The 55,122-nt window shown below is 48.1% G+C and overlaps 3 protein-coding genes across 6 annotated transcripts; all 3 read left to right on the top strand.

Moving 5' to 3' along the window:
• Positions 1-900: 900 nt before the first annotated feature.
• Positions 901-39,714, top strand: UBOX5 (U-box domain containing 5). 3 transcript variants are annotated; one of them, XM_047852826.1, is made up of 5 exons: positions 901-1,020; positions 31,358-31,452; positions 33,101-34,301; positions 36,411-36,572; positions 38,973-39,714. In XM_047852826.1, exons 2-5 carry the CDS (start codon positions 31,399-31,401, stop codon positions 39,092-39,094), a joined length of 1,539 nt encoding a protein of 512 aa, XP_047708782.1. In that variant the 5' UTR covers positions 901-1,020; positions 31,358-31,398; the 3' UTR covers positions 39,095-39,714. The 3 variants fall into 3 exon arrangements, with proteins under 3 accessions (XP_047708782.1, XP_047708779.1, XP_047708780.1); XM_047852823.1 differs by having other exon boundaries at positions 38,968-39,714; XM_047852824.1 differs by lacking the exon at positions 901-1,020 and adding an exon at positions 3,149-3,256 and having other exon boundaries at positions 38,968-39,714.
• On the top strand, positions 902-10,984 carry FASTKD5 (FAST kinase domains 5). 2 transcript variants are annotated; one of them, XM_047852812.1, is made up of 3 exons: positions 991-1,020; positions 3,149-3,256; positions 8,256-10,984. In XM_047852812.1, exon 3 carries the CDS (start codon positions 8,296-8,298, stop codon positions 10,738-10,740), a length of 2,445 nt encoding a protein of 814 aa, XP_047708768.1. In that variant the 5' UTR covers positions 991-1,020; positions 3,149-3,256; positions 8,256-8,295; the 3' UTR covers positions 10,741-10,984. The 2 variants fall into 2 exon arrangements, with proteins under 2 accessions (XP_047708767.1, XP_047708768.1); XM_047852811.1 differs by lacking the exon at positions 3,149-3,256 and having other exon boundaries at positions 902-1,020.
• Positions 39,715-39,867: 153 nt separating the features above from the next.
• On the top strand, positions 39,868-54,444 carry AVP (arginine vasopressin). The gene is made up of 6 exons (XM_047852834.1): positions 39,868-42,269; positions 49,606-49,667; positions 51,679-51,783; positions 52,205-52,636; positions 53,830-54,031; positions 54,266-54,444. Exons 4-6 carry the CDS (start codon positions 52,517-52,519, stop codon positions 54,442-54,444), a joined length of 501 nt encoding a protein of 166 aa, XP_047708790.1. The 5' UTR covers positions 39,868-42,269; positions 49,606-49,667; positions 51,679-51,783; positions 52,205-52,516.
• The last annotated feature ends 678 nt before the right edge of the window (positions 54,445-55,122 follow it).

Below are 55,122 nucleotides of genomic sequence, written 5' to 3'. Positions count from 1 at the left end.
GAAGTGTCCTCGCTGCATTGGTTTTTGTCTCCCAGACAAGATGGTACCTTGGAGGGAAAGTCAGTTCTCAAGTCTCCTTCACAGCACTTAGGATAGGTAGACCAGCAACCAGGGCACTGACAAGGTATGACAAACCCAACCAGCAGTGCTCAAGTTTTCCCCAGAACGGCAGTGTTGGGTCAGGCCCTCTTGGAGGGTCTCTTCCTTGCTTAGGTGCTGATAGCAGCTCAGGTGTGAACCCCTCTACTTAGGGAGGTGAAGGATGACCCTGGCTTCATCTACTATATAGCACTGGCCTCCTCCAGCTCTGGCTCCTCATATCCATTTCTCCTAACAGGCTCGGCTCTTCATCACTAACTCTTCTCCTGAGAGCACTTCACAGATGCCTCTATTATTGATGATTACCCTCACCATACAGATGAGAAACTAGGCTTAGTGAGTTAATGTGATTTCTCTAAGGCTATATATAAAACCCTGGGTGGCGGGGCGCCCGGGTAGCTCCGATAGTTAAGCATCCCACTTCGGCTCAGGTCATGACCTCTCGATTTGTGCTCTGTGCTGACAGCTCAGAGCCTGGAGCCTGCTTCGGATTCTGTGTCTCCCCGTCTCTCGGCCCCTCCCCTGCTCATGCTCTGTCTCTCTCTGTCTCTCAATAATAAATAAATGTTAAAAAAAAAAAATTTTTTTTTTAACCCTGAGTGGCGGTCTGGGATTCGAACCTGTATCTACGCTATTTAGCGACTTCCAGAGAGGTCCATCCACGGCGCTGTTTCGCCTCTGCGGGTCCTAGACTCCCCCGGCCTCTCGGCACCGTCCTACAGTGGAAAACGTCCTTGGAAAACGCTGACAGAGCCTTTTGAGCCTCGGCCGCACCCGTCACCGGCGCAGCAGGCGGAAGTAGCGGGCAGTTGGCCGGAAGTGGAGCTGTGAGGTCCGGGTGTTGCTGGTGGAGTGGCGGTGGCGCGGAAGCTCGCGGGATCCGGGGTCTGGTGTTGCGGCGCCCGTGTTCACCAGGCTCAGGTGAGTGGCGGCGGCCGCGGATGAGGACTCGGCGGCCGCTCCCTGTCCACCTGGGCCTTGGCCGCCTCTCCCGTCCTGGGCGGCGCAGGGCCGGGCGCTTCCGGGCCCGGGCTGCGGACTCCTCTCGCAGGCCCGTTTAGGCAGAATGTCGGCGACCCCGCCACCCCAGAGTTCTGTGACCTTGGACAATCGGTTCGTCTGAATCTTGACTTTGCCTCTGTGAGACGGAGATGATCACTGCCTGCCTCACAGGGCTGTTGTGGGAATCCAGTGAGGTGTTTTGTGGCACTTCGTTACCACACTTAACACGTGCACGCGACCCACTCAGGGATCTGGAGATGGGGTCTGTAGGTCTGGGGTAAGGTTCGAGATGACGCATTCCTGACCAGCTTCCAGGTGAGGCTGATGCCGCTGGTCCGCAGGCCCCTACGGTATTTTGCTTAGTACCCGGGTCAACTTGAGCCTTCAGTAAATATCAATACAGTGTATATCCTGTCCCCGTTTGTAACAGACGGTTTCTAGTTGCACATACCTAAGGTCGTTATTGATGTCTTCCTCCCTTTTCTCTCCAGAGGTAAGAAAAATAATTGCCCTTTCTCTTTCCGTACAAATCATGACACAGCTCTTCTGTCCTGACTCAGGGAGCTTTGGGCCCTCTTTAAACCAGTTAAACTCTTCCACTTCCTCAGGTCATGCTTCATTGCCTACTCACTGTAAACCCTTGGACAGTGAGTGCTTCTTCCTATGGAGCTGGCAGCCAAGTTCTTTAGCACCAACGTGTCTGGTGTTCTGTGCTCTAGTCATTTGTTGCAGCTGGAATGTGAATTCCTATTTTCCGCACTTGGCTCACACTTGGTGAGTAGTAAGAAAGCCGCTTTTCCAGAACTAGATTGTACAACTCACTGCTCTGAATGGCCTCAGGCAAGCTCTGGCTTGATTTCACTACTGCCTGGGAGACCAAAATGAAATATGGAGACTCAGTGTTGCATAATGCGACAGAGAAGGTGAGGCCTTTGGGAGTTGTGCAGGTCTAGTTTATTTGACGGTATGGTTTTCTTCCCCATCTATTGCTTTAGCAATCCTTTAGCAGTTCCATTCACATGGGCTGAGAGGACCTGAGTGCCTGCTCTCTGTTGCTATTCCCAGAGATTTTCTTTTCTTCTTTCTTTCTTTCTTTCTTTCTTTCTTTCTTTCTTTCTTTTTCTTTCTTTCTTTCCTTCTTTTCTTTTCTTTTCTTTTCTTTTCTTTTCTTTTCTTTTCTTTTCTTTTCTTTTCTTTCTAGCTGAGGGAGAGAGAGAGAATCTCAAGCAGGCTCCATGCCCAATGCAGAGTCCAACACATGGGGCTCGATCTCACCACTGTGAGATCATGACCTGAGCTGACACCAGGAGTCAAACATTTTACCAACTGAACCACCACCCAGGTGCCCCACATACCCAGAGATTTTCTAAAGACAGAGTGTGTGGAATCCTTTAAGAGCAGCAGCTCTAACAATCATCTGTGGGGCCTTCTTGCCATTCTGATAGAGGAATAGCAGAGTCTTAGAAGGGGAGGAAGGGCTATATAAACTAAAAAAAAAAAAGTTTCACAGATAATTGTGGTGTGCTGTTTTCTCTGATAAGAGTGGAAACTAGAATGAAGTGAAGGGGTTGGGCTGTTGAATTGATTTTGGTTTGGCTTAACTCTGGGTGATACTTACGTTGACCTAAACACCTTAGCACTGGTGTTTGACCTTTGTCGTGGCAGTAGTAGTAGATCCCTGTCTTGTAGGCTCTGCTCCAGTGTGGAAACTGAAGCACAGAAGAGTCTAGCCCCGTTAGCGTTTGCATTAACAGCTAAGGGTCCTTATGTCAGTCACTAAGCCCTCACCAGGAGCATTAAACTTGGTAGACTCTTAACACCTAGAGGAAGTTAGTTTTCTGGTTTTTTTTTTAATTCTCAGGGTTGCTCAACAAATTATTTGCTAAGACAAGATTAGAGTTTGAAGTATTCATTTATTTGTGGCAATTTTAACAGGACATAGGAGGGTTAAACCTTTCTAGCAAAAGGATGGAAATCAGAATTCAGAGAGGAGATCTAGTAACTGGTGAATTAAATATGCTGAGAGTGTTATATACTTAATCTACAGTTAGCATGGCTGTCTTCCACCGTCTGGCTCCCTTCCTCTAACTTCTGGACTGTAGTTTAAAATGAAGCTATTCGGCCTTGCTCAGACCTGTACCTGGAAGGTGGAAAGGTAAGATTCCTCACTCCTGTGAAATTACATCATTTAGGGTGGTTGGACAGTGCCAGGGGTCTCTGAGGCTCCATTCTGGTTTGTTAGGACCCCTAAAGAGAGATGGGGAAGAGGATGTACATGTGGCACTTAAACTAGGAAGGGAGCTTTGTGCCGATGTCACATGTCTTCGAACCTCTAGAGAACATGTCAGGCATTATTGATTGGGCATCTGTCTCATACCATTCCCTTTCCAGCTTTTTTCGGGATTCTCTGGGAGTCCTTAAGTAAGGAGGAGCTAACTCTCTCGGCTGTGCTTTCTCTATGTAGGCAACACATCCAGACAGCCTCTCCTTCGCAGTGCCTTTTCTCCTCACTGTTTTGCTTTATTGGTTCTGTATCTTCGTGTGTTTCTTTCCCTTTCTTTCCGACAGCACTCAAGACCAGACTTCCAAAGTGATTATATTTCAGGCATATGTTTGTAGATATGGTGTCTATACAGTTACACTAAAACTTGCAAGGTGAAAAAGTAAGTAGCTACTGTTTGCCATTTGCAGTTGGCTCTTCATGCCTCTACGATCCTTTATTTTGTCATCATTTCTGTTACTGGGCATTCATAAAGAAATTCGAGGGGCGCCTGGGTGGCTCAGTCAGTTAAGCTTCGGACTCTTGATTTCAGCTCAGGTCATGATCTCACGGTTCGTGGGTTCGAGCCCTGCATCAGGTTGTGCGCTGACCGTATGGAGCCTACTTGGAATTCTCTCTCTTTCTGACCCTCCCCGCTCGCTTGCTCTCTCTCAAAAATAAACAAACGCTTAAAAAGAAAACAGTAGTTCTATAGACAGTAGGAATTACTTGGGCTAGAAAAACTTTTCAACGTTTTCCTTGAAACTTAACGTTGCTTTCTTTGAATACTGATTGTCTTCTTGAAGAATACCTTAATTTCCTGTTAGTACATGCATTTTGCAGATTTAATTTTTGTCAAAGTTGTACATGATTTACACAGTCACATAGTTTGATGGACTTATAACACTAAATATTCCCTTTCTCCTTTTTTTTTTTTTTTATGGTGATCTGTGATCAGTGATTATGTCTTGCTGAAAGCTCAGATGATGCTTAGCAATTTTTAGCAATAAAGTATTTTATAATTAAGATAGGTGTGTTTTTTAGATATAATGCTATTGCACACTTGACAGACTGCAGTATGGTGTAAACATAACTTTTCTGTGCACTGGAAAACCAGAAAATTCCTTTGACTCACTTTATTGTGACACTCACTTTATTTCAGTACTCTGGAACTGAATAGCACTATCTCAAGGTAACGCCTGTATTAGAGGTGAGAGGGGCTTTTGATTTCACCCAGTTCAAACCCACCAGCTCCCTGGCATCTGGAAACCCTGTAGATTGGTCAGGGTCCTCCCCACTTCTTTGTCTGGAATTTGACTCTTCTTGGCTAGAGTACACCAGCAGTGTGGGTTTGGAATCAGACGATCTTTGATGTCAAACCCCACTCCATCCCTTAGCTGTGTAACCGTCAGCAGGTTCCTTAACCTTGTGAAGTCTCCTTTTCCTCATCTACAACATGGAGACCATAAAACCTACATTACAGAGAGGTTGTAAGGATTGGAACTATATGCAGATAAAAAACCTCATAGAAGGCTCGCACAGAGGAGGCCCTAAGATAATTGTGGCTGTTGTTTTTTCCATCTTGGGACTTAACCTGTATTTTAGCATTTCAAAAAGAACCACATTAATTCAAAATGCAGACTCTCTATCACCGAAACAGAAACATTAATGTTCAAGGAAATGGTTCTTTTTTCATTTGAGGAGCATGCACAGTAATTTTATTCATTAAATACGCTTAGGTAGTATTAATTGAGGTAATTTAAATTATTTAATGTACTTTTATTTATTTATTTATTTTTAAAAGTTTATTTAGGGGCGCCTGGGTGGCTCAGTCAGTTGGGCGTCCGACTTCGGCTCAGGTCATGATCTCACAGTTCGTGGGTTTGAGCCCCGCATCAGGCTCTGTGCTAATAGCCTGGACTGCTTCGGATTCTGTGTCTCCTTCTCTCTCTGCCCCTCCCCCACTCACGCTTTGTCTCACTGTTTTTCAAAAATAAATAAATGTAAAAAAAAAAAAAGTTTATTTATTTTTGAGAGAGAGTGGGTGTTTGCAGGGGGAGGCAGAGAGACAGGGAGACAGAGAATCCCAAGCAGGCTCCATGCTGTCAGTGCAGAGCTGCATGTGGGGCTTGAACTCATGAACCATGACATCATGACCTGAGCCAAACTCAAGAGTCAAGGGGCGCCTGGGTGGCTCAGTCGGTTAAGCGTCCGACTTCGGCTCAGGTCATGATCTCACAGTTCGTGGGTTTGAGCCCCGCGTCGGGCTCTGTGCTGACAGCTCAGAGCCTGGAGTCTGTTTCAGATTCTGTGTCTCCCTCTCTCTCTGCCCCTCCCCTGTTCACTCTGTCTCAAGAATAAACAAAAAAAAAAAAAATTTAAAAAAACCAAACAAACAAAATCGAGAGTCAGATGCTTACCCTACCGAACTACCAAGGTGTCCCTAATGTGTTTTAAAATTATATTGTTTGGGATGCCTGGGTCACTCAGTCGGGGAAGCATCCAACTTCAGCTCTGGTCATGATCTCACAGTTTGTGGGTTCAAACCCCTTATCAGGCTCTGTGCTGACAGCTCGAAGCCTAGAGCCTGCTTTGGATTCTGTGTCTCCCCCTCTGTCTGTCCCTCCCCTGCTCATGCTCTGTCTCCCTGTCTGTCTCTCTCTCTCGCTCTCAAAAATAAACATTAAAAAAACTTTTTTTTAATAAAAAATAATATTATATTATTTATCAGGATGCCTGGGAGGCTCAGTCGGTTGACTCTTGATTTCAGCTCAGGTCATGATCCCAGGGTTGTGGGATGGAGCCCCGTAACAGGCTCTGTGCTGAATCTGGAATTCTGCTTGGAATTCTCTCTCTCTCCCTCTGCACCTCCCCCCCTCCCCCTTCTAGGGCGTGTGCACACTCACTCTCTCAAATAAAAATGAAATAAAAAAAAATTATATTACTTATAAAGGTATTTGTTAAATTCATATACTCTTCTGTATTAACAGTTTCAATGCCAATAAAGAAGGAAAAGTTAATTTATCAAAGATATAATGGAAAGTCTCCCCACAAAGAAGTTATATAGTTCCTTTCCTTTCATATAAGTGTATTTTAGGTGATGGCACTCATTTGCGTTCTGTTTGTTCCACTGAGTATTTGTATGTGCATTTTCTCATGCTGATGCTTGCCACACTTATCCTGTAAGCCAGCCCCCTCCTTCTGGATGGACACTTATATTGTTTTCAGTTTTTTGCTTTTTTTTTCTTAAACATTTTATTTTTAAGTAATCTACATGTAATGTGGGGCTTGAACTTACAACCCCAAGATTCAAATTGCACACTCTGCCGACTCAGCCAGCCAGGCACCCCGATTTTTTGCTTTAGAGTAGCACAGTTATTTTGTTAAAAAAAAAAAAAAAAAAAGTTTTGTTCCATCCCCCCCCCCCCCCCCCCCCCCAGTTATTTCTTCCGAACTAGTTCCCAAGGTGTGATGAAGGTCTACAGATTTGAACAGTTGGTTGAGCATCCGACTCTTGATTTTGGCTCAGGTCATGATCCCAGGGTTGTGGGATTGAGCCCTGTATCAGGCTCTGCTCGGAGCGTAGCACCTCCTTGAGATTCTCTGTCTCTCTCTCTCTCCCTCTCCCCCTCTCCCTCTCTTAAAAAAACAAAAAACAAAAAACAGAGGGGTAGATTTGGGCTCCTGGACCATAGTTTGCTGACACCTGGTCTGTAACACCTGGACCCATAGATTGAAACTTGGTAGACGGAATGGTCCACAAGGTCATAGTAAAGATGTAAACGTATAAAGATTTCATGTAAAAGAATTCTCCTCTGGTTCACAAAGAAAGTAGAGCATACATTCCTACCATCCACAGAAGCCTGTGTAGCTCACAGAGCCACTGGCCTGCCCTGTGGTCACCTGGTTCTCATGCTATGGGCTCTGGAAGGAAGAAGAGGTTGACAGGGGAGTTGGGCAGGTATTTCAGAAAGTCACCCTTGCGCCCTCAGAACCCGCAGGGGATTCTGTGCAGCAACAACCCTGTCAAGTCCACATCTTGGCAGCTCAGGGCTCACTGGGTTTTGCTTGTCAGGCGTTGGCATTTGTCAAGTGGGAGGAAAGCTAAAAGCCTTTAGAGAAAGCAAGAGTATAGCAGAGTCTGTTTCATAGGCTCTCCTGGTTTCTACCATGGGGGAAAGTGGGACCTGCACTGCTAGAGGCAAGATTTCAGCACCTGACTCCCTGGCAGCATTGCTAATCAGCTGCCTCCAGAGGAAAGCTGTGCTGCTCCCCTTCCACGTCAGCGGGGCAGGCGTGTGAGTTGGTGTTTCCTGAACCGTGAGCCCAGCTTTGAGATGCTTTTTGCTTCCCACCCATGAATTGACAGCAGAGCTTCAGGCTGCTGCCTTCTGCCACCAAAATGAGTTTTTGAGTATATGTCCTAAATGCGTGCCTCTCTGCGATAGTGGTTCAAAGTCTGTGATAAGTCGCCTGGACAGGAGAATAGGCATCTTCTGGCAGGTGCAGGAGCAGCATTAGAAAACAATTGAGTAAGGTGTGGGAAATGAGCATTAGAAAACAATTCTGTAGTCAAAAGTTTCATGCTTAGGAACAAGGAGGGTTATTGTGGGTATAATGAATTAAACTTTACATCAGGTCCCGCTTTTTACTTTTGGTGTTAGCGCAGCAGCTTTAACCAACTTTCTTATTCTCCCAAGTGGGTCCTTTATGCATTGATATCAAGGAGAAGCAGTTTGTAGCCTTGATGTATGCTGTCTTGTCATTTGGGCATTCACTAGCATTGAACTTACTTGAGTGGACAGCAATGTAGTTTAATCCATTTCATATAATGTGTAAATTTTGGTATTGTGATAGGTGGAAGCCACTTATTCTTCATCTACCCTTTTTTCAGTATCTGGCACCACCAATTCTGGCCCAGTCATTTGTGACCCATGGCTCTTGCGATATGCCGAAGATTTCCAGGTAGTTTCTGTGGAACGCCTCCCTGTCCAGCTCTAATCAAGCACCATGTAAACAAGAAATTGCCTGGACAGACTTGTAAGGACTGTGTTCTGACTGCCAAAACGATCAGTACTGACACCAGAACAACAGCCACTCTCAAGTTGTTAAAACCTTTAGGATATCGAGCGTTTTGCAGTCCTTTTGCCTACAGCACAGCCCGAAGTGTGACATATTGGAATGTGGGAAGCTACACACAGCCGAGGGGACAGGAGCCTCCAGAACACAGCGGCTTCTGCCATCCTGCCAAAAAAGTTGAGAACATTCATAGCATTTCCTCCTCTCAGAGGATCCTGACGACCAGCAGTGCCTTCCCAGGTTTGGAATTCAGCAGGACTTCTGCCTCTAAGGCCAGCACGTTGAAGCCGGGCTCACACAGGGCTGCGGGAGTTGAAGAGGATATAGAAATTTTTGATTCCTTTGAAGACCCCCGAGGTTTCCTACAGCTAAGACCAGAGTACCAGCTTCACAGCTATAACAGATCTGAGACTTGCCAGCCCCTGTCTGTTTCGGAAGGTGAATTAATTTTGCACAAAGTCACAGTTCATCAAGATAATCTCCAGCCTCAAGTCATTGCTGATTATTTCTGTAAGCTGAGCTCTTTGCCTGCAGAGCAGCATCCTGTTTTGCTGTCCAGCACCAGCTTTGCTTTGCTCTGCCAGCTGAGTGTGAAAAACATACAGTTCTTTGATGTCCCGGAGTTGATCAGTATTTTGAAGGCCTTTGTCAGTTTGGGAATCCCTCACTCCCATTCAGTGCTAGGTGTGTATGAAATCAGATTTTGCAGTAAGGTGTGGGAGATGAGTCTGGATCAACTTCTCTTGGTGGCTGATCTCTGGCGAAACTTGGGTCTCAGAGTACCTCGGTTTTTAAAAATCTTTTTTAGTTATCTTAATCTGCACTGGAAAGACCTATCCTTGTCCCAGCTGATTCACTTAATTTATATTATAGGTGAAAGTCGTCAGGCACCCCAAGACCTAATGCAAAAACTGGAATCATTGATTCTCAAGTACATAGATTTGATCAACTTAGAGGAGGTTGGTACAATCTGTTTGGGGTTCTTTAAATCAAGTAGTAATCTCTCTGAATACGTCATGCGGAGAATTGGAGACTTGGCTTGTGCTGACATGCAGCATCTGAGCAGTTATGCCTTAGTGAATATTCTTAAGATGTTCCGTTTCACTCACGTGGATCACGGAAATTTCATGAAGCAATTTGGCCAGATTGCTCCTCAGCGAATTCCTTTTCTAGGAGTTCAGGGTGTCATGCACCTGACTCTTGCTTGCTCAGCCTTACGCATCCTGGATGAAGGGATAATGAATGCTGTGGCTGCTTCTTTGCCTCCAAGGGTGGCATATTGCCGAAGTAAAGATGTTGCCAAGATTCTGTGGTCATTTGGAACTCTGAATTATAAGCCACCCAATACAGAAGAGTTTTATTCTAGCCTGATAAATGAGATTCACAGAAAGATGCCTGAGTTCAGTCGATATCCAGAACACCTGCTCACCTGCCTGCTGGGCCTGGCATTCTCTGAGTACTTTCCATTAGAGCTCATCAATTTTGCTTTGAGTCCAGGGTTCGTCAAGTTAGCTCAGGAGAGAAGTAAGTTTGAACTCACTAAGGAGCTATATACTCTTGATGGTACCGTTGGCATCGAGTGTCTAGATTACAGAGGCAATCGTCTTAGTGCTCACCTTCAGCAAGAGGGGTCGGAAATGCTGTGGAATTTAGCAAGGAAGGATATGTGCTCAAAGCCTGAATTCCTGGAAGCTCTCTTTTTACTAGAGAACATGTTGGGTGGGCCCCAGTACATCAAACACCATATGATTTTGCCTCATACCCGATCTTCTGACTTAGAGGTCCAGCTTGATGTTAACATGAAGCCATTACCCTTTAACAAAGAAGCCATACCAATTAACAATGAAGCCAAATTAAGGCTTAAGCATGTGGGAGTCAGCATTACAGATGATTTGATGAATCAGCTACTAAAAGGGAAATCAAGAGAATGTTTCCAGGGAGAGATTGCATCAGAGACTGAACAGCGGGAAAGGGAATTAGAGAACGCACCTATACCTTTGGGGACCTCCCTTTGCAATGTGGCAGACGGATTGGGGGCTATGGAGATGGCTGGCCCTTGTCCCCCAGCTTGCACGCAGGCCCCACAAGTGAAGCTGGCTATTCAGTTGACAAATAAAAACCAATACTGCTATGGTTCCAGGGATCTGCTCGGACTGCACAATATGAAGAGGCGGCAGCTGAATCGGCTTGGGTACCGTGTAGTAGAGGTATCCCACTGGGAATGGCTCCCACTGTTGAAACGAACTCGCTTAGAAAAGCTGATGTTCCTCCATGAGAAAGTGTTCACCTCTGCTCTCTGAAGGGCTTTCAGGGACATTGTTACTCATAAAGGCTATCGAGGTATACTATGCAAGGTGTTGGGAAACAGTTACAAAAGCCAGCATGTAGGTTTGGTAATAAAATCATCTGTTGAAGAGACTTAGTTGTGCTCTTGTCAATGGCAGAGTGAAGTTTGTGTGTTACATGAATTAATTGTAACCTGGCCCCATTGTACAAGTTGTTGCTAATTTGTGCAGGTAACTAATAAACATCGTAAATTCCCTATTTTCAAGTAAGTCCTGTCTTATTTTTCTTCCTCTGTTTACTGGCCTTATCTCATGATTATTTTGAATTTGTAAGATAAAAGGGTAGTCAGACATTATCAAAGCTAATTTTTAAAAAATGGTTTTCATATACTTTATTTTAAAATAAGAATCTTTTGGTGTGCCTGGGTAGCTCAGTCGGTTAAGCATTCGACTTCGACTCAGGTCATGATCTCACAGTTCATGAGTTTAAAGCTCCATGTCGGGCTCTGCGCTGACAGCTCAGAGCCTGGAGCCTGTTTCAGATTCTGTGTCTCCTCTCTCTGCCCCTCCCCTGCTTGTGTTCTCTCTCAAAAGTAAAAAGTAAATAAATAAACATTTAAAAAAATAAGGATCTTTTACAGCTTAATTTACATTTCAAGATCCCCCCCCCCCCCCCAACCAGCCGTGTTCTCTTCACACCCTTTAAAATTAAAGTCTCATTCTCCTGTAGATTTGGTTGGTTGTCCTTAGTTGCTGGTTCTTCCTGTTTTAAACAGCAAGGATTAATGTCATTATCTTAGCTTAATTAATGTCATTCTCTTAGCCCCCCTTCTTCTGCATTTCTACTTCTCTTGAATAAGTTCTCCCTCTCCCCACCCTTCCTCTGGGATATTGTCTCTCTAAAATTGGACTTAGAAGAGTAGAATTAAATGACTGCCTGTTGGGCCATTGATTCCCAAATCTGATGACCGGGTAGAACGTTGTTCATGACAAGTAACTCAGACAAGAAGGAAATGCATTGCCTCCCATGAGGTGGGCTTCAGGTTTGCTTGCATTAGAGTTGCAAGCATAAAGAGATTGTATACATAGACTCTATATATTTGTATGCAACTTAATACAAGTAACCTTTGTGAGCATTTGGGATCTGTGAGAATTTTAAAAAGGATCCCTGCCCCCATTATTTAGGCCTCCTCTCAAAGCCCGCTTCCCTGCCTGTGCTAAAACACTACTCCCAGTGGCTTGTGTTTGTGCTCTGTCATCTTCAGTTTCATTTTCCTCACCGCACTCAGCATCAGAAACAATTCTTTATCTGTTTACTTATTACTTTCCCTGTTGGAAGGTGGCCTTTTGAGTTAACTTTGTCTAGTTAACTAGTTAATTTGTCTCCAGCACCTTGAATGGGTCCTGGCACAGAGATGATAATGTTTAGTGAGTATGGCATGGGAATTTAGAGTGGCTGGGCTTTGCTGGAGAGTTGGGGTGGAAAGAAGGCAGAGGGTGAGGCTAGAGAGGTAGAGCAGATCTGGGTCACAACTAACGGCATTGCTAAAGAGCCTAAGTCTGTAGGGACTGGATTTTTTTAAAAGGAGTTTTAAGTCAGCATAATTGGGCAGATTCATGTTGTAGAACGGTTAGGTTAAAATAATAGAACTAGATTGGGGGTGGGGGTGCATGAGATACATCAGAATATTTCACAAATGTGTGCAACAGCTCAGGTGAGAGATAATGAGGGCCAGAACTATGGAATGGCAAGTCTGAGTTTCAGAGATGTTTGGAAGGGGAAAAAGGCAAGACTTGCTAATTGGGTGGATTAGGGGATGAAGATTTTGGTGCCTACATTGATCCGGAGTCCTCAACTAAAATTGGAACCAAAGCAGGAAAGGTGTTTGGTTAGAGGGTTAATCTGTGCTGGTCATGCTAAGATGAGCCTCCAGGCAGAAATCTCCAGGCTGGGGTCTCGAATGGGGATGAGGACAGGTGGCTGTCAGAACCACAAGTGAGTGAAGTTGCCTGGGACAGGCGGGAGGGAGGTTATTGTGGGTTGGGGAGCAGGGGAGAGAAGATAACCAAGAATAGAATACCAGCATTCTGGTATTCTGGTAGAGAGGGCCAAGTAAAGGGGACCCAGTGGTAAAGACAACAAAAGAAGATATAATTAGACTTGAGGAAAAATGGTAGCATAGAAGTTTGTCAAGGGTCCCCAAACCACCCTCACTAGAAGGATTCACAGAACTCAGGAAAGCTGTTACATTTACAGTTACAGTTTAATTACAATGAAAGGCTACAGATTGAAATCAGCAAAGGAAAAAGGCACATAGTGTGGAGTCTGGGAGAGACCAGGCACAAGCTTCTGGTTGTCCACTTCCGGTGGAGTCATGTGGACAGCTCTTAATTTCATCCCAGCAATGATGCCGACATTTACCAATACTGCCCACCAGGGAAGCTCACCTGAGCCTGCGCAGGGTTTTTATTGAGGGGGGTCTGCTGCAAGTTAAAGTACATGTAAGTAGTTAAACAATTGCACTGGGTACCCACGTGGCTGACCTCATTTGGTCCCCATCCCTCTCAGAGGGCCAACTGATAAAGCATGGCCCAAGGCCCCCACTATTGGTATAAACTGTCTGGTGTGGCCCAAGGTCTCAGGTGTATGCAGACAGTCTTAACATGAAGGATGTTCAAAGAGTTTAGAGATTGTCCCTAAGGAGCTGGTGAAGGGCCAGTTTTTTTGGAATGTGCAGGATTTGAACAGGCCAAACCTGCTGAGTTAAACTTTTGCTGCACAGAAGCCAATGAGAAAGGAGAATATTGCAAAAAGGAGACGATTTAGGGGCGCCTGGGTGGCGCAGTCGGTTAAGCGTCCGACTTCAACCAGGTCACGATCTCGCGGTCCGTGAGTTCGAGCCCCGCGTCAGGCTCTGGGCTGATGGCTCAGAGCCTGGAGCCTGTTTCCGATTCTGCGTCTCCCTCTCTCTCTGCCCCTCCCCCGTTCATGCTCTGTCTCTCTCTGTCCCAAAAAATAAATAAATAAACGTTGAAAAAAAAAAGGAGACGATTTGCACCATGTCAGTTGCTGGGGAGAGAGCAGTTAAGGCAAGAACCAGAAATCTCCAGTAAATTTGGCAACTTGGACATCACTGATGGCATTAATAATAGCAGTTTGAGTTGGATTGTTAGGGCAAAAGCCAGACACTCCTGTAAAATAATGAGAGTTAAGGAATGGGTTGCAAATGCTGACACAATTCCTTGAGAACTTTTGAAGAGAAGGGGAACCTTGAGCAGGATGCAGAGTGAGACTAGGATCGCCAGATGAAACACAGAATGCCTAGTTAAGTTTGAATTTCAGATAAGTAACGGATAATGTTTTGTGGTAAAATACAGATAAAATTGGCCATTTTGTAGAAAAGTGCGTCATTCAGTGACAGTGCATTGATGGTGTCGTGCAACCAGTCACCACTATCTAGTTCAAGAACATTTTTTCACCCCAAAAGAAAACTCCATACCCATTAAGCAGTGATTCCACATACGCCCCCCCCCCCACACACCTACCGCCCCCACCCCCCAGCCCCCACCCCAGACCCTGTCAATTACTAATCTGCTTTCTGTCTCTGTGGATATGCCTATTTTGGATATTTCGAAAAAGTGGAATTATATAATATGTAACCTCTTGTGTGTGACTTCCTTTACTTAGTGTAATATTACCAAGATTTATCCATGTTATGGTATGTACCAGTACTTCATTACTTACAGCTGAATAACAGTGCGTTGTGTGGGCATACCCTGTCTTATCCATTTATCAGTTGATTGACACTGGGTTTTTCTACTTTTTGGCTATTGTGAATAGTGCCGCTGTAAACATTTATGTGCATGTTTTACTTGAACACCTGTTTTCAGTACTTTGGGTATATACCTAGGAGTGAAATTGCTGACTTATATGTTAATTCTATATTTAACTTATTGAGGAACTACCAGACTTTTCCACAGTGGCTATACCATTTTACATTTCTAGCAGCAAGGTATTAGGGTTCCACTTTCTCCACATCTTTGCTAACACTTGTTATTTTCTGTGTTTTTTTTTTCTTTTTTCTTTTATTTTTGAGAGACTGAGTATGAGTGGGGAGGGGCAGAGAGAAAGGGAGACACAATCAGAAGCAGGCTCTAGGCTCTGAGCTGTCAGCACAGAGCCCAACGCGGGTTCAAACCCACGAGCTGCAAACCCACCTGAGCTGAAATCAGAGGCCCAACCGACTGAGCTATCCATGCACGCATGTGTTTTATTTTTTAATAGCCATCCTAGTGAGTGTGGAGTGGTATGTCATTGTGGCTTTGATTTGTATTTCCCTAGTGACTAATGGTGCTTATCATCTTTCCCTCCCTCCCTCCCTCCCTCCCTCCCTTCCTTCCTTCCTTCCTTCCTTCCTTCCTTCCTTCCTTCCTGTCTTTCTCCATGCCCAGTGTGGGGCTTGAATTCATGACCTTGTGGTCAAGAGTCACACACTCTACTGTCTGAGCCAGCCAGGTGCCCCTAGCATCTTTCAATCTTACCAATACCGAGTCTCTAATCCATGAACAGAGATGGCTTTCTATTTATTTAGGTCTTCTTTAATTTCTTTCAGTAACATTTTACAGTTTTCAGTGTAGAAGTCTTGTACCTCCTTAGTTACATTTATTCCTAAGCATTTTATTCTTTTTAGTGCTATTGTAAATGGAACTTTTGTCTGTATATCTTTATGAATTACTCATTGCTAGTGTTTAGAAATATGGATGATTTATCCTGCATTTTTGCCTAATTATTTTATTAGCTATAAGAGTTTTTGTGTGTGTGTTGATTCTTTAGGATTTTCTACGTACAGGATCATATAATCTTTGGATAGAGAGAGTTTTGCTTTTTTCTTTCTACTTTCCACCTTTTTATTTTTCTTGCCTACTAGTGAGAGCTTCTTGTATGAAATTGAATAGAATTATTTCTGAGCTTATGGGGAATTCTTTAAGTCTTTCACCGTGGAGTATATCAGCTGTGAGTTTTTCATGAATGCCCTTTATTATGTTAAGGAAGTTCCTTTCTGAGTTTGCTGAATGTGCAATAAAGAATTTTTTAGCGTAGGTCACAATAATACATAGGACATTCTTTTTTTTTTTTTTTTTAATTTTTTTTTTTCAACGTTTATTTATTTTTGGGACAGAGAGAGACAGAGCATGAACGGGGGAGGGGCAGAGAGAGAGGGAGACATAGAATCGGAAACAGGCTCCAGACTCTGAGCCATCAGCCCAGAGCCCGACGCGGGGCTCGAACTCCCAGACCGTGAGATCGTGACCTGGCTGAAGTCGGACGCTCAACCGACTGCGCCACCCAGGCGCCCCAAGGACATTCTTATACTAAAAGAAAATAATCCATTGTTTATCTGTTTTCAGATTTAAGTGGATACTTTTTATCTTTATTTGCTAAATTGCAACACTGAGAAAAATACAGCACCAAGGCAAGGTTTGTTTTGTTTTGTTTTAATGTTTATTTATTTTTGAGAGAGTGTGAGCCAAGGAGGGGCAGAAGATCCAAAGTGGGCTTTGCACTGAGAGCAGTGAGCCCAATGTGGGACTCGAACTCACCAAACATGAGATCATGACTTGAGCTGAAGTTGAACGCTCAACCTGCTGAGCCTCGGCAAGGTTTTTTGAGGGGACTCTTGAGGGCAGAAGAAACTTGAATGTTGCTTACCTGTTGAGGAAAGGTCCAGTAGTCAGAGATAAGCTGAGGATTCAGGAGAGAGGCAAGAAGAGATGGAATAAGGTTCAAGGGTCAGGTTTGTAAATGAAGAGCATAGCTGCTTCAGCTAGGTTTCCATAGAATTTTGCTGGCACTGCTATTAAGGTGATGAGTAAGTGGTATTAGAATCTTTGGTTCAGGTCCTTGTTTTGAGACTGTGGGTCTCTTAAAATTAAGAGACCCATCTGTGCCTTGTTTTGAGCCTATGCGTTTCTTAAGAGTAAAAGTTGTATCTACCTGTGCCTAGCAGTATGCCTTGCACATATTAAGCCCTTGAAGGGCGAATGGGCTCCAAGCACCTAAGATTGCAAGCTGCAAACTTCTGGGTGCACACCTGTGTTCTGGTTGGTCTTCTGTGCACCTCTCATTGGTGGATGACTGTGTGGGATGTGCGGGGACAGCTGTCTTTCATTATAACCAGCTCTAAGAAAAATGCACACAAGTCACATTTTTTTTCATGGATGGACAAGTAACTCAATTTAGAAATTATAAGAAGTATTGTACTTCTGTAAAAGCTGAAGTGCCCAATTTGTAAAATTGCTCAGTGCATTGGTATTCCACCCACTCTATGAGGTTAAATGCTTTTCTCTTATTTGACAGGTAATCTTTTCTTCTTTTTTTCCCTCTGTAACCTGTTTGAGCCTAGTCTTTAAAATATGTCTATCTGCCAGAATTACTTTCCATTACGTTTTTGTGAGACTCAAAAATCCGGTTGTATAACTCAGCTATGGCACTTTTTAGGCCAAAGGAAGATGGATGCTAAGGTGTTCAGAAAGTGTCATGGTCACCTTATTCTCTTCTGAATCATGCCTCCACACTTGCCTACCCCCCTGTTCTGAGTCCTCAACCACAAAAAGGTTTACTTAGCTGCTTCAAGCTCCAAGGAAGCACAGATTGAAACCTTCCAGATAGGATGACCAACTGGTTCCACTTTGGGACCTGGGACTTTTCTGGTGTTAGCACAGAAAGTTCTGCATTGGAAAAGCCCTTAGTCCAAGATAGACTGCATGGTTGATCACCCTACCTTTGGATCCCTTCCCAGCCCTTCCCTTTCCCTTTCTCTTATTCAGCCTGCATCCTGGGAAGCAGAGGAGAAAGGTCTGCCTCCACCTGGTCATCCAGTTCTATAGGGACTCAAAGCTGCAAGAAATACCCTGAACATTGCATCTAGAGCCTCGGTCCTCTCGGATATCTTTCTGTACCCCAGGGACCCAGTGCAATTGTTTAACTACTTACAAGTACTTTAAACACACAAAAGAGGGGCGCCTGGGTGGCGCAGTCGGATGGGCGTCCGACTTTGGCCAGGTCACGATCTCGTGGTCCGTGAGTTCGAGCCCCGCGTCAGGCTCTGGGCTGATGGCTCAGAGCCTGGAGCCTGTTTCCGATTCTGTGTCTCCCTCTCTCTCTGCCCCTCCCCCATTCATGCTCTGTCTCTCTCTGTCCTAAAAATAAATAAACGTTGAAAAAAAAAATAAATAAAACACACAAAAGGGAAAATAGAGTAGCCCACCACTCTAATCTGTTGCATATTTTAAATTTCTGCATGGCCACCATTACCTCCCAAATTATTCGTGTGTACATATTCCTAAATACAGATTTTTAACAAATGTGTGATCATAATACTTCTGTTTGGTGTCTCTAAAATTTTATATATAGTTTTGTAATTTTTCTTCATAGAACAGTATTTATCATTTTAGTGGCAGGTGCACCAAGAATAAACGTGTCACTCAAATATGTCTTATGGTGTGGGTAGTGGGATTCACTGGACTTTTCACTTGACCCTAGAAACCCATTTTTGGTCTTAGATCTGGGTAAAGAATTTTAAGATTTCCATGGTAATAGAGATTTGGATTTAGGGGCACCTAAATCCTGGCTGGCTCAGTAGGGAGAGCATGCAACTCTTGATCTTGGGATTGTAAATTCGAGCCCCACATTGGGTGTAGAGATTACTTGAAAGTAAAATTTTCAGGGGCGCCTGGGTGGCTCAGTCGGTTGCAAGCCTGACTTTGATTTCAGCTCGGGTCATGATCCCAGGTTGTGGGATCGAGCCCTGTGTCGGATTCTGCTCTGAGTGTGGAGCCTGCTTAAGATTCTCTCTCTTTCCTCCTCTCTCCCTCTCCCCAGCTTGTGTTCTCTCTAAAATAATAATAAGAAAATAAAATCTGTAAGATAAAAGGCTTCTTAGAGGAGTGTACCAGGGATTCTTGTGATGGAACCTTTGTCTTGACTGTGGTGGTGATTACACAAATCCATACATGCAATAATATTGCATAGAACTGAATACACAGGCAAAATGCATGAGTGCCTGTAAACTGGGGAAATTGAATAAGATCACAGATTGTATCATTGCCAGCTTCCTGGTTGGGATGCTGTGCTGTAGCTATGCAAGATGTTACCATTAGGGAAAACTGGTTAAAGGGTACATGGAATCTCCGTATTGTTTCTTACAACTGCACTTGAATCTGCAATGATCTTAAAATAAAAAGTTTAATTAAAATCTCTGAAAAGAAAAGATTTCTTTGGGGTGCCTGACTGGCTCAGTGAGTGGAGAATGCAAGTCTTAATCTCAGGGTCATGAGTTTGAGCCCCATGTTTGGGAGTAGTTTACTTAAAGAAAAAAAAAAAGACTTCTTTGGAGGGTAGCTTTGAAATCCTTGTAAGATTGTAATATGTTATACATAGTTCAGTTTACTCCTTCCTCTTTAAGAATACCCTTCCCTCAAAAAAAAAAAAAAAAAAAAATGGTAACAATAAAGGAAGAAAATGCCCAGGGAGGGAGAAACTAAGATTCCTAGTTCATTTCTAAGTAGTTTGTACTTTGATACTCATCTTTGATGCCTTCCGGAAGCCATTTGCAAAAATAGCCCCTGAGGTAGTACATAGAGGGAGCTGGAACCCCTTGAAGGGTGAATTGCCTCTAAGTGCTTCAGAATTGCTTTGTCATCTAGGAGGTTAATGGCAGGCTTTTCATTAGTGTCAGTTCTTTCCCAGGTTGTAAGCCTTCTGTGACTTCCCTCTGGCCGGTAGCTTTCAAACTTTTTTTTACTGCAGAACTTAGTAAGAAATGCCTTTTACATCAAAACCCAGACTAATAGGGGTGACTGGCTGGCTCAGTCAGTAGAGCATGTGACTCTTGATTTTGGGGTCGTGAGCTCAGGCTCCGCGTGGTGTATAGAGATTACTTAAGGAAGAAACCCAGATTGATAGAAATACAGTTTCAATTATATATCTGAAACAAGTTTCATAAAACACTGCCCGCCTTCATATATGATACACTCTGACTCTATTCTACTGAATTTTTTAAAATTCTGGCTGTGTCTCAGTAATGTGAGTTCTTGATTCTTCATCTGCAATTTGGGGGAAAAAACACTGCCTCAGACCACCAAGTAAAGTAGTCTAAAGCCCGTTAGCGTCACATTCAAAGCCCTGCCCATCTCAGTGCACCTGCCTCTCCAGCCCTGCCTCCTCTTCCCCTTCTAGCTGAGCGGCATAGTCCACATTTTCTAAACCAGTCTCACAGTCCCATCTCTATGCCTTTGCTGCTACAGGTCCCTCTCCCTAGTGTCCTTCCCCTGTTGTTCCAGTTCTTACCTCCTGGCTCCCATAGTCCAGCACATGTTGTCCAATGTACGATTAGTATGTAGCATCTGTCCCATCTCAGAGTTGTCATGAGGTCAGGCATGTGTCTTAGCTGTCTCCAATTCAGACATTACTTCTGTGAATTCTTCCCTGAATTCTGGGTATACTTTTGGCCAGTATTCTTACTTTTTTTTTCATCAAAAGCCACAATAAGAAATTTTATATTGGATCTAGTATATAATTTGTTATATGTATTTGTATAAAACTGAAGCAAAGTTTCACGAAGGTAGGGGTGCCAGGCTGGCCCAGTTGGTGGAGCGTGCAACTCTTGATCTTGGGGTTGTGAGTTCAAGCCCTACTTTGGGTATAGAGATTAGTTAAAAATCTTAAAGTTTCATGAGGGGCACCTGGGTGGCTTAGGTCATGATCCTGTGGTTTGTGGGTTTGAGCCCTGAGTTGGGATCTGCTCTGCTTGGGATCCATTTTCTCTCTCTCTCTCTCTCTCTCTCTCTCTCTCTCTCTCCCCTTCTTCCCCCTCTGCTGCTACCTCTCTCTCTCTCAGAAATAAACATTTAAAAAAAAGTTTCATGAAATAATTTCCATATTATGTGCACTTTGATATCTTATATTCTCTTTCAGTTAATATTTCTTTCCTTCAACCCATAACTTGATTTCAAAACCACAAACTGAAAAACATTCACTTAGACCATTCTTCCTACTCTGAATGTCATTTGCAGAGAGCTCTGTTATAGACTCCTACATTCCATAATCACTGTTGGAAGGAGGTCCATCGTGCCTCAAGACTTGAGGACAGGACCATTTCGTTTATTTTTTCTTTTCCTTTTCTTCTTTCATTTCCTTTCACAAGACTTGTAGAGAATATTTATTGCTGTATTTTTTCATAGTGAAAAGTTACAAACAACATAGGTAATAGAGCAATGGAGAAGCAAGCTGTTTTAGTCGTGCAGTTGAATGCTGTGAGTAAACTAGAAATCCACATTTGAGCATGGAAAACCTTGGATGAATCATGCTGAATGGAAAGCCAGCATGGTGTGCCTGTTATAATACCCTTAAGGTACGGTAAAAATATACAAGACTACTGCATACCAATGCTGATTTGAATGAGAGACACGGAACTTCAGATAGAGCTTATCTCTTGGTAAAAAAAAAAGAAGGAGAGGAAATAGGATTAGTGGTGGCTTCTTTTGTTTGTATCTTTTTTTTTTTTTTTTTAAGAGAGAGCTGTGGTAAGTGCAAGCTCCAGTGGGGTAGGGGCAGAGGGAGAGAAAGAATCTTTAAGCAGGTTCCATGATCAGTGCAGAGCCTGATGCAGACTTGGCCATGAGACCATGATCTGAGCCTAAATCAAGAGTTGGATGCTCAATAGGGGTGTCTGGGTGGCTCAGTCGGTTGAGCGTCCAACTTCAGCTCAGGTCATGATCTCACAGTTTGTGGGTTTGAGCCCCACGTTGGGCTCTGTGCTGACAGCTCAGAGCCTGGAGCCTGCTTCGGATTCTGTGTCTCCCTCTCTCTGCCCCTCCCCAGCTTGCACTCTGTCTCTCTCTCTCTCAAAAATAAACAAACATTTTAAACAATTTAAAAAAAAAAGAGTTGGATGCTCAACCAACTGAGCCACCCAGGCACCTCTGTATCTTTTCAAGTTTGTTCTTAATACTGAAATGAGAAGCAAATGTGGCAAAATGTTTACATTTACTAAATCTAGGTGGTGGGTATAAGAGTGTTTACTATATTCTTTACCTTTTTAATCTGAAATATTTTGTTTAAAAAAAGGAAAAAAAATCACTGTAATGAAAATTGACTTGTATGGTTTTTTTTTTTTTACACTTTTTATTTTATTTTTTAATTTTTAAAGTTTATTTATTTATTTTGAGAGAGCACAAACAGGGTAGGGGCAGAGAGAGGAGAAGAGAGAAAATCCCAAGCCAGCTCCGCACTGTCAATGCACAGCTCCATGTGGGTCTTGAACCCATGAGCCACCAGATCATGACCTGAGCTGAAATCAAAGGTCGGATGCTTAACCAACTGAGCCACCCAGGCACCCCATAAGATTTTATTTTTAAGTGATATTTATACCCAACATGGGGCTCAAACTCAACCCCAAGATCAAGGGTCACATTCTTTACTGACTAAGCCAGCCAGGCATCCCATTTTAAAAGATAGATAGATGTATGTATATATGTATGTATGTATGTATGTATGTATGTATGTGAGCTCTACACCCAACATGGGGCTCGAACTCACGATCCTGAGGTTAGGAATCACATGCTCTACTGACTGAGCCAGCCATAGAATTTACATGTATATTATCTGCTTATAAACCTGTATTATCTTGCTGTCTTATAAATACCTCTGTTGTCTGGCTCCAGGCTACTTCTCTGAACAGCAGGGCAGTTTAGCCATAATGCATGGCCCCTAGGTTATACTCAGACCCAGTCTCTCCTGTACTGAGATGCCAAATTTGGAAAAGGAGGCTCTCATTTTTAAGTATTTACTGGAGTAAATTTATAAGTAAATAAGTATTTGTGAGAGTTCATCATGTAGCCTGTCATTTCCCAGGCAGGGCTGTGGGAGCCTTCCTGGGTGAGGCTGTCTGCATTTTCAGTAAGTTGAGCCATTCTTTTTTTCCAGATTAAGCATTAAGGCTGGAGGCATTTGACCTTAAAAGATCAGGAGTGTGGGAACCAGAGAGGTGCTAAGATCACACAAGACCTTTATGGAAGCCAGAGCCCTATAGAATCCTACAGTATTTGGACATCACTATTTCCCAAAGAAACATACTATCATTTGTAAGATGTTTTAAAAAGGGTCTGCCACTCTTCTTACATGGCACAGTACTTTGTTTCAATTTGATCTCCATTCTTCATTTGTTTCAGTCACATTTCCCCCCATTCTTCTTATTAATAGGCTTTATTTTTTAGAGTGGTTTTAGGTGTACAGAAAAATCAAGCATATAATACAGAGAGTTCTCATATACTTCCTCTACCTTGCACCCAGTTTCTACTGTTAGTAACATCTTGCATTAGCATGGCACTTTTGTTACAATTGGTGAGCCTATATTGATACATTATTATTAACTGAAGTTCATAATTTACATTAAGGATCATTCAGTTGTATGGTTCTGTGGATTTTGACAGATGTGTAATGTCACATATCTACCATTACGATATCATACAGAATAGTTTCCCCACTTGACCATTTCATTGTCTAAGTTTTTCTTTAAATGTTCAGAGAAAGAGAGAGAGAGAGAGAGAGCGCGCGCGAGGATGCTCGGGAGCAGGGGAGGGGGCAGAAAGAGAGGGAGAGAGAGAATCCCAAGCAGGCTCCGTGCTGCCAGTGCAGAGCTTGACTCAGGCTTCATCTCACGAACTGTGGGATCATGCCCTGAGCCCAGACACTTAACTGGCTGAGCCACCCACGCATCCCCTGACCATTTAATTGTTATCTCATACTCCAGTGCCTAGTACCGGGCTTATAAGTGTATATGAATGGGCAGTAATATCTTGTCTAAAATTAAATATGAGCAGTCAAATTCAGTAGAATTTGAAAAACATTTAAAGAACAATCTGCCACAACCACATAGAGCCTATCCTAGGAATAAAAAGATGGTTTAAAATTAGAAAAATGTGCCATCTCTCATTAGTCTGTCAGATAAGAAAAATAATAAAACTCAATATATAGAGAAATTCAGAATTCAAAGCCTATCCCTGATTTTCAAAAAACTCTGAAAATTAGCATGCTTTATTAGCATAAAAAGAATATTTCAATCAGCATTATTTCAAAGATGATACACTGGAAGCATTTTCTAATGGGAACAAAAACAAGCATGGCAACTCTTATTATTTCATATAATTCTGGAAGTTCTAGCTAATGTCGTAAGATGAGAGACAAGTAAGAGTTACCATTTTGAGAAGGAGGCTCTCATTATTGAGATTGTAGACCCTCCCCGCAAAAAACCCCGACTGAAAATCTGTTAAAAGCAATTGGTTTAATAAGCCAACTGAACACATAATGGATACCCAAATGAAAAAGTTTCCTATATATAGCAAAACTGGTTATGAAAACTTATGGGATAAAAGGATCCTGTTAATAAATAGCCTCCTTCACAAGAAACATGCACGACCTCTTAAGAAAAAAGTCAGGGGTGCCTGGGTGGCTCAGTTGGTTGAGTATCTGACTTCGAATCAGGTCTGATCTCACTGTTCATGGGTTCGAGCCCCACGTTGGGCTCTGTGCTGATGGCTCAGAGCCTGGAGCCTCCTTCAGATTCTGTGTCTCCCTTTCTCTCTCAAAAAGAAACATAGAAAAAAAAAAAGTCAAAATTGTACTAAGACAAAAAATCGACTTAAGATTTTTATCTTAATATTCTAATAGTAAAAACTTGCCAGCAACCTAAATGTCCACCAAAAGGAGAATGGTTTGTTGCTAATTTTACTCTCTCTTGTTCCATAATGATTTTAAGGTAGCTTTCACAATATATTTACACTATGACATAAAAATAAGTGAAGAATTCAGGCAAAGAGAAATCTGGAGGGATGGGCCACAGGTTTATTCCGAGCTTTCTAGTGGCCAAAATAAAGGAAAGATCATAATCAATTATATGATTCATATTCACACCATATAATATTGAGTTGAAAAAAAAAAACAACAAACAACTGTTCCTAGTACTGAAACCAAAAAGAGAATTTTCTCACGGGTCTTAAAGAGAGGTTACTATGCAGAGTAAAGAGTGATCATCTTAACAACCTAATAAAACGGCAACCATAGAGGTATTTCATTTTTAAAAATTATTAATGTTTATTTATTTTGGGGGTGGGGTAGGAGCAGAGAGAAGGAGACAAGGATCCCAAGCAGGCTCCACACTGACAGCAGAGAGCCCAGTGTGGGGCTTGAACTCACGAACTGTGAGATCATGACCTGAGCCGAAGTCCGAGGCTTAACCGATGACAGAGCCTCCCAGGTGCCCCTAGAGGTGTTCCCTTCCCTGCTGATGGGCCACATGGAAGTAGTTGGTAAAGCTCTTTGTGGTGGGGTGAGGAGTGTGGTGAAGGTTGTGGCTGGGATTTGAACATGAGGATGATCCAGTACATTGCCCTGAAGAGCAGCTCAATGGGGAAGTACAGTATAGACAGTAAATTATGGTTCCCCGCTGATGTGTCATTGCCACCCTGGTATCCTGTGAATTTTGGCAGATAGGCCACTACATTTTCATCATGTGTTACATTTATCTTTGCTACGGCTGAGGGTCCACACTCCTAAGCAGTCTGTCAGATGGTGATGTGGGACATGAATGCAGCAGCCACCAGGGGTGCCAGGCAGGAAGCAAGAGGTGCCACTTAAGCTGGCATGACAAGGAATTTAATGTGGATGGACTGAACAGTCTCCATAAATATTCTCTCAGATTAGATTCTGGTAAGTGCTGCGTTGAACAAACAGGCTGTGTCTGGTCAGATGCTTTAATGGTTGGCTAATGGAATTAACAACCTCTTAGAAAGGTTGAAAAGCCTCATGAGGTAATATGCTCGAATAGAGGGCTAGCTTATCTAGATTTTCCTCACAAAACAATTTGAGGCTTGATCCAATACATGTTGGAAGGGACAGTCAAGGTTTCCAAATTTCTACATTTAGAGCATAGCCACGTTAAGTTTGGGAGAATTAATTAAAAAAAAAAAAAATGAATGATACCAAAGCCTAACCTAAGTAAGAGGGGGGAAAAAAGTTGTAAGGTGTCCATGTAAGTTCCTGGTAAGTCCTTCAAAGTAAATGGTGTCCAAATAGATAGTAACCAGAGTTTGTTTGGAAGGTTTGGAATCTCAGTCCCAGCTTAACCTCTCTTTAAGCCACAGTTTCTTCATCTGCAAAAGAAAGATGTTAGTAACCACTTTAGGGCTAACCAGTGGGTAAGGTTAAAATGGAATGAAATTTCTGGTGGCCTCCTCTAAGCCATTTTATGTATGTGCCTTTCTAGCTGGAGTTGTTCTGCTGCTAGAGGGTCCTTGTGTCTTAACTCACTGGGAATCATTTGTGTTGGCTGAGAGTGCAGATAAAACCTTGTAAATTATCATATTGATTGGAGGGACAGTGCAGTTCTTCCCCTTTCAGGGGTCAGAGGTGGGATTTTTAAAGTTATGAGATGACTGGAGTTTGAAAGCCCTTGGACTCATCCTCTCATCCTGGAGAGATGAGATCCTCTCATCCTGGACTCGTCCTCTCATCTCCAGTCCCTCCACAGGAGCAGGCATCCGGTGAGAGCTGAGCCGGGGTTAAAGGCAAAGTGCAGACTGGTCCTGAGGGTGGGAGGGTGGTCACTTCTGGTCAATTTCATTTCACACTGCCATTTACAATTGAGTTGGGTCCTCAGATAATTTTGAAAACTTTTCTATTTGGCTTCATACTCACAGGTGAGCCCTTCATCATGGCCTGAGGAGGACCCCTACCCAACTTGTTCTGGTTCTGGCATTTAAGTTCTCAGATTAATTTCATGATATGTAGAATAAATCAAAGTTAGAAGACTGCAGTGTGAAATGTCCAAGAAGATAACAAGGAAATAGGCAGGTAAATGTTAGTGAAATCAGTGCCTCCCACTGGGAAATCAACACTTCCAGGAGCTGACATTATTACTCTGCCAGTTTGTTTTTGTCCCTGAAAGTTGGAGGGAGAAAAGGCCTAAGGAGTGGACAGTGGAGTGGAGGTGATGGCACTCTAGGGGCCCTTTATCTCACTGTCAACCACCTCTCAGTATGCTCATGTTATAACACAGTATAACACAATTTCTGTCTCTTTGCTTTTTTTTTTTAATTTTTTAAATATTTATTTATTTTAGAGACAGGGCACAAGCAGGGGAGGGGCAGAGAGAGCCGAAGACAGAATCTGAAGCAGGCTGCAGGCTCTGAGCTGTCAACGCAGAGCCTGACGTGGGGCATGAATCCATGAACTATGAAATCATGACCCGAGCCAAAGTCGGACATCCAACCGACTGAGCCACCCAGGCGCCCCTCTTTGCTTGTTCTTACCAAAGCCCTGTCTGACCCATCAGGACAAAGTTGGGAGGAGAGGGCTGCCTGCAGCAGTGCAAGCAAAGCTTCTTGAACCCGGACCCGAGTGGCTGAGCTCGCCCTTTGCTCAGGGCCAGCCCAGTTCTGCACTTGCACACCTCTGTTGTGTCACCATCTGTGTCACTATCCTCTGTTTTCCTTTGGCATCATAGGCTTGCTTTTCCAGGAGAAATATTTTGTTTCCTAGGTCCGAGCTTTATATTCATGTTACTACTTCCATATTCAGTTAATGGCTTAATTGTGCATTTAAAACAAAACAAAAACTTAATAAGAAGCCACTTCCCTAGTTGGACAGGAGAATTGAGGGCATTGCTTCTCTGAATGTGCTCTGGTTTCCTGGCCAAGAAGAGGTACATACAAGGGCCCTGAGAATATTTGCAGATGCAATTCCTCATACATTCATTTTTGAGTTATTGTGGAGAACAAGAAAAATATCAGAAGCTGGAGACATTTTCCCTGGGGGAAAAAAGAGAATTCTGTAAACTAGTCCATGTTGATTCCAGACCAGATTCTAGAATATTCTGACAGAGGGGTGGCATATATACCTCAAACAGTGAGAAGTACTAAGAATTTCAACACAGATTCACAAAGAACAGGAGACTTTAGGCCAAGGGTCTATACTCCATCAGGTTCATCTCATCTCATCAGGTTCATTGATCTTTGTTTTTCTTCCAGTTTTATAATTATTTTGTAATGTTCTTTCTGTTGTCCTGAACTTACAGTCAAAAATAATACAGGGGTGTCTGGATGGTTCCCTTGGTTAAGCATCCGACTTCAGCTCAGGTCATGATCTCGCAGCTCTTGAGTTCGAGCCCTGCATCAGGCTCTGTGCTGACCGCTCAGCTTCAGGTTCTGTGTCTCCCTGTCTCTCTGTCCCTCCCTGCTTGTTGTCTGTCTGTCTGTCTCTCTCTCAAAACAAACATTAAAAAAAAGTTAAAAAAATAATATATAAACATATGCATTACTTTTTAAAAACCAACGTGTGTGTGCAGGTATGTGTGTACAGGTGTGTACACATTCATATACATACAAATGCTATAACTGTGATATAAAGGAGGTTTTTAAGTGTGATAATAAAATTTGTTCTCATGTGTAAATATTTGGTTATGACCATATTGGAAGGCATAATGAAGTTATCAGAAGCTATTACTAATATGTAGAATCACCTAGAATGCGGACTGCTACAAGTGTAGACTGTCAGATGTATTGGCATCACTCTTGGTGATGCGGTTGTCAGAAACGGTCAATATCTCTTTGTAAAAATCTGATCTGAACAAAACAAAGTATAATCTTCCTGTGATCTGCATGGAAGTTCCCTTTTTAGGAAATTAGCATGTATTAAAACCATGTTAAAAAAATATTTTGTGTCTATATGTAAAACTCTGAGTTGGGGCGAGGCTGACGTAATAAACATTTAAAGGTCCCATGGCAGGGGCGCCTGGGTGGCTCAGTCGGTTAAGCATCCGACTTCAGCTCAGGTCACGATCTCACGGTCTGTGAGTTCGAGCCCCGCGTCGGGCTCTGGGCTGATGGCTCAGAGCCTGGAGCCTGCTTCCGATTCTGTGTCTCCCTCTCTCTCTGCCCCTCCCCCATTCATGCTCTGCCTCTCTCTGTCTCAAAAATAAATAAAAACGTTAAAAAAAATTAAAAAAAATAATAATAAAGGTCCCATGGCAGAACTTCACTGTGCAGAAACAGCCTGCTAAAATGTTGCACGATGCCAACTGTGCCTGGCCTCCATGTGGCACCTATTAATCATGATAACACAGACCCCAGAGGGTGACCCTTTCCCTGTTGGGCTAACAAAAGAGTTTTTCATGGCCTTCTCTGCCAGATGGAAAAGCATAAACTGGCTGGCTGGCCTCACCCAAGAGGTTCAGAGCCATTGGCAAGGCCTGCTGGCAGGAGACATATTTCTGGTGGCTTCCCTGCTTCTCTGCAAAGACTACCAAAGGCTGTTGGACATTGATCTTTGCTTTTCTTCCAGTTTTATTGAGCTATTAATTGACATATCACATTGAATAAGTTTAAGATGTACCACATAATGATTCAGTATTTGTATATATTACATAATGCTTACTGTAGTAAGTTAACATCTATCACCTCATGTAGTTACAACTTATTTTCTTGTGATGAGAACTTTTAAGGTCTACTCTCAGCAGCTCTCAAATATACACTGCAGTATTGTTAACTGTAATCACCATGCTGTACATTACCTCCTCAGAACTTACAACTACAGGGGCACCTGGGTGGCTCAGTTGGTTAAGTGTCCGACTTCGGCTCGGGTCATGATATCACGGTTTGTCAGTTCAAACCCCGCATCGGGCTCTGACAGCTTAGAGCCTGGGGCCTCCTTTGGATTCTGTGTCTCCCTCTCTCTCTGCCCCTCTCATGCTCACGCTCTCTGTCTCTCTTAAAAATAAACATTAAATGGGGCGCCTGGGTGGCTCAGTCGGTTAAGCGTCCGACTTTGGCTCAGGTCATGATCTCACGGTCCGTGAGTTGGAGCCCCGCATCGGGCTCTGTGCTGACAGCTCAGAGCCTGGAGCCTGCTTCGGATTCTGTGTCTCCCTCTCTCTCTGACCCTCCCCTGTTCATGCTCTGTCTCTCTCTGTCTCAAACAAACAATGGGGCGCCTGGGTGGCTTGGTCGGTTAAGTGTCCGACTTCGGGACTTCGGCTCAGGTCATGATCTCACGGCCCGTGAGTTCGAGCCCCGCGTCGGGCTCTGTGCTGACCGCTCAGAGCCTGCAGCCTGTTTCAGATTCTGTGTCTCCCTCTGTCTCTGCCCCTCCCCTGTTCATGCTCTGTCTCTCTCTGTCTCAAAAATAAATAAACGTTGAAAAAAAAATTAAAAAAATAAATAAAAATAAATAAAAATAAAAAAATAAACATTAAAATAAATAAATAAATAAATAAATAAATAAATAAATAAATAAAAATAAACATTAAAAAATTTGCTTGTAAGTTTTTTTTTAATGTTTATTTTTGAGACAGAGAGAAACAGAGCATGAATGGGGGAGGGTCAGAGAGAGAGGGAGACACAGAATCCGAAGCAGGCCCCAGACTCCAAGCTGTCAGCACAGAGCCTGATGTGGGGCTCGAACTCACAGACTATGAGATCATGACTGGACGAAGTCAGACACTTAACTGACTGAGCCACCCAGGCACCCCTAAAAAAATTTTTTTTCAAAGAACTTCTATAACTACATGTTGGTACGTCTTGACCACCTTCACCCATTTCCCCCCAGCCTGGACGTTGGTCGTTAAAATGTTGTTTGGATTAGATGTCCTTTTAAGATGCTTTCCAAGTCTGGGATTTCTGTTTCTCAATGATGATGTTTTGGACTCTTCCAATTGTTTTCATGTTAATAAGAAAATGCAATCATAGGGCGCCTGGGTGGCTCAGTCAGTTAAGCGTCCAACTCTCGGTTTCAGCTCAGGTCAGGATCTCATGGTTTGTGGGTTTGAGCCCCGTGTCAGGGTCTGCACTAACAGTGCGGAGCCTGCTTGGGGTTCTCTCTACCTCTCCCTGCCCCTCCCCTGCTCACATGTGTGCTCATGCTCTCTCTCTCTCTCTCTCTCTCTCTCTCTCTCTCTCTCTCTCTCATAAATAAATAAATAAATAAATAAATAAATAAATAAATAAATAAATAAACAAACTTTAAAAGAAAAAAATTGACAGGCGTTAAATGACAAAGATGCCTAGTACTACTATGATTTCTGCAACCTTTTCCGTTCTAAACCCTCTGGCTGAGTAGTTCTGTTCTTTCTCTGAGCTCTGACACTTCTGACCCTCCTTTTCCTGTGGGGAGCGCCTTGCAGAGCTGTTGTCTCCACTGGGTCCAGCTGGCAGCCAGAGGACCCGCAGTCTTGGCCAACCTGCTCAGGCTGCAGGAGAAGGCTCCTCTGTGGGGGCACCCGGCTGTGTCAGTTGGAAGAGTGTGCATCTCTTGTCTCGGGGTGGTGAATTTGAGCCCCACGGTGGGTGTACAGATTACTTATAAATACATAAGGGGAAAAAAAAGAAGCTCCTGTGCAATTTTTTGGTGACTCCTTTTCCCCGGCATCACAGTTATGATACAGTGAGACTATATAGACCATGGCCGTGTGCGTGAGAGTCTTTGTTACCTTGTTTGATTCTCTTCCCGTAGGAATCAACTCCTAAAAGTTTAGAATTGAACTTTGACATGTCTAATATCAAGCTTTATTTTTTATTCAAGGCTATTTCTGATGCTTGGAAGCTACCCTTTCAGCCACAAAGATGGTCATAAATCTTTGCCTCCCACAGTTCAGACCAAGAATTTACTGCAACAAGGTAAACAAAACAAGTATATGCACATAAATATGCAATGGCTATTTTTCATGCTTTTCCCCATGTCTTGCCTTGTGTATGTGGACTTAATTTGGGTGTAATGTGCTTTCACCTTCACTGTTTTAAATCCCACCAGGTGATATTTAGGTAGGCATTGGCCAGGATGTACCCCTAGAATCGTGCAGCACTGTTACAAGGGGAGCTGTGGCTCATTTTCTGGAGGGTCGTGTTCATTGTGCTCCTCCCTCTGATGATAAAATTTAATTCTACTCAAAGTCACAGCGAAGGTAGAAATACTGTCTCCCCCAGTATTCCTCTCGCTTACTTCTCATGCTAGAAATAATGACTTGTATTTGTTATTTGGATTCCTTCTTCTTTATTTGAACTAAGTTGCTTTGCCTTTTGTGCAAAGGAGGTTATCTTTCCACAGCCCGGAGCAAGGAGTAAGGAAACTGCAAAAAGAGAATTGAGCCGTCCTTTAATTTTGAGCTTCTGCACACAGCATGCTGTTTCAGGTTCCCAGATTGCTAGCCTGATGTCTTTGAACAGAGACACAGGCTTCCTCCGCCATCTGAAAAGAACATTCTTACGAAACCTTTCGCAGGCTGAAATGGCGTAAAATGAATATCCACTGCCTTCCGGAAGTTCATTTACAAGAGATCTACATTAGTGTGATACCAAAACTTTTTTTCGTAAAAGTAAAAATTCTCTTTGGATTTCTTTTGGTTAGCAAATACAGGTGCTAATATAGGTCTTATGTAAAAGCAAAGTGGTGTGATAGGAACTTTCAGAAAGAGGGAGGCATACCTGTATCTTAAAATTTCCACTGGTTATAACAAATATTAGGAATATTAAGAGGGGGAGAAGTTACTCACAATCCCACCCCCTAGCATATTCACTGCTCTAGATTTCGTATAGTCTTTTGTGGTCCTTGTTGGTGAACACGCTTTTTTTTTTTTTTTTAATGTTTATTTATTTTGAGAAAGAGAGAAAGCATGAGCATGGGACGGGCAGAGAGAGAAGAGAGAGAATCCCAAGCAGGCTCCGTGCTCGGTGCAGAGCCTGATGTGGGGCTCGATCTCATGACAATGAGATCATGACTTAAACTGATATCAAGAGTCAGATGCTTAACTGACTGAACCACCCAGGTGCCCCCACACTTTTGTTTTTGACCAAGTTCCCTCAGTCATAGATTCACAAGAAGATTGTCCACAAGAAGATTGCTATGGAAACTTAATAATTGATAGAGTCCAAATACAAAATTAAGAACTGTAATGAACATCTTTGTTTTCCCCTAAATCTCTGTGGTTTCATCCTCTACAATAAAAAAACACTAGTATAGCTGTTCTTTTTTCTCACAGACATTATGTTGAAGGGATTTTTGTTTGCATTGAGCAGACTTTTATTGCTTGTATTTTTCAAGGATGGGCAGTACTTGGGGACACGGTTGCCCTCAACCCTTGACCTGATAACCTTGAGTGCCTCCCCGCAAAAAAACCCTGGTGAATTCAGTATAATAGAGGAAAGTTTAAATGAGGAACTTAAGACTTTCTTTAAATAATTGTCTAAAAAGTAGCAAATTCTTGAAATCTAGGTGTCTTCATTTGGATCTCATCAAGTGAATGCGTGTCTTATTTGTCATTAACTCTAGATATCAGCTGATGGTTATGAAGTAGAAAATCTCATCTCTGAAGACCTGACAAAGAGAAGTCATGGTTTTAGGACAGAGTATTTCATTAAGCCACCAGTCTACGTGATAGTTTCCTTTCCCTTCAGTGTGGAAATCTGTAGGATTAACATAGACCTCACAGCTGGGGGAGGCCAGAATGTCACCGGCCTGGAAATGTACACATCTGCCTTATCCAGCAGAGCATCTTGGAATGCCCCCGAGTGTCGGACCCCGGGCCCCGCCGAGCCGTCCATCCCAGACAAGGAGGCGTTCACCTTAGTAGGCAAAGTCTTATTGAAAAACCAGAGCCAAGTGGTGTTTAGTCACAGGGGCTTCAAGGCCAGGCCACCTTTTGGCCCAATGGACGCCACACTCCCCTCTCCTGCTGTTGTGGCACAGGAGCTCTGGAATAAAGGGGCTCTTTCCCTTAACCACGTGGTCCATCTCAAGATCTGTATCACCCACGTGACAGGCAGCGGTATCCCTTGCATCAAACGATTGGAAGTGTGGGGTCAGCCAGCTAAAACCTGCTCTCAGGAGGTGATAGACAGTGTCCTGCTGGTTGCCTCAGAGAGCCTCCCTCAGGACTTGACTCTGCAGGCCCCAGCCTTGCCCATGGAGAGTGACTGTGATCCCGGAAGCCTGTCTGAGGGCCAGCAGGCCCCCTCCAGCCTGCAGGAACTAGCCGAGGTGATTCAGGATGTGCCTGAGGAGTTCCTGGATCCCATCACCCTGGAAATCATGCCTTGCCCCATGCTGCTGCCTTCAGGCAAGGTCATCGACCAGAGCACGCTGGAAAAGTGTAACCGCAGCGAAGCCACCTGGGGCCGAGTGCCCAGTGACCCTTTCACGGGGGTAGCCTTTACTCCACACTCCCAGCCCCTGCCTCACCCTTCCCTGAAGGCCCGGATCGACCATTTCCTGCTCCAGCACTCCATTCCGGGCTGCCATCTGCTTGGAAGAGCACAGACTGCATTGGCAGTGACACCTTCTTCCATTGCTCTGCCCTCTCGAAAAAGGAAGATGGAGCAGACTGAACATGCCCCGGACAGTAGCCTTGGGGTAAACGCTTCCTGTTTTTCTACCACAAGCCTTCTGGTCTCACCCACTACCTCAGAGCACACCGCTAAGAAAATGAAAGCTGCCAGTGAACTTGGGCTGACACATATGGACTGCTCAACAGGTAATCCACGCCCTGCTTCCATGTCCGCTGCCCTCCCTGTGCTTCCCAGGTGACACGTGGCACTATTGCCCTGTGCTTTATGTTTTGCCATCTTAAGTTACCCCAAAACTTACTGGCTTAAAGCACCACACATTCATTATCTCATAGCTTCTCTGGTCAGGAAGCCAGGATAGTTCGGCTGGGTCACCTGCTGCGGGGTCTTCTCCAGCTGCTGTCAAAGTGTTGGCTGGGGCTGCAGCCGCTTCATGGCTTGACTGGGGAAGGATTCACTTGTAAGCTCATTCTTGTGATTGTTACAGGATTCGGTTCCTGGCTGAACTATTGTTCCGAGGGCCTCTCTTCCCTGTTGGCTGGTCTTGGCTGGTGGCCAGCAGACTCAGTCTGTCCTCAGTTCCTTGCCACATGGGCCTCTCAAGGGCAGCACATAACACGGTAGCTGTGTAAGCACAAGATGGAAGTCATAGTCTTATATTACCTAATTGTGGAAGTGGCATCCCTTCATTTTTGCTTTATTCTGTTAGAAGCAAGTCACTAAGTCTGGCCCACACTTAAGGGGAAGGGGGTACCCTAGGGGATGAGTCTCTGGAGGTGGGTCTCATTGGGAGCCATTTCAGACACTCTCCCACACCTTTGATTCCTATTTTATTCAGTCATGTTTTTAAATGTTTTTAATTCAGTGTTTTTATCTAAGATTGGTGGTTGAATTTTGTCTAATGCCTTTTCAATATCAGTGGAGATGGTACTATGATTTTTCATCCTTAGATCTTTTAGTGTGAAAAAATACATTAATAGGCTTCTTAATATTCAACCGTTATTACATTCCTGGAATAAACTTCATTTGGTCATGCTTCTTTTAATGTTCTGCTTGGTTCTGTTTGCTAGCGTTTTATTTTGGATAAATAATTTGAACTGTCATGTACACATACCATCTCTGGTCATGTTTTGTTACCAAAGATTTGTGTGCTCCATAAGAAGAATTAAGACATTTTCCTGTACTCAACTTTAGAACAATGTAAGAGTATTAGAATAATTTCCTCTTTCCATATTTGGTAGAATTTGCCCGTGATTGTTAGTGCCTGGTGCTTTTGGAGATAACTCTTTGACACTTTCTTTTTCCTTATGAAAATAAATCTGTTTAGATTTTATCATTCTTGTAATCTCCTCTCTTACTGTAAAAGCCCTATGCAAATAGTGCACTTAAAGGTTACATCTGTGTCTTCTCTGGTTTTGAGTATAGATTTTAGTCAACATGACCTCTGGAAACTCCTGGAAGCATCTGAGGTACAATGGGGTGAGACAAAGAAAGGTCCTTAGACCCTGATGTCTGTAAGGTCAGGTTTGTTGGTGATATAGGACCATGCTGACCTGTGCTTCAAGGCCCCAAGCAAGTCCTGCACACTGTAGACAAAATGTTCTACTCCCTACTTTGGGGCAGTTTTGTGAACCCTGATACCAGGCAGGTCTCTGGGTTCTTTCGTGGACAACTGTTTCACTCTCCCATTGCCTTCACCCTCAGCCTACTGCTTGGCTTTCTGTGAACCACACAGAGAAGGTCCCTTAGATAGTGGAGTGGGCAGAGTGAGGTCTTTGTCATTCTACTCGGTAATGACCACTTTGCTTTACTCAGCAGGAGAGAGAGGACGCAAATGCCCAGAGAGTGCAGGCCAGCAAACCCGCAGAGCGGGGAGGGTGGGGGCCCCAGAAGAGAGGAGATGAGAAAAAGCTGCTGGTGAGGGAATGGACAGGGAGCAGGGGCACAATGGTGGGCACCTCCTTGGCCTGCAAGGAGACCTTCTGAAAGTAGGGTGCAGTTCTGCAAATGAGCCACAAGGTGGCCCAGGCCTGCCCAGAAATCTTTCCAGGAGGAGGAAAGCTAGAGCTGGCCCAGAAACCCTGAAAGTGGTGTGGGATGGGTAGGAACGTCCCCAAGGCTTTGACTGCTGGTACTCCATCATCACAATCCACTAGCAGACGTCAGGGAGGAGTTTCTTTACATCTGCGTCCATTTGAAGTTAGAAGTACCGTTCTTGTGGTCCTCCAAGGACTTATGGCTTGGTCTTTTTTGCTGAACCTCTCTCTGGATATCATGGTCTGTGCATCTCTTGTCAGGTCCCGTGTCCCACGAGCAGAAGCTGTCACAGAGCTTGGAAGTTGCCTTGACATCGACTCTTGGCTCCATGCCCTCCTTCACGGCTCGGCTGACCCGGGGACAGCTCCAACAGCTCGGCACAAGAGAGAGCAGCGCCTCCTGGAGGCCAGGCGCCGCCTCGGGTAACTGGGGCCCCATCCGTCTCGCCAGAGCCCGGGAGCAGAAGCCTGGGCCCTGCCTCTGGGGCTCCTGGGACCGCCATGCCCAACCTCCTTAGCGCCAGCAGCCAGCACCCGGGCCTCAGGGAGAACTCTGTCTCTTTCCTTTTCCAGGGGTAGCTGAGGGGCTCCTGTGAAGTTTAACTCTTCACAAGGAGAGCTTTCTCTAGTTAACTCTTGGTAATTCTGTGGACTTAGGGCTTGGCAACTCTGCAGTGTTTTTGGTAAGATCTAATATTAATTGTTCTGTCCTGAGGACTTTTGTTTCCCCTCCTTTGGTTAGTTTTCAGATCCAGTCTGTCTCCCATCTGACAGCTGGGCAGTTTATTTTAAGGAAGTGTGGAGAGAAGCTTGGGGGTTGTCTCCTTCGTCCCTTCCTGTTAACAGTTTCACTGGTGTTTAGAATAGAGCTGTAGCAGCTTTTGACTGAGGCAGTTTTTGCCCACAGTGAACCTGGGACCACATTAGATGATAGAATCAGTTAGGATACAAGGTGAGAGAACATGCCGGAATGCTAGGCAATTTTTACAAGATGAAGCCTGAAGGAGCCCGTGCTAAGGTGTATGCTCAATTCTTGTTGCCCATCCAGAGCCAGGCCATTCTTACCTCTTCTTCTTCTCATCCACACCTCCCTGTCTCTCTTGTTTCCATCCTGACCATCGCCAAGAACCTTCTCGTCCAGGTGACCGGTGGTTTCCACGGCTCCAGACGCAGTGGTTGCTCTCCCTTCCCCTCCCAGCAGTGTCTGATGCGGCTTGCCAGCCCCTCCTTCCTGAAACCCCTTCTCTCTTGGCCTTTCGGATCCTGCGCTCTTTTTTTCCCTCTTTTCACTGTCCCTTTGCAATTTCCACTTCTGACTCCTCTTCCAGACTCTGGTCCTGCAAACTCTTCTCTGCCCTGCCATCCCAGAGAGAACCCACTGGCCAGTGACTGCCCATGCTCCCCCCTGTGGCTCCTTCCTCTCCTTGGAACTCAGACCCTGGCCTCCCTGACAGCTGCCTGGCACCTCCACGTGGGAAACCCCTGGATAGATGTTGAGTGAAGTTCTAACTCAGAACTGCAGACACGCCCCATCACCCCATTGCTAGTAAAGAGCAGCATCTTCTCTTGGGTCAGGCCTGTGACGTGGAGATTGTCCTTGGTGTCCTTCAGCCTTCCTGACATCCATTCATCCTCAAGTCCTGTACGTACTCTTCCAAGGTGGATCTCCGAGCACTCTGCTGCCACCCTGTCCCCTGTGCCGTCCCCTCCCCAGCCCCTCCCTGTCTCTTTCAGCAGCCCTGCTGCTCCCGCACAGCCACTCTCACCTGTAATGTCCACCAGCACATGGCACTTCACTTCTTAGACTCCTCCCAGGGCATCCCACTGATCCTGGAACAAAGTCTAAGCCCCTGCCGCTGGTGAAGTCCTGCGCACCCCAGCCTGCCCCCCTTTGTAGCCTCACCTGAAGCCAGTCTCCGCCATCACAGCTCTGTGTCCTGTCTTTCTTTAATGGACCAGCCATTCCTTTTTTTTTTTTTTGCTTTGGTTTGGTTTTGGACCAACCATTCTTTGTACTTGCTGTCCCTCTCTTTCTGCATGGCCGGCCTCTTTTTTTCCCCTAAGAGACCACCCTTGCCCTCTCCAGAGGGGTGTGGAGTGGGGACAAAGCAGCCTCCTTAGGCCAGGGCCACAAGAGAAGGAAGCGCAGTAGGTGCAGCTTGGGGAGGCAGTGGCAGGACGTGGCCACTGCGGCCCTCATTCAGGGAGGCCCTGCGGGAAGCAGGGAAAGAGGGAGCCTGCAGCACAGGAAGGGGATTGACAGGTCAGGAGGGGCTGCCAGGCTGAAGAGAAGAAGCAGGTGCCAGGCTCAGTGGGTAACTCAGACCTCAGGCCTGCCCACGTGGTGCCCTCCCTCCTCCTTGGACCTGCCCAGCCCTGCTACACCTGCTCACTGTCTGCTGTCTCCTTTCTTGAGTCGTCTTGCCTTTCTTGTAGTTTATGTTATCAGGATGAGCTTGTGCCTCACTCTGACCGTAGCAGCCTGTTCCAGGGGGAAGCAAATCCTGCTCAGAGACTGGGAGGGAGGGCTCAGTGCGGTCCGCTTGCCTTCAGAAGTCAGCTTTTCTTGGGCACTCACTGGAGCACCAAGATTTGATGATTGAGGGGAGGTCTCCCAGGTGTCCTGGTTCCCCAACACCCTCTCCTCCCAGAGCAGCCAGAAGTGGCCCCAGGAGGGATAAAGCCATGCCGCTGAAGGGGTGGAGGGTGGGGAAGCTTCTTGTCCCACTTCAGGCTCATGCCCTGCCATCAGGACGGAGCCTGGACCAGGGGACAGCTTTCGCCTCACCTTGGCCTATTTTCCTCCCTGATTTACCAGAGCAGCCTGGGAGCATCCCGGGGCCCGAGTGTGCCTCCTGCAAAAGAGCATTTTCTCCCTACTTCAAAAAGGAGCCTGTGTACCAGCTCCCCTGTGGCCACCTCCTATGCCGGCCCTGCCTGGGTGAGAAGCAGCGCTCCCTGCCCATGACGTGCACAGCCTGCCAGAGGCCATTTGCCAGCCAGGACGTGCTGCGTGTCCACTTCTGAGTGACCGGCCCCAACCTGAGAAGACCTGTCGATGGGAGGAGCTGAGGGAGTGTGTGTGTGGGGTTGGGGGGCACGATCCCCTGAAGTCAGGCCAAATCCCAAGCACAGAGGGGCCCTTTCCTCCCCAGGGGCTTTCCCTTTGCCTCCTTCCAGAGTGTAGCACCCGGGCCAGAGCACAGGGGAGGGGCGCTCCACTCCTGCTCAAGTGGCAATAGGGTAACAAAGCCATAGTTTGGGCTGGGAGGGATAGGGGATGTATCCCTGCCCTCCTGTGCCTCCCTGCCACCCCCCTGCCAGAGCCCAGGGCCTGTTAGAGCCAGCCCCACCCTGCCAAGGGCTCCCTGAGTTGGCTGCACACATACCCCAGCCCTGCAGGATGGACCCGAGTGGAGCATGAGAGACCATGGCTTGAGAGCTCAAGGACAGCCTCCGCCCGTGGGGTCACCTAGAGTGTTCCGTGGCTGGAGTCTGCGGTGAGTGACTCAGCCCCCGACTGGCAGACGACTCTGAGCCTTAATAAAGCGATGGTTGACGTCTGTCCTCTGTGGACTTCCTCCTGACAGAGTGCCTGTCAGTGTCGTCATACTCCTGTCCCCAGCGGCACCCACACAAAGTGGGACCATCATAGGGCAGCCTCGAGCAGTCAGTGCAACCCCGTCTGGCTGCAATTCAGGTCAATGGCCTGAAGGGGCGAGAAGTCACGTTTTTGATGCTTGGCATGTGTGAGGGTTTGCACGTGGGTGTGCACGCAGGGTGGGTTGGGCACCCTCCCTTGGGCCGGTGTGGCACACGCTTCCCTCATCTTGGCGGAGCCTGTGCACTGCCCTCTGAGAACAGAGCTTTTCTGCACGGGGCCCATTCTGGGAAAAGTGCTTGTTTATAGGCTGCATTGTTTTCATTCAAAATTCAGTTCTGTGGCGTCCCAGAGGGAACGTATATATTCCTACAACTGTTTACTGTGTGGAAGAGGTTCTACTTCCTGGAAGGACTGCAGTGAGAAAATGCACCAGGCTGTTCCCCGTGCCCTGGAGGATGTCAGGAGGGAGTTCACCTTGAGTCCTCACGACCATAAGCTGCCCAGAAATCCCAGCCACCTGCTCCCCTCCCCTCCCACAGGCCTGCAGCTCATGCTCCAGGGGGATCCCCAGGGAGTGACCCCGGGAAGGAGGGAGCTGATTAAAAACTCAGATTCTTGAGTCCCGGGAATTTAGAGATCTGGGGGTGGGGTTAGAGATTCCGGGGGTATTTGTGCTCCTCAAAGGAAATTCCTTCCCTTGACACAGCCTCACCTGAGACTTCAGAGTCTGCACTGCTGGCTTTTCCTCTGAGCTGTTCTTTGGCTTCAAATGGCCTGGCCTTACCCTCCTTGCTTGTGTTCTAAGAAAAGCCCCAGCATTTGGAGCAAAAGCACTGCTGGGGTTGGGGGGATGGCTGCCCTCAGCCTGTGGTGACCTCAGGGGAGCAGCCAACCTGAAGCAGGTTCACTACTCAGGAGCCCTTCTCTCTGGGGGGCGTCCTGTGAGCCCCACCCCAGGGAGCCAGAGGAAGCCCCTTCCCGGGTGGGGTCTACATAAGGCACATCCAGATGGGGGCAGAGTTTTCTCCCTCTAGCGGAGGGACCTGGTGATCTGCATTTGAAAAGAGCTTCTGCGCCCCAGGAGGCTCTGGTAGGAAACCAGCCATGGGAGCTGCTGGGGTGGACAGTTCCTGTCCTGTGACCAGGTGGAGCCACACCCACATCCTTGGAGATGCATTCATTTTTATCTTACTGTTTTTTTAAGCTCTACACCTAACACGGGGCTTGAAGTCACGACCCCATGATCCAGAGTCACATGCTCTATCGGCTGAACCAGCCAGGTGCCCCTTTATCTTATTCTAAAGCGCCCCCCAAAAGGACATTTGTCTTTCACCAGCCTTGCCAGAAACGGCACTAGGCACGGCCAGCTGGGCAGTTCCTCGCCCCTAGAAAACGGGAATAACATCTCACCTGCCGCCAACCAGGCTCAGAGGGCAGTTTATTTCTCAGCAGAGCCAGGGGCCAGGCACAAAGCAGCTAACCAGTAAACACGGAGTTGACTCGGACTCTAGTAGATGCAGGACCGCAAAGCCTTGATGAGGCCCACTGCCCCCTCGCAGACCGCAGGTTCTGTGGGGCGCCCGTCTTCCCCTTTCCTGTATCATTTACTCGACGCCAAGCCCGTTTGTGGTGCGCAGCCCTGGGTCCCTGGGCCCCAAATATTCATCTCCAAGGGGCAGTGCGGCCTTGCGTCCTGGCTGTCCTCCCTGTGGGGCTGAGGCCCCAGCCCTTGGCCACTCTGCGCCCTTGAACAGGGACTGGGCCAGCTCGCTCCTGCTGTGGCCCGCCAGCCCCAGGGGCAACGGGAGGGAGGGCCACTTAGAAGAAGTAGAAGAACCAGATAGCCAGGAAGAAGAGGAGCAGCTGCTCGGTGCTCACAGAGTATTCCATCTCCTGGAAGCCTGGCCGCAGGACCCTGCAGCACCTGGGCGCCCGGGCGGAGCAGGCTGCCCTAGCCCCCGGCCGCACTGCTGCTCCCCGCGCGTCTCCAGCTCGAGACCGCCCGGCCGCGCGGAGCTTTTCCATCCCCCAGGAAACCAGTCCTCTGCCACGGAGGTTGCTGTAAGTAGGTCTGCAGACAAAGCGACCTGTCCCTGGAGGAAGCCGCCGCCCGCCCGGCTTCCAGGCCGTTGCTAGCCTCCTGCCGGCGGGCTTGTAATACTGGGCCAGCTGCCATTGTGAGGGCTGTGGGCGGGGCGGGGCGCCTCAGGGCTGTCCCCTCCCTCGGAGGTGGCCCCTCCGCCCTCTTCCAGTCCCCTCAAGTCCCTTTGCAGCCTGCTCCGGCAGGGTCTTTCCTTCCAGATCTAGGCTGGAAGGGACTGGCTGGGCTGGGGATCAGCCAAAGATGCTCTGTCCAGCCATAGGTGGCAGAGGCCATACCCCAGGCTCCACCCCGCAGTGATGCACTCCCTCTCTTATAAAGAAGTGCCATGGCCCAGAGGGGTCACAAGATCTCCAGAGTGGCACGGGAGGAAGTGAGGAAGAAGGGACAAGAGGCACCCTTCCCTCCACCAAAGGTTTGTGCCAGCAGTGAGGCGATGCTGCATGTTATCACCATGTGACCACACAAACACTTTGGGTTGGTTTTTTTTTTTCTCTTACAATATCTTACAGGGGAGGAAGAAAGTATGTATAATATGCTGTGTGTTCTGTTGACTGCAGTTTCCCTTAACATTCTTTCCTGGACATTTGCCTTTGTCATTAGACACTGTTCTTATTACCAAAATCATTTGGAAAAACAAGCCGGGGGGGGGGGGGGTGGGGACAGGAAAATGCTGAAAATGAAGAATGGTTTGGGTTCGGTGGGGAGAGCTGACCCTTGTATACATAGACCAACGAAACAGAACTGAAAATCCAGAAGCAGGTCCAAGTGCCTGTGGAAACTCGGGGCACCATAATGGGGGCATCACCAACCAACAGGGAAAAATGGACCTTCACCAAGTGGAGCTGGAGCTCCTGGAAGAAGGAAACCATCCAAGAACTAGAAGAAAATGGAAAATGAGGGGATTACTGTGAACCCGGGAATGAGGAAAACCCTCCTCATTCAAAGTCCAGATACAGCACGGGAGAAGAGTGATAAATTTGACTACGTTGAAATTAAAAACAAAAAAAACTTGTACATCGGGGGAAAAGCCCCCATTAGCAAAGTAAAAATATAAATTACAAGCTGGGAAAATATATTGGGACTTGTATTATGCAAATGGTTAATATATAGTTTCTAAAAATAAAAACCTGATCGGGGCACCTGGGTGGCTCAGTCGGCTAAGCGTCCGACCTCAGCTCAGGTCACGGTCTCATGGTTCGTGGGTTGGAGCCCCGGGTCGGGCTCTCTGCTGACAGCTTGCAGCCTAGAGCCCTGCTTCAGATTCTGTGTCTCCCTCTCTCTGCCCCTCCCCTGCTTGTGCTTTATCTCTCAAAAATAAATAAACGTTAAAAAAAATTTTTTTTAATAAAAATAAAATCCAGATTCACAAAGAAATGCAAATAGCCTTTTAAACATACCAAAAGATGCTCAACCTTGCTCATAATGTGATAAAATAAAAACAATCCTGAAACACTGTGTCTTGCTTAGCACATGGGCACCCATCTCACAGTCTGGCTACAACGTGCCGTGGGTGCTCTGGTCTCACAGGTGCTATCACGTGCTGCTGGTGGGAATGAGAGGCGTACAAACTGCCAAGGGCAAGGCGAGAGGGCTACATGTGTGTGGACCCTCTGACCCAGCCATCCCACTCCCAGGATTCTAGCCCCAGAGATCCTCTGGCAAAGATCCAGAAGTTTTTTTTTTTGGGGGGGGGGCGCCTGGGTGGCTCACTCGGGTAAGCTGACAGCTGCTGACAGCTTGGAGCCTGGAGCTTGCTTCAGATTATGTGTCTCCCTCTCTCTGCATTGTGCTGGGTGCTTTATGTATATTACCTCATTTAATCCTTGCGGCTCTTTTTTGTTGTTATTTTAGATTTATTTATTTTTTGAGAGCAAGCGAGCAAGCAGGGGCAGAGAGAGAGAGGGACAGATGGTTGGAAGTGTGCTTTGCACTGACAGCAGCAAGCCTGATGCGGGGCTTGAATCCACAAACCATGGGATCGTGACCTGAACCAAAGTCAGACCCTCACATACTGAGCTACCCAGGCGCTCTCCCCGCTTTTTTTTAAGTAAGTTCTCTGGCCAACATGGGGCTTGAACTCACAACCCTGAGATCTAGAGTCACATGATCTACGGACTGAGCTAGCCGGGCCCCCCGAGTCTTTAACTCCTGAAGGAGGAAACTGAGGCTCGGGTCCACGAAGAGCTCGGCTGACTTGAAGGCCACTCCTTACCCCTGAGATGCCCTACTGGTGGCAGAGGCTGCCAAAGAGCAGACTCAAGTTCCCTCCATAAGAGTGGCCTGGATGTCACAGGAGGGCCTCTAAGGATCCCTCTATTGAGCTGGGACCTCAGGCAGGGCAGAAGCACTGCCAGCACTGATCTGGTGCAACTCCTCTACCTGCTCGGGCCCAAGTCTACCATGCAAACCAGAACCAGAGACATAAAAAATAGTCTAATTTTGGAATAACAACTCATGACCAAGCTATAGCACAGCTTTTGAAAATTAAAAAATATTACACCTCTAGGCACAAAAATAAAAGCTGTTCCCCCAACAAAGACTCAGCACAGTTAACTTCGTGTAAGTGGAGAAATCTAGCTGAAGTCTGAATGGAAAAGTACCCATCATGTGCAGCCACTGAAGGAGGAGGACATGGGAAGGAGCAGGTGCCAAGTGGCCCCGGAATGGCCTTTGGCAGTCTGCGGTCGTGCTCACGGTGGTGGGGATTGGCATCCCACCGAGCCGTGGTTGCCACACTGCAGACGGCAACCCCAGTTGTGTGATATGTGTGGCTGGGGGAGATCCTATTTGAAAGAGGAACGGGATGAGTGGGAAACAGTAACCAGATGAGCCCTGTGTGGTCCCGTGGTGTATGAAGGCATAAGGGATGGACAGACTAGGGGACCGTCCCAGGAAGGTGCCAGGGCTAGGGAAGCAGAGACAGGAGTAGGGAGGAAGACGGGCAGTCTGATACCCTCTAAGCCAGTAGAGAGAACTGGGTTTGAAAACAGAGGGAATAGGGGTGTCTGGCCAGCTTAGTTGGTGGAGCATTCGACTTGATCTCGAGATTGTGGGTTCGAGCCCCATGTTGGGTGTAGAGATTACTTAAAAACAAAATCTTAAAAGAAGGGGTAGAGAATCATGGTCGGGAAAGGCAGAGACACAGGCTGGCCTCCCCTCCCATGGTTCCTGATACCCTCCCCTTGGGTCCAGGGCCCAGACATCAACTGTGACTCAGCTGATGAAATGCAACCCCATGGCTCATTAATTAGGGAGCCTGCAATTAGCCTGTCTCAGGAACCAGGATCCTCCAGAGAGAACCCCTCTGTCCTGCCTTCCTCTCCCTCCCACCCAAAAGATGAGATCAGGCTTGGGGGGAATCTGGCCCCTGGGAACAAGGAGGGGCCGGGGAGCATGAACACCAGGGGAAATGAGATGCCAGGGCACGCGTTTATGCATGAGATGGCCTTGCAAATTGACCCTTGGTAATGAGACAACGGAAATGACAGTAGGCACCCCCACCCTGAAAGTTTCTGGGGGCAGGCTGGGTGCGGCTGGCTAGACCTGCCCCAACTTGGTCTGCATAATGCTTGCAAGTCTGACCACCACAGCTCAGTCTTAGAGCCATCCGGTTCGGGGCCAAAGAAACAGATTCAGCAACCTAAATGCCATTTCACACTGGGCTGTTACTCAGCAACACCTCCTAAAATCCTCCCGTCCCGGCCACCTCCTGGCCACCTCCCATCCACCCCTTGTCCCCGTCCCCTGGCCAACTTCCGGCCACCTCCCATCCTTCGTCCATCCCCTGGCCACCTCCTGGCCACCTCCAGGCCACCTCCCATCCCCTGGCTACCTCCCATCCACCATCCCCCCCGCCACCTCCCGTCCCCTGGCCATCCCCCCGGCCACCTCCCATCCACCTCCCACGCTACTCCTCTGCAGCTGTTCTGTCACCTCCCTTTCCAAGACTCCTTGGAAAAATGGATCTCAAGTCTTAGTCTTCGTCCTTTCCTCCTGACCTCATGCCCCTGTGACTATTCTGTTTTTATTTTTTAAGCTTATTTATTTTTAAGTAATCTCTACCCCCAACGTGGGGCTCAGACTCACAACTCTGAGATCAAGGGTCACACGCTCTTCCAACTGAGCCAGCCAGACGTCCCCACTGTGACTATTTTAAATGACCAGTTGCCAGAGTGCCAAGTGCTCCTCCATCCAAAGGGGCACGCTGTTCCTTCTCTCGACTCCGGACGGGCTTGTGGCTGCTTCGACCAATTGAGTGTAGCAGCGCTGACCCTGTGTGATTTCCGACGCTGTCACAAAATGTCACAACATTTCTGCCTCATTTGCTGGAACACTTGCCAAGCCCTGGTTTGCTAGAACACTCCTGGAGCATTCTGGAAGCCGGAACACTTAAGAAGTCCAACTATCCTGAGGCCACCAAGCTGCAAAAAGCCCCACAGAGGGGCCACAGGTAGTACCACAGTACCACAGGTACTCCTGTCGGCAGTCCCAGCCAAGCCCCGCCTTTGGGTCACCCCAGCCTAGGTTCCCCGGGCACGCGAGCGAAGAAGTCGCCAGAGGACTCCAGCTCCTAGCCATGCACACGTCCAGTCGTGGTGGAGCAGAGAAAAGGTGTCCGCTGTGCCCTGTGTGGACTTCTGATCTACGGCAGTAGTAGCTGCAACAATGAAAAGATCCTAGACGGCTGTCCAGAGAGGGCTGGGGGGGTTATGGCGAGGAGAAACCAGGAAGGCAAAGCCAGAGTCCTCGTCGGCAGAGAAAGGCGAAAGCCCGAAGACGTTCCTAGGCTAATACTCTGCATCCTGGCACATGTCTGTGTTCCCGGCACAGACAGAGGCACGTGACGCTCACTGGGGCTCGCCACTAAGTCAGTCATTTACCGAAGACCCTATGTGGGATGCACTGGGTCCGGGGACCCACTGTAGAAAGGAACACTGGTGGCACAGAGGGACAGGGAAACACGTGAACCAAGCATTTTGGGGGTACCATGTTGACCCACAGGAGGAGGAGGTCAGTTCTGCTAAGGTTAAGTTGGGGGGCAGGAAAGATGGGACTCTGGTTCTGATTTCAGAAAAATCGCTCCGTGGATGTTTTTGGTGGGAGGAGGAGTTGGCTCCGCAGCATCCATTTGCCCCTTCATAATACCGCCTTGGTTTTCCCTCAAGCCTCGGCTTCTTTCTCCATTGGATACAGTCTGAGGGAGCTTCATTCAGACACCTAGGGGATGGACATAGGAGGCGAGCAAAGCCAGACTTCACTCCCCAGACCGTGAATCTGAGCAGAGGGACGAAGTCATCCCACGGCGGACGCCGGACCCGTTCGTCCCCCAGATGCTGTGCACATTGCACATGGCTTACGGCTGACCTGTCTCTAAAGACCTGCCCTCGGCCAAGGGCAGCCACCTCACCAAGAAAATGCCTGGGAGATCCCCTCCCCCTGCCCCCAGCCCCCAACTAATACTCAGATATGTTAAAAAAAAAAAAAATCAACCCAGGGGCACCTGGGTGGCTCAGTCGATTTCAGCTCAGGTCATGATCTCACAGTTCGTGGGATCGAGCCCTGTGCTCCCTGCGCTGACGGCGCGGAGCCTGCTTGGGATTCTCTCTCCTCTCTCTCTGCCCCTCCCACAACTCGAGTTCTCCCTCTCCCTCTCTCTCTCTCTCTCTCTTCTTTCAAAATAAATAAACATCAGGAAAAAAAAAAAATCAACCCCCTGGCCTCAGAGCAGGGCAACTCTGGAGCTGTCCGCGGGTTCAGGCTGAGGCTAGACTCCAGCTGACCCACCTTTGCCTGGCTTCTTCCCCAGCCCAGTCCTGCTTCACTCACTCCCGAGAGCCCTCCCTCCCTCCTTCGGCAATCACACGTGCAAGAGCCCCCATCTCAGGGCCTGCCGCCAGGGAGATCCGACACAGCCATTCCAGGAGTCCTTCCCAGGTTCCTGTTTCATGATCCTCCAGAAATAGTTGCTGAGCCCCGGGTCTCCAGCTTTCCCTTACATTATGAGCTCTCAGTAGCCTTTCAGTAAGTTCCTTTTGCTCGAATTTACCAAACCTTGTTAGAGAACGTGGAACCAGGAGTAGAGGGCTGGCGCCAGACTCTCAAGAACATGAGGAGCATGTCGGAGTGTCCAGAAAGGGCCAGAAGGTAGTGAAACTGACATGCACATTCTGGTTTGGACCCCGCTGCCCTGTGGCAGGTGGGGGATGAAGCAGCTGGGTCTTTGGAGTCACGTGGCCTCCTGAGGGCGGGATTCTGGCAGATTCCGGTCTGCTACCACAGGATTTCAGGGTTTTAGGGCTTCAAGGACCAGTAAGGCCTAAGAGAGGGGACTTGGCCCTGGCCTCATGCCTCAGAGGGTCTATTCTGACCCTCCTCTGGGTGAGAACAGGGGACATACCTGCCTTGAATGGGTACCCTGGGGGCTGTGCCCTGGAAGACTCTGTTGTTCCCATGATTGTTTCTGGAGGAGCTGGAGGAGTCCTTTCCTCTGGGTCTGTGCTCAGGGGGACCCACTTGAAGGGAACCATTTTGTGGCGGCCCTCCTTGCCATGAGGAGAGACACCCAGACATGTGGAGGGTGCCAGAAGGGTATAAGAAAGCCCTGGGTGATCCCTGAGCCAGCCACAAGACCACCAACCTCCAACTTTGAATCCTAGTACATAGTAATGTCTTGGTGAGTCAGCCATAACTGGCCAGTTATGAGACAGTGGAGTGGTGAAGGACACAGACCCTGGGGCCCAGTTCTGCTGTTTTGTTTTGTTTTGTTTTAACTTGTGCCTCCTTGGGCAAGCCACTCAACCTCTCTGTCCCTGTCTCCTGTCAGCAACAGTCAATAAAAAATACTTCCTCCTTTCTTAGGGTTTTATGGGGCTAATGAGTGTGAACAATTTGGCCCCGTGATGGCATAGCTCACTGATGTGGAAGTCTGTGTTGTCCTCTGTGGGTCAACAGGTCCTATAGCCTGTGTGTCCTGTGCCGTGTCCTTACCACACCGAAGGACTGAGGCACCGAAAGAATATTCTAGAAGCCTTCCCGGCACCTTGGCCTCTGCTTCCCACTCTCCCTGCGGTGCACCCCTTTCTCAGACGGGAGCGCAGGGCCTGGCCGGGTCCCCGGGGGCGCCCCCCACCCCGCTGGCCTGGCGGGGCCGCAGGCGCCTCGCTTATGCGGCTCTCAGCAGTCAGGGCACGGCTCTCGCCGCCGCTGGGTCCCCGAGGCCCTCGGGGCCTCTTCCTGTCTTCCTTCGCCCCACAGGGCTCCTGGCCTTCCCCTGGGCTGCTGGGCGGCAGGAGGCGGGATAGCGCAGGGGACGGCCTCTGTGGGCCCAGGGGTGGCAGCCAGTAACCCCAGCAGGGACACAAAGCCAGGCCACTGCTGGAGCTGAGCCCCCCAGAGGTGACTCCATCCATCCTGCCACCACAAGATTTTAACACTGGAGAGAGTGTCAAAAATACGTCTCCTAGCTTATTTTGCCTATTTAAGTTGTTTTTTGCAAATTAGACTTTTTTTACGAGGCCTTTTCATGTCTGACTCCTTTAGGCTTAACGTAACCCCCTGTAGACATCTGATGAATATTCGCACCGAGATCTCCCCATGAGTGTTTTCTCCCACTCGTGGCGTGGATGCATCTCAGCTCCACACCTGTCTGCCTGAAGCCCAGCATTTTCTCCCACTGTCCTTGCTCAGTGTGTCGTCTGGGATTCGATTCAGTAAGCAGTTTGTGTTCACTGCTGTTCACCTCTTCACAGTTGACAGGGCATTTGTGCGTCTACACTGCTGAGGGTCCTCGAGTCACACTTGTGGAAAACAGGTGAGGAGGGGGAGGGACAGACTTACTTCCGGCAGCAGAGTCCCTTAGAAGAGGAAGATGAGGCCAACCCCTGCCAACAGGTAGCATGCATGTCACGTGGTACAGCCACCGGGTTGATCTTGAGAAAAGGAGAATAAGAAACGAAGAAACGAGTGGAGGGACCGGGGCAGTTAACTGTTACCTGTTCTCAGAAAAGAGGGTCTAATGGTGAGGAAGTTCTTTAAAGAATATTCTGAGATTCGAGGGGCGCCCGGGTGGCTCATCCGGTTGAGCGCCCGGCTTTGCTCAGGTCATGATCTCACAGTTGGTGAGTTCAAGCCCCGCGTCAGGCTCTGTGCGGACAGCTTGGAGACCTGGAGCCTGCTTCGGATTCTGTGTCTCCCTCTCTCTCTGCCCCTCCCCAGCGCATGCTCTGTCTCTCTCTCTCTCTCAAGAATTTAAAAAAAAAAAGAAAAATAAATAAAAATTACACGTGAATAAAGATCCATGAGCCCAGGTGTAGGAAACGTAAGGATAGAGAAGGTGTGAAAAAGCAGACTTGAAAAGGGAACGTATAAGGGAAGTGTGGGAACATGGAGTGTCCAGAAGGTCCATGTGACGTGTGAGGTGATATATGTGAAATGCCAGTCAGCACAGTAACAAGACTTTTTCTAGCCCACGTGTGTTCCAAGAAGATGGCTATAAGGAGAAGCAGGCCTTCCAGCTTCTCAAGGGAGATGGTGCTTGGGGTCTTTAAGGGGGCCCTGGTGTGAGAGGCAAGTCTTAGAGTGATCGTCTGGGTAGACATGACTGGTTGGGACATGAGTGTCCTGGCCTGTGTCAGGGCCTGACCCCTTCAGTTAGTGTAGTGCCATCCATTTTCAGATGACAACTCAGACCTGAAGTGCGGAGAGGGTAAGGTGCTGGGCCAAGACCACAGAGCTGGCCTACACCAGGCCTGTGGCCTCCACAGCCCAGTGTCTCAGGAGGCAATAATTTAGACCCAGCTTCTCTCTGGGCCCCGTGAATGGAATGAAAATGTTCCTGCTGGGTTAACCCAGAAAGCTACTCTCTCTGGAAAACTCTCTTCAGTTTTTAATAAGAATAAAGGCATTAATAATACAATACTATTGGGGCACCTCAGTGGCTCAGGCGGTTAAGCATCTGACTTTGGCTCAGGTCATGAGCTCATGGTTCATGAGTTTAAGTCCCATATTGGGTGAGCCCTGTTTCTCTTTCTCTCTCTCTCTCCCTCTCTCTCTTTCTGCCCCTCACTTGTGCCCTCTCTCTCTCTCAAAAAAAAAACAAAAAAAACTACAATACTGTTATTAATTAGCTTTACGACGGTGCAGGACTTTTCTAAAGCTCTTATATAGTATATTATTTCAGTCTTCACAACCCTGTGAGGTGTATCCAGTATCTTCCCGACCTCACACTGGAAGAAAGTGAGGCACAGAGAGGTCGGGTAACCTGCCCAAGTCATGACGCTTTGAGAGGCCAGATTCTTGACAGGCCATTGGCTCCAGAGTCCTCACCATCCCTCAGGGGATGTTCCTGAAAAGCCTGGCATCAGGTCCTGAGTGTGGTGGTTCCCTCCCTGGGACACTAGAGCCCCTCCAGCACTTGGTGAGGAGAAGGCAGTCAGAGCTTTCCCGCGGCACCCAAAGAGGAGGCGAAGAGTCTGGGGTTAGAAGAGCTGGGGGCTGAGTAAATCCTGAAAGGACTCATGTGGCTAGCCTGGGTCCAAGGACGGGACGGGCGCTCCGGTGGCCCAGGAGAGGGAGGCTTTAGTCCCTTCATCCCACGAGCCTGAGGTCACCAACCAAAGTCTGCTTTCTCAGGCTGGGCTCATTTGGCTGTGGCTCCTCCCATCCCCCAACAAGAAACCTTCCGTGCCCCTACTTCCACCCAAAGCCTGAGATGGCACCTGCCCTGGTCCCCATATGCTCCTTATAGGGGTAGGGATTGCGGCAGGTGGCTCACCCCTCACCTCTGAACCTTACTGGGTTTGGATTTCTCCTTTCCTCCGCAGAAACTCCCTTACCTCCATATTCCCACCTGAGAGGGGAGTAATGGGAGCGTGCCAAGAAGCTGTCCTCGAGGTCTCCAGCGTCTGAGTCCCTGAACCCTGCTCCGGGTGTGTGTTTGGGGGCTGTGTGTGTGGGAGTGTCCCCAGCTTCCCCTGGGAGCCTATCCACTCACCCTGTCAGTCCGGATTCCATGTTGGTCCCTCTGCCTGGTCCATGGCAGCCATTTCCTTTTCTGGTGCAAAGCCCTCTGTCTGCACCACCTTGGGTCTGTGCCGTCCTTGGTCATTTTTCCTCTCACAAGGCTAACCATCCTCATGGAGTTCTACACACCTGACTGTCCCCTGTCCCAGCACTCCTGGGCTGGGGCCTGACCCTGTTCCTTACACACCAGCCACTCGGGCCTCCCTCACCACTTTCTCAGGGGGCCTTGTCTGGGCACAGGCTCACTGACCCCTAGCCTCTTCTGGGCTGCCGGAAAGATTGGGGACGGTCTCCTAGAGACCCCCTCACATCTGTCCCTCTTCCCAGGTCCAGAGAGCCACAATTACAGTCACTGCAGCTCCTGTCACATCGCAGCCACACGGCTGCCAATGACAGCACAGAGGCTGGCACCCCTCCCCCACAGGCCCCCACAGACAGGTCCACGTGCGTCCCCAGATGCCTGAATCACTGCTGACGGTTTGGGACCTGGAGGCCGTGGGCTCCTGGGGAGCCACTGGGGAGGGGGGTGGCGGTCACGTCGTCTCCCAGGAACACCTGCGGACATAAATAGGCAGCGAGCGAAGGCAGCCCAGCACAGTCCGCACAGCGGCCCCACACACTGTGCCCACCTGCTCCAGGATGCCGGACACCATGCTACCCGCCTGCTTCCTGGGCCTGCTGGCCTTCACCTCCGCCTGCTACTTCCAGAACTGCCCGAGGGGTGGCAAGAGGGCCATGTCTGACCTGGAGCTGAGACAGGTATGACTGTGGCCCATCTCAGGGCTGCATGGAGGGGGCAGAGCCCTAGGGCTGGCATCTAGTGCAGGGGCTGGGAGGGAAGGAAGTCATGGGGGAGGCAAGGCTTTAGGGGACCGGCCCAGAAGAAGGGAGGCTTGACATGGCTGGGCAGAGGAGGCCAGGCTGCCAGGCAGGCTAGGACGGGCTACAGGACTTCCTAGACACTATCCCCAGCCAGGCAGGGGATGCAGGAAAGACAGCTGTTTCCCCGGTCTGTGAGACCTGGGATTGGGGCCGGTCCATGAGACCTGGACAGCGAGGCCTCCTCTGTGCCCATGGGGACCTTGCAGCCCCGACAGGCTCTGTCCCAGCCAGGACTGGAGGCTTTCCCATCCAGCCTTCAGCCTCTGCTGGCCACAGCCCCCCCCCCCCCCCCCGCCCCCGCCCCAAGCCTCACACAGAAGCTGGCCATTGCTCTGAGCTCATTTGAGTGAGGGTGCCACTTCCTTCAAGGAAGTTCTGCTGGGTACCTAGCCCAGTTCTCCTGTGCTGCACGACCAGTAGATTCCCTTGTATCCATTCCCTTCCATTTCCATTGGAAGGAAATCCAATCAGCATGCCCAGTTCTGCCCAGGCCACAGGTGGCTAAATTTTGAGCCACTGAACAAACTAGAGTGGATAGGGTGCAGCCCCCACAGACTACCCTTCTCTCTGCTTGGCACCTTTGGAAGCCTGAGTCACCAAGGGGCCTCATGCTCTCCCTGGGTCTCCAGCTCCTTTCACCCACAGTCCACAGAGGTGAGCAGAGGTCAGGGCCCAGAGAGGCCCACCAGCTTGCTGCGATGGGACAGGAAAGGGGAGGAAGGGCCTGGAAGTGTTCTGGGCATGGCATGACGCTCTCTGCTAGGGGCGTGGGTGCTGAAGATCAAGTTTGAGTGAGGGCGCGGGAGAAGGTCTGAGTTATGGGAAGGGCGGTGGGCAGCTGAGAAGGGTGCACTCCAGACCTGAGAGGGAGGGTGTTTCCGTGTAGCCCAGGGGTGGGGGTGGGGTGGGACAGAGAGGGTGCTGAGGGCTGTCACTGAGTGCAGTATCCTCAGTCACCTGAAAACCAAGGGGGTTTAGTGGACGTGTGCCCCCGCCCGTGACCGCGACCCCTGCACACCCCGGGCCTCGCAGGGCCCGCGCTCACCCCCCGCCCCCCGCCCTCCCGCCAGTGCCTCCCCTGCGGCCCCGAGGGCAAAGGGCGCTGCTTCGGGCCCAGCATCTGCTGCGGCGACGAGCTGGGCTGCTTCGTGGGCACGGCCGAGGCGCTGCGCTGCCAGGAGGAGAACTACCTGCCGTCGCCCTGCCAGTCGGGCCACAAGCCGTGCGGGAGCGGGGGCCGCTGCGCCGCCGCGGGGATCTGCTGCAACGACGGTGCGCTGCCGGGGCGGCCCGGGGGTGACGGGGGCGGGGCCGGGGTCCAGGTGGGGGCGGTGCGGAGCTTCCCGTGGGCGCGGCCCCGGGGGCGGGCGGGGGCGGGGCCGGGGTCCAGGCGGGGCAAGTCCGGAGGTCCCGGTGGGCGTGGCCCCGGGGGCGGGCGGGGTCCCGCGGGCCCCGGCTGGTCGATCTGGGTCGGTCAGCGGCGGGCTCTGCCCGTGCCCCCCGCAGAGAGCTGCGTGACCGAGCCCGAGTGCCGGGAGGGCGCTGGTTTTCACCGCCGCGCGCGCGCCAGCGACCGGAGCAACGGGACCCAGCTGGACGGGTCGACCGGCGCCCTGCTGCTGAGGCTGGTGCAGCTGGCGGGGGCGCCCGAGCCCGCGGAGCCCGCCGCACCCGGCGTCTACTGAGCCACCCGCTCCCCCCTCCCGCCCCCGCAGTCCGGAAAATAAACCTTTTAAAATGCACCCGCGAGTGTCTGTTTCCGTCTCCAGGCGTGAGGAGGGGGGCAGAAGAGACGGTGGGGCGCGGACCCCCCACCTCACCCGCTGCAACTAGTCCGGGATCCTTAGAGGAAGAGATCTTGGCTCTGCAGAGTTCTAGGGACGGGGCGACCTGGGGGGGGAGGGGGCGCCGGGTGGGGGGGGGAACAGAGCCAGAGCCGGGAGTAGGGCATCCTCTGGCAGAGGCATAGAAGTAAAGGCAAGGAGGAGAGAGACATTGGTGGACAAGACAGTGAGAGAGGACAGAGGAAGCCGAGATGGAGAGAGAGGTTGAGAGCCTCAGAGGGAAGCGCGAGAAAGGCCGAAGGGGAGGAACCAAGGGAATTCCAATCCCCATTTACATCCCAGGAGACTGAGGCACAGCTTCAGGGACCCACCCAACACCCCAGATTTCCAGTCTAGTATTTCATTCAGGGTTGTGCCGTGTGTGTGTGTGTGTGTGTGTGTGTGTTGGGGGGGGGGGGGTGGCAAATCACCCCAGATACACCAGAGAGAGGGCCAGGTACTCTCTGTCCAGGAAAAAGCTAAGCAGATCCCATGGGGGCCCTTCAGCCAGAGTGGGAGAGGGAGCCCACCGAGACCCTA

This window comes from Prionailurus viverrinus, chromosome A3 (assembly GCF_022837055.1).
Source record: "Prionailurus viverrinus isolate Anna chromosome A3, UM_Priviv_1.0, whole genome shotgun sequence".
Classification (NCBI taxonomy): domain Eukaryota; kingdom Metazoa; phylum Chordata; class Mammalia; order Carnivora; family Felidae; genus Prionailurus; species Prionailurus viverrinus.
Note: the sequence above shows the minus strand (reverse complement) of the source record. Positions and strands in the feature narration are given on the sequence as shown.

Excerpts from the sequence above, each read along its gene's own strand:
- UBOX5 (XM_047852823.1), top strand. The coding sequence starts at position 31,399 with ATGGTCATAAATCTTTGCCTCCCACAGTTCAGACCAAGAATTTACTGC. Across the intron at positions 31,453-33,100 it reads CAAGAATTTACTGCAACAAG|ATATCAGCTGATGGTTATGA; the intron begins GTAAACAAAACA and ends CATTAACTCTAG. Across the intron at positions 36,573-38,967 it reads GAGGCCAGGCGCCGCCTCGG|AGCAGCCTGGGAGCATCCCG; the intron begins GTAACTGGGGCC and ends CTGATTTACCAG.
- FASTKD5 (XM_047852811.1), top strand. The coding sequence starts at position 8,296 with ATGGCTCTTGCGATATGCCGAAGATTTCCAGGTAGTTTCTGTGGAACG.
- AVP (XM_047852834.1), top strand. The coding sequence starts at position 52,517 with ATGCCGGACACCATGCTACCCGCCTGCTTCCTGGGCCTGCTGGCCTTC. Across the intron at positions 52,637-53,829 it reads CTGACCTGGAGCTGAGACAG|TGCCTCCCCTGCGGCCCCGA; the intron begins GTATGACTGTGG and ends CCCTCCCGCCAG. Across the intron at positions 54,032-54,265 it reads GGGGATCTGCTGCAACGACG|AGAGCTGCGTGACCGAGCCC; the intron begins GTGCGCTGCCGG and ends TGCCCCCCGCAG.